This window comes from Ambystoma mexicanum, chromosome 3q (assembly GCF_040938575.1).
Source record: "Ambystoma mexicanum isolate Mex_15411 chromosome 3q, UKY_AmexF1_1, whole genome shotgun sequence".
Taxonomy (NCBI): domain Eukaryota; kingdom Metazoa; phylum Chordata; class Amphibia; order Caudata; family Ambystomatidae; genus Ambystoma; species Ambystoma mexicanum.
The window spans coordinates 1,226,738,697-1,226,799,644 of record NC_090926.1 but is presented as its reverse complement, the minus strand read 5'-3'; the positions used below and the strand labels follow the sequence as shown (position 1 = coordinate 1,226,799,644).

General features: G+C 47.9%; 1 long non-coding RNA gene across 2 annotated transcripts; it reads left to right on the top strand.

Moving 5' to 3' along the window:
- Positions 1–3,813: 3,813 nt before the first annotated feature.
- On the top strand, positions 3,814–28,728 carry LOC138581980 (uncharacterized). Of its 2 annotated transcripts, none has more exons than XR_011304916.1 (3): positions 3,814–3,901; positions 18,463–18,544; positions 28,023–28,728. It is a non-coding gene; the product is annotated as an uncharacterized lncRNA (long non-coding RNA). The 2 variants fall into 2 exon arrangements; XR_011304917.1 differs by lacking the exon at positions 3,814–3,901 and adding an exon at positions 4,299–4,463.
- Positions 28,729–60,948: the final 32,220 nt, after the last annotated feature.

Sequence of the window (60,948 nt, the reverse complement as noted above, 5' to 3'; positions counted from 1 at the left end):
GTGAGTGTGCGCCCAGGCAAGGTGGAGGAAGTCTGCACGGTCGGTAGAGGCCGCCGAGCGAGGCGCCCCATGAACACCCAGGGCCTGCGCCCGCCAGGAACAACCTCGTCGTGCCCGAAATGCAGGTACGACCTCCTGCACCCGGCTGAATGCCCTGCGACGGGGGTGAAGTGTGGCAGGTGCGGAGGCGCAGATCATTTCGCCAGGATGTGCAGAACTGCAGCTCCGAAGGTAGTGCCCAGGGGGCCTGTTCGAGCCGGTGCATTCCGCCCCCACAGGGCGTCAAACGTTGCCCAGGTTGACCAGGGTGACGAAGGGGCCCCTCAGGAAGGGGAGGAAGAGGAAGAGGATGATGAGAACATTTTCTTTGTGTCCAGTGTGAGCACCCTGAGAACTCGCTCCAAGAGACAGCCCAGATGCGACGTGCTGGTCAATGGGGACTCTATACCAATGCTAGTGGACACCGGTGCATCCGGGAATGTGATGGCCAGACAGCACTATGACACGATGCAGACCTCGCCCACGCTGACGACGCCAAGGGCACGTATTTTTGCATTTGGAGGCGACCAGCCCATTCCTTTGGACGGCGTGTTCGTGGCAGAGGTTCAGTACGGCGACTCATCCATACGGGCCAAATTGTATGTCATGCCGGTGAGTAACAACACACTGCTGTGCTGTGCTGTGGCTGAAGCTCTGGGCATTGTGACATTCGCTTAATCGGTATATCTGGACTACATTCAGGGGCTCTTGGCCAAACACAGCTCCCTGTTCGAAGGCATTGGACAGTTGGTGGTTGAGCCAGTTCGGCTACACATCGATGAGTCGATCCAACCAGTGGCGCTAAAGCACCGGCGAGTACCTTTTTATCTCAGGGATCTGGTGGATCAAGAGCTGGACAATCTCGTAGGGTTGGACATCATTGAAAATGTTGAAGGCCCCACCCCATGGGTGTCTCCTATTGTCATCGCACGCAAGCCCAAACAGCCCGACGCAGTGAGGATCTGCGTGGACATGCGACTCCCCAACAAGGCCATAAAGAGAGAACGGCACCTGACCCCTACCATCGATGACATTACAGCGGAACTGCAAGGGGCGAGGTTCTTTTCCAAACTGGATCTCAGAGCAGGCTATCATCAGGTGGTCCTGCACCCCGAGTCCCGCTACATCACAACGTTCACCACGCATCGAGATCTGTACCGATATAAGAGGTTGAGTTTTGGGGTGTCTTCCGCGGCGGAGGTGTTCCAGAACATCATAAGAGGAGCACTGGCTGATCTGGACGGAGTTCTTAACATCAGCGATGACATCCTGGTGTACGCCAAGTCAGAAACGGAGCATCTGGCACGACTGGTCAAGACCTTTGAGCGCCTTCGCTCGCTGGGACTTACCCTACACGAGGACAAGTGCGAGTCTCTGAAGACCACCATCGAATTCTTCGGATTTGTATTTAAGGCGGATGGAGTGTCGCCTGACCCCCGCAAAGTGAGAGACATAAAAGAGGTGCGTCCGCCAGAAAATGTGGCGGAGGTGAGGAGCTTTTTGGGCATGGTCACTTACTGTGGCCGCTTCATCCAGAATCTGGCGTCCCGCTCAGAGCCGCTGAGATCTCTGACAAAGAAAGACACCGTCTGGCAGTGGGGCCCCCTTGAGCAAGCGGCATTCGATGATATCAAGAGTGCCTTGGCGGCGGACGACACTATGGCGTTTTTCGATCCGAGCCTGCAGACTGAGATCGTTGTAGATGCAAGCCCCTATGGCGTGGGGGCAGTGCTGACTCAGGTAGGGAAGCGACCAAGAGATTCGGCCCATAGCATACGCCAGCAAGGCGCTCTCTGACACCGAGCAAAGATACTCTCAGATTGAGAGGGAAGCCTTGGCGGTGCTGTGGGGCTGCAGACACTTTCACCTTTACATCCTGGGGCACCCCGTGACCATCGTCATGGACCACAAACCGCTGCTGCCGATCATGGCTGGCTCATCATCCTGACCACCAGTGAGGATAGAGCGCTGGATGCTCGCACTGCTCGAGTATGGTGTATCGTTGATATATCGCCCTGGGGCTAACAATGCGGCAGACTACCTCTCTCGACATCCAAGAGGGGGCTCGCAGGAGTCCACGTCGGTGGATGAAGCCGACGAATATGTTCGCCTGGTCGTGGAAATGGCCACCCCAAACTCCATGCAGGTGGAAGAGCTGGAGCTGGCGTCCAAAAGCGACAAGTGTTTTGCCATCCTGAGGGAGGCTATGCAGCGGGGTGCCTGGAAGACGGTGCTGGAGGCGGTGGAACGCCGAACATGTGAAGCCAGAGTGGCCCTGGAGCAGTTATGGTGAGTGAGAGAAGAACTGACGTTCTCGGAGTCGGGGCTGTTACTAAGGGGTGAGAGGATCGTGGTGCCCCAGGCCAAAGTTACGCAGGTCATCGCCCTGGCGCACCAGGGCCATCAAGGGGCCCCCAAAACAAAGGCTCGCCTTCGCCAGAAGGTGTGGTTCTGGGAGCTAGAGCGGAAGGTGGAGGCGTTTGTGGCATCGTGCATATGGTGCCAGGCCGCGGCACCGGCCCAGCGAGAACCGTCCATCGAAACGATTCCAAGAGGGACGAGGCAATGGGAAGTCGTGCATGCAGACTCGGGGTCCACGTCGAGAGGCACTCACTTCCTGGTTGTGGTGGACGAGTGGTCTCGATATCCAGAGGTCGAGTTCATAGAGTCCGTCGCATTTGAGAATGTGGTGGTGGCGCTGGAGAAGATTTTAGCCACTCATGGCCTGCCCTCTGTGCTGTGCTCCGACAATGGGGCACCATTCCAGGGTGAGAGCTTCGCTGAGCTCATGAAGGACTATGGTATCCAGCACCGAAGAGTCACCCCACTCTGGCCCCGGGCCAACAGTGAAGCAGAGCGCATGATGCGCACACTTAACAAAGTATTCAGGATCGCCCAAGGAAAGGGCGAGTGCTTGCAGAGGGCACTGTATGTGTTCCTGCGGGGATATCATACCACACCCCACTCGTCAACGGGGGTGGCACTGGCTGAGGCTCTCTTCCAACGATGCCCGAGGGAAGTTATACCGGAGGTGGGGGAGAGGGAGCCCGCCGTCATTGACAATGAACAGGTCGAGGAGGACAGACGAACAAGGACGCAGATGGAAAACATCAGAAGAGTTCTGAGACCCCCACACATTGCTCTGGGGGATGAGGTGCTGGTGAAGAATCGCTACCCCCAAGGCAAGCTGTCCCTCACGTACGAACCTGCCCCTCTGGACGTCGTGGCGGTGAAGGGCTCTATGGTGACTGCATCCGATGGAACGTCATCTGTGACGAGAAATGCCTGCTTCTTCAAGAAAATCGGCGAGCCGAGAGTGGATAGCCCGGACAACCGAGGAGGTGAGGAGGCGCTGGATGAAGGCGGGGGTGAAAGACCCGCTGTGGACTCTCCTGTTTGGGGCGGGCCAGGGCAAAACACACCGGCCAGAGACGTTGGCAGGAGGTACCCTCTGAGAACAGGGCGTGGGAAACCTGCCCGTCTCACGGACTATGTGACAGACTGAGCTGGGAGGCTGACCTGGGGTAATGGTCAGGCCGTGGCAAGCACCCTCGGGGGTTCCAGGGTGGCTGTTAATAAACGGGGGTTCACTGTGTGTGTATTTGGTGTGATGTGTAAACGTTTGATAGTTAGATCCTCTTTTATCCAATTTGTTGTTATGGAAAAGGAGGAGTGTGGCGCTGGCCCTTTAAGGGCGCGCACGCAACGGGGTGACGTTCACTTCGTCGTGTGCCCTGTTAAATAAACGGGGCGTGCCCGGTGATGACACAATCACCGGGGAGCCCACACGAGAAACATCTCTGTCTCTGTGTCACAGGGGGTGGGGGACTCACGGACGGCAGCGTCTGAACACTGCTAACAGGTACCACCCACATTTTGTGTTACGCCACTGCTTCCAAACGCTGCTCAAATAAAGTGCCTTGGCGGCCACTTTCAAGAGTTAGTCCTACTTTATGTTAGTTGCCCTGTCCCGGTTTTTAACTTTTTAAATCTGGTCACCCTGGATCTGGAGTGTGTGTGTATTTGCTGTTCTTGCCTATGCATCGCGTGCAGTGGCGGGCGTGTTTTGTGGTTGTTGTTCCTCAGGAGTTGGCGGCCTGTGATGTGTGTGTGAGGAAGGGAGGGGCGTGGGGGGTGCTTCTGGCGCTGCTCCCAGCCAGGGTTTCCACAGTACGTGCTGGATGGATCGCAGTCGCACATTAGCCAGGCCCTGGCTGGGAGCCCGGAGCAGGGCGTCTGAGGACACACACTTGGAGAGTTCCCACTTTGCCTGTGACCTGAGCTGAACCCGGGACTATGTGCTGCTGTAACAGCGCCGCAACTGGAAGCAGCCGCAGTGGAGCCTCATTACGGGATGGTTCCGCCCAATTACCGCACAGCGTGTGGTAATAACTGTTACGGCGTGCAGTACCAATTTACCAGAGGTAAAGTATACATACGTTAATAGCGCACACGGTAAATACCGCACGAGCGATAATAGCGCATGACTGGTTATTTGTGGTGTTATCGCCAGCCGCAGAATGAGGGCATAGTGACCAGTTATGGAGCGCCGCCTTGGAGAACATCGCCTTCCCTTGGCCCCTGCACGCACATCGCACCCCCCTCCCCCACCGCCCTGCGCTTGACAGCCAACCGGAGAGGAGTTCTGGCCTCGATCTTTCCCAGAATGCTTTACCTCTGCCTTGACCTTTCACCAGACGAACAACACTGTCCCTAACATGGCAACTAACTACCCTGTGAATAGGCACTGGATGTTCACTAGGGACTAGCACTGTCGCTAACATAGTGCTGCACTACCCTATAGAATGGTCCTGGGTTGACCTTTCAATAGGGGACTACAATTGTCCATATTGTTGGCCTTCACTGCCCTATGGAACGGCCCTGGCCTAGACCTTTCACTAGACGACTAGCACTGTCCCTAATAAGGTGCTTCACTACCCTACAGAATGGCTGTGGATCTGACCTTTCACTAGAGGACTAGCACTGTCCCCAATAAGGTGCTTCACTACCCTACAGAATGGCTGTGGATCTGACCTTTCACTAGAGGACTAGCACTTTCCCTGATCTGGTGCTTCACTACCGTATAGAACGACCCTGCACCTGACCTTTCACTAGAGGACTAGCACTGTCCCTAACATAGTGCTTCACTACCCTAAAGAATGGCTGTGTATCTGACCTTTCACTAGAGGACTAGCACTGTCGCAAACAGTGCTTCACTACCCTATAGAAATGCTGTGGATCTGACCTTTCACTAGAGTAGTAGCACTGTCCCTGATATAGTGCTTCACTACCGTATAGAACACCCATGCACCTGACCTTTCACTAGAGGACTAGCACTGCCCCTAACATAGTGCATCACTACCCTACAGAATGGCTGTGTATCTGACCTTTCACTAGAGGACTAGCACTGTCGCAAACAGTGCTTCACTACCCTATAGAAATGCTGTACATCTGACCTTTCATTAGAGTACTAGCACTGTCCCTAATATGGCACTGCACTGACCCATAGAACGCCCATGCACCTGACCTTTCACTAGAGGACTAGCACTGTCCCTAACATAGTGCTTCACTACCCTACAGAATTGCTGTGGATCTGACCTTTCACTAGAGGAGTAGCACTGTCCCTGATATGGTGCTTCACTACCGTATAGAACACCCATGCACCTGACCTTTCACTAGAGGACTAGAACTGCCCCTAACATAGTGCATCACTACCCTACAGAATGGCTGTGTATCTGACCTTTCACTAGAGGACTAGCACTGTCGCAAACAGTGCTTCACTACCCTATAGAAATGCTGTACATCTGACCTTTCATTAGAGGACTAGCACTGTCCCTAATATGGCGCTGCACTGACCAATAGAACGCCCATGCACCTGACCTTTCACTAGAGGACTAGCACTGTCCCTAACATAGTGCTTCATTACCCTACAGAATGGCTGTGGATCTGACCTTTTACTAGAGGAATAACACTGTCCCTAATATGGCGCTGGACTGAGCCATAGAACGCCCATGCACCTGACCTTTCACTAGAGGACTAGCACTGCCCCTAACATAGTGCTTCACTACCCTACTGAATGGCTGTGTATCTGACCTTTCACTAGAGGACTAGCACTGTCACAAACAGTGCTTCACTACCCTATAGAAATGCTGTGGATCTGACCTTTCATTAGAGGACTAGCACTGTCCCTAACATAGTGCTTCACTACCATTTAGAAATGCTGTGGATCTGACCTTTCACTAGAGGACTAGTACTGTCCCTAACATAGTGCTTCACTACCCTACTGAATGGCTGTGTATCTGACCTTTCACTAGAGGAATAGCACTGTCACAAACAGTGCTTCACTACCCTATAGAAATGCTGTGGATCTGACCTTTCATTAGAGGACTAGCACTGTCCCTAACATAGTGCTTCACTACCATTTAGAAATGCTGTGGATCTGACCTTTCACTAGAGGACTAGTACTGTCCCTAACATAGTGCTTCACTACCCTACTGAATGGCTGTGTATCTGACCTTTCACTAGAGGAATAGCAATGTCGCAAACAGTGCTTCACTACCCTATAGAAATGCTGTGGATCTGATCTTTCATTAGAGGACTAGCACTGTCCCCAACATAGTGCTTCACTACCCTACAGAATGGCTTTGTATCTGACCTGTCACTAGAGGACTAGCACTGTCCCCAACATAGTGCTTCACTACCCTACAGAATGGCTTTGTATCTGACCTGTCACTAGAGGAATCGCACTGTCCCTAATATGGTGCTTCACTGCCCCATAGAACGCTCATCCACCTGATCTTTCACTAGAGAACTAGCACTGTCCGTAACATAGTGCTTCACTATCCGATAGAACCGTCCTTTCCCTGACCTTTCACTAGAGGACTAGCACTGTCCCCGATATAGCGCTTTACTATTCTATAGAACGACTCTCGGCCTGCCCTTTCACTGGGGGACTAGCACTGCCCCCAGTATAGTGTTTTACTATTCTGTAGCACGGTTCTAGTCCTGACCTTTCACTAGCGGACTAGCACTGTCCCTGATATGGCGCTTAACTATTCTATATCTTAGCTTAGGTCCTGACCTTTCACTCGAGGTCTAGCTCTGTCCCTAATATGGTGCTTTGCTAATCTATAGAACAGCTCTGACCCTGACCTTTCACTAGCGATCTAGCACTGAACCAAATATGGTGTTTTACTATTCCATAGCATGGCTCTGGTCCGGACCTTTCACTAGAGGATTAGCACTGTCTCACACATAGTTTGTCACTATCCCATAGAACAGCCCTTGTCCTGACTTATCACTAGAGGACAGGCACTGTCCCTAATATGGCGCTTTACTATTCTATAGCACCGTTCTCGCCCTGACCTTTCACTAGAGGACTAGCACTGTCTCAAACATAGTTCTTCACTATCCTATAGAACGGCTCTGGCCCTGGCCTTTCACTAAAGAACTAGCACTGCCCCTAATATTGGGCTTTGCTATTCTCTATTCTATAGTACGGCTCTGGTCCTGACCTTTCACTAAAGGTCAGAAACTGTCCCTAATATGGTGCTTTACTATCCTATAGTACGGCTCTGGCCCTGATCTTTCACCAGAGGACTTGCGCTTTATTGTTCTTTAATTGATGCTTATATAGCGCTTTTATCCAAAGCGCTTCAAAATAGTGTTAGAAAAAGACGGTACAAACATGCGAGTAAATGATAAAGGACCACAGCTAGACAGATGAAAATGACATGACAATCATAGAAGGCAGAGGAAGAGCGAATCTCCAACGTTGGTGAGTTCCAAAGTTTGGGCGCAAGGAGTTGGAAGGAACGGAAAAGTGAGGCAGCATACGGTGGGTGAGGAACATTCAGCAGGACATTCAGCAGGAAAAGTGAAGCAGAGCAAAGGTTATGGAGATATGAGAGAAGCGAGTCATGGAGGAGCTAAAGCATCAATACATTAATGATGCTAAATAGGGAGCCACTGTAGACGAGAGAGATCATGAGTAACGTGGGCAGAATAGGATTCACACCCGGGGAGGGCGCTCAGCCAATCAGGTGGTTGGAACAGCAGGCGAGAAAACACATTCCCGCCCGCTATCCCAGCCACCTGAGGACCTACCCCAGGTGGCACCATTTGTTTTTTGTGTTAATGTGGGGAGGCAACAGGTAACCTCCCCACCCCAGCCTCCCCCAAAGATCCCTTAATCCCCTTTCCCTTTCCCTCCCTCCATCCTGTGAGAAACCAGAAGGTGTCTCACCCACTAGTCGCCGGAGATCTGTCATCAAGATGGCCAGTACACAGCCTTAGATTTTGGATCCAACACCTGGGGGTGAACCAGTGCGGGAGGATCACCTGGGTGAGGGGTCTTCAGGGAGTGTGAGTGGGACCCTGGACGGTGAGACGCGGTATCCCCTTCCTTATAACACCTTTACTCCATTTTACCCGGTAGGATATTTAGGAACTCTACCCCCACCCCTTTTACAACACAAACACTTTCTCACTGACAGCCCGCTCTGGAAAACAGACTAACACCCGAGCAGTGTACCTGTCATGTACCAATACAATGGTCAGGCGAGGTCAGGCAATTACTGATCATCACACACACTTGACTTCCATTACACGTCCCCACATGGTTAAAAGGCAGAGCACAAGAGCACACTCTGAGCGGGGCAAAGCACACAAGGAAACAGCAGTTCCAAGATGGCAGTTTAATGAGAGGAGAAAGACGGCGAAACAGAAGGGGGTCGCAAGGAGGAAGGTTCCATTGACCTTTTCGACAAGGAACCGTTACTTTCACGAGACCTCGAGAGAAAACATAAGACTAGGAAACTAGGCTGAAGAATCCTGCATTGTGTGTCCGAGGTAACTGGGGCCCTCCTGTGTCAGTAATCATGGTGGGGAGAAGCTCCAGCCATTGTGGTACTGTCCTTAGTGCCAAGAACAAAGTTGCTTCAGTGCAAGCGACACAGCCGGTGAGTTGGGGAGACGGATACAAGACCGGTCTGTGTTGAAGCCAAGGTTGCAAGTAGCAACATTGTATGGCGAGCGCTGGAACGAACATTGAAATGCGTGTGATAAGAGACGCGAATGAAGTTAAATTGCTTTTGAGTGATTGAACTTTAAAGCAAACTACAATACTTTTGACAGAGTGTTCCAGCACCGTGTGAGTGCTTAATCGAAGATCTCTTTAAGGTAGCCAGCTAAGAAGTGAGGAAAGTAGATAAGTTGATCTGAGCCCAGCAGAGGAAGATCAATTGAGAGAGAATAAATTGAGAGAAGTAATTGAGAGAGAATAAATAAATAAATAAATGTGAATCCAAGTGGTCCTGCGACGGGTCAAGTCAAATCCTGTGTACAGTCGATTTCGATGAAGTAGATACAAGTTTGGAAAAGTACATGGATTTGTTCTGAGCATGAAAGAGGGAGATCAAGTGAAACATGTTAATGCGGGTTTGAACCCGGCGCAGGGGGGGCCAGAGTGAGTCAAGAATCACCCAAGAATTGGTCCGAGCCCGACAGAGGGATATCAAGTGAAATCTTTGTGTTAAAGTGGGTCTGAGCCCGGCAGAGGGGGGCTCAGTGTGAGTTGAGAATTACCCAAGAAGTTGTACACGAGAATCCTGAGGAGAAGGGAACTTTTGAATGTTTGTCGCATCTTGCCTTCTGAAGTAAGAGACTTTGAATGGACAAGAAACTTTGACATAGAAGGCCCTGAAATGCATCCTCGTGCTAGAGAAGCCAGAGACTGTGCTAAGCTCCAGTGTGCTGCCTTATCCCGTGCTGAAAACGTGGGGAAGGGAACCCAACGGCTTGAATATCCTGACAAATCATTTCTTGGACACTTTTCTTTTTGCATAAATTGTTTCCCACACTATTTATATTTAGAACTAAGGATTGGCAGTTGGTTCATTAGCATATGCCCTTTTATTTTAACAGACGCGAATAGGACTGCGTTATTATCATTTGATGGTCATAGCTTGCTGCCATCTTTAGATTTTGGATTAGAGAGGTGTTTTTCAAACCCCACTGAAGTTCAATAAACACCCTTGAACGGTGGTCACGTGTCTGTCTTACTGTTTGATACCACGCCTCCCTTACAATCCCCACTTACCTGCGGGACCGGTGCTCTGGGTTCCGCTCCAGGCGCTCCTCCTGTCTCCCAGTCGACACCATAGGCATGGAAAAGGGACCTTGTCCTGTTTCCATATGGTGGCGGCCATCTTTTTTCAATATTTCATTTTCAAGCGGCACAAATCTTCTGAGGAAAAATAATGAAAGCCATTCCCTCCCTGGATGAACCCCTGGTGCGAATGGCTTTCATGCACGCTCAGGAGGGCGGACATGGCCAGTAACGGCCCACAGCCTAAGCTGGGACCTGAGTGAACTCGGGCCTCCGTTAACTTGGGCAGGCGGGCCGTTACCAGACATGTCCACCCTCCTGAGTGGGCATGAATGCCATAAGACGAGGAAGAGTCCTAACAGCAGAATGTAGAATAGATTGTGGAGGGAGAAGTGCTTATTTAGGAAGCCCTATATAGAGAGTGCAGCAGCAGTTGAAGCGAGATAGTACATACAGAGAGCAGCAGTAGTGAAAGTGAGATAGCACATACAGAGAGCAGCAGTAGTGGAAGTGAGATATTACATAGAGAACAGCAGTAGTTGAAGCGAGATAGTACATAGAGCAGTGGTAGTGGGAGCGAGATAGTACATAGAGAGAGCAGCAGTAGTGGAAGCGAGATAATACATAGAGAGAGCAGCAGTAGTGGGAGCAAGATAGTACATAGAGCAGCAGTAGTGAAAGAGAGATAATACATAGAGAGAGCAGCAGCAGTGGGACTGAGATAGTACATACAGAGCAGTAGTCGTGGAAGTGAGATAGTACATAGAACAGCAGTAGTGGAAGCGAGATACTACATACAGAGAGCAGCAGCAGTGGGACTGAGATAGTACATACATGGCAGTAGTCGTGGAAGTGATATAGAACATACAGAGAGCAGCAGTAGTGGATGCGAGATACTACATACAGAGCAGCAGTGGGAGTGAGATAGCACATAGAGCAGCAGTACTGAAAGAGAGATAGTACCTACAGAGCAATAATAGTGGAAGTGAGATAGTACATAGAGCAGCAGTAGTGGGAGAGAGATAGTACGTAGAGCAGCAGTAGTGGATGCGAGATAGTACACACAGAGAGCCGCAGTAGCGAAGCGAGATAGTACATAGAGAACAGCAGCAGCAGTGGAAGCGAGATACTACATACAGAGAGCAGCAGCAGTGGGAGTGAGATAGTACATAGAGAGCAGCAGTAGTGGGAGTGAGATAATACATAGAGAGAGCAGCAGTAGTGGGAGCGAGATAGTACATGGAGAGCAGCAGTAGTGGAAGCGAGATGGTACATAGAGAGAGCAGCAGTAGTGGGAGCGAGATAGTACATAGAGAGCAGCAGTAGTGGGAACGAGATAGTACATAGAGAGAGCAGCAGTAGTGGAAGCGATATAGTACATAGAGAGCAGCAGCAATAGTGGAAGCGAGATGGTACATAGAGAGCAGCAGTAGTGGGAACGAGATAGTACATAGAGAGAGCAGCAGTAGTGGAAGCGATATAGTACATAGAGCAGCAGTAGTGGGAGCAAGATATATGAGGGGTCAGAAATGAGAGGCGTGCACAAAGTTGTAATGCTTTCAATATCAGACATTTTTATTAAAACAAAAGGGTTGGATGAAGGCCTATTCTAAAGAGAGTTTCCCCACCTAGAAAAGAAAAACCAAAGTTCAGTCTGTGTCTCGTCGTCAAACATATAAACTGTCCTTGTGTCAGAAACATACTAATTTGACCATCACACTAAAATGAACACTAAAAGTGCAAGGAAATGTATCTGACTTATATTTGGCAAAACGTGTTTACAACTAAGGCAAGTAGAAATAGTATTTTCCAAGTAGGAGTCCTTGGATCCAGAGGGTCATTTCCCTTGCCTGGGATTATTTAAGTAGGATGGCAAAGTGTCTCTTTCAAACAACAGCTTCTTAAGAATAGCAAAAGTATCTATTTCAAACAATAGTTTAAGGATGGTGAACATTTCTCTTTCTTTCAAATAACAGCTTCTTAAAGATGGCAAAAGTGTCTCTTTCAAACAATAGTTCTTTTAGGATGGCAAAAGTGTCTCTGGTATACTTTTTTGTACCATATACTTTGCGAAACAAATAAGTTTCTTTATCCAACTTTAATGAACCTCCTGGTATACTCTCCTGCCAGTGGGAGGGCCTGGGGGGCACGGGGCGCTCACACCGCGTGGCTTCATCCTGGCGTGCCCCCTTGTTCCTGCTGGGTATGGGCCAGTCTGTCAGCAGCACTGGTAGCGAACTGCGAGCGGCCACCTGGCACTCACTGCACCAGGAGCTAGTGCTTTTCTTGCTTGCATGCTTTTGCTTTCCTTCCTATTTGATAAATGGCATGTCAGACCGGATCCAGGCAGGTCTGACTCCAGGCAGAAATGTTCAGGCAGCAGCCCATGGTGACCGTGGTGTGAAATATTATTTTCAAATATTTACGGTCGAGAAGGGAGGTGCAGGGTGGGGCGGGCCCGGGGCAGTCAGGGCACCAGTGAAAGAAAATGCTTGCAAGTTGCAATTCAAATCTAAACTTTATTCACTTCAGTATTGTGATTTAATTTTGACACACCTCACAGTCCGTCCGACTCTAGTCTGTCGAGCGAGCGAGCACACACAGTAACTAACTTACTTAGCAGCCAGACAGCAGCGCCAGGTGGCGGCACGCGCACACTGAAGTTCTTGTTGTTGTTCCAATTATCCACACATCCTATCTGACGACATGGCCCCGCCCCCTCCCTTCTCCTCCCTTTCCGGACTGTGCCAGTGCCCTGGGGGATGATGATGAATGATCCCGTCCGGTCCGTGTAAAATGGACGGTACAGTCTATCATGGAGGGCGAGACGGAGAGAGGGACACAGCGTTTGCCCTCAGATGGAGGTGGACCGTGGAGGCTGGGTGCAGAGGTGCTGATGCATTGGCTGCAGCAGGCTGTCATGTGCCAACCTGATTCTCACAAATGTGAATTAATAAAACTGCACTATGGTGCTATATCCCGCACTGCTGGCTGCAGCAGGTGCTGATGCATTGCACTGTGGTGCTATATCCCGCACTGCTGGCTGCAGCAGGTGCTGATGCATTGCACTGTGGTGCTATATCCCGCACTGCTGGCTGCAGCAGGTGCTGATGCATTGCACTATGGTGCTATATCCCGCACTGCTGGCTGCAGCAGGTGCTGATGAATTGCACCATGGTGCTATATCCCGCACTGCTGGCTGCAGAAGGTGCTGATGAATTGCACCATGGTGCTATATCCCGCACTGCTGGCTGCAGCAGGTGCTGATGCATTGCACTATGGTGCTATATCCCGCACTGCTGGCTGCAGCAGGTGCTGATGCATTGCACTATGGTGCTATATCACGCACTGCTGGCTGCAGCAGGTGCCGATGCATTGCACTATGGTGCTATATCCCACACTGCTGGCTGCAGCAGGTGCTGATGCATTGCATTGCCTGCAGCCTGCTACTAGCCTGAATGCAGATGCAATGCCATTTGCCAATAAATAGCACTATGGTACTATATGATTTGATGTAACAAAAGAGACCGCACTGAACGGCGGAACCTGGGGCTGAAACAAGAGGTATAACACAAGAGAGGTAACCGCCAGTATCAATTGCGTCACACTATTATTTGTGTATGATTACCTAGTCATAAATGGTTGTATTGGTGTTCAAAACACCACCAGGTACCCATCCTGTAGTCTGAGGTAAAAGTACAGAAGCAATGTTACAGTAAGGAAATGTAGCAGTCTGTAACACTAGCAAAATTGAAGCTAGCCTTATGTTATTGGCTAAAACATGGAATTTATTTCATGTTTGTCAAAGTACTGGTTGTAAGACATTAGAGGTGATACATACCAGTTTGTCGTAAAAAAAAACAAGTATATCAGAGCATGAGTCTCCTACTTGTAATTAGTCAAACATTTTGAACAAACAACAGTCAAAAGCTCCACATTTGATTTGCACATAGTTCTGGTGGAGGCAGGTGCATCACATAATTCAATGCCATCATAAACATAAACACATACAACATAAACATATTGGTAAAAGTGCACAGTTAATTCCAAGAATCCTGGCGAGAAAACAAGGGGGCGGGGGGAGGGGGGTAAAGGAAATGTGTCCTCAAAAGGGCCCCACAAAATGTGGGTTCTGCTGCAGTTGAATGGTGACCAATCCTACGTCTATATGATTTGACACACTGCTGCAAGGCAGTTTCAATTTCCTGGCCTCCCGCCTGAGGCCGAGCCCGACCCCAGCAGGCCTTGTCTGCCTGCAGAGCCGCCAGACTATCTGGAGCCAACGTGCAAGTGTGCAAGTGTGCAACCCACATTAGCTATTAATGTAGCAAAGTCCCTTCCAACAAACAACTGAACTCTGGAGACCGTGTCATATGCCTTACCTTTACTGCCATCTGGGACCAGTCACGTCCAGCACGCATGTCGTCGCCACCACACACTCAGTGCCCCAGCCAGCCTACCGTCGTTCCCGCCAGACCCGTGCCAGTGCCCCTGCACTGACTGACTGCTGCTACTGGGGGTGCTGCCGGCGTGCACTGGCCTGCCTGCCGCGTGTTGCTGCCTCTCTGGCTCTGCACTCTCAGGCCGCTGCTGCGCTGCCAGGCAGCTTTGTGGTGAGGTGGTCGAGCCGTTGAGGTCTTCGGACTGGGACCGGTTCTGCGGACTGGGACCGGTTCTGCGGACCGACGCGTCCCACTGCCTGCCTTCTGCACTGCGGCTGTGTACGACTGCCCTGGCCTGCGCCCAGACCCATGGGGCCATGACAATCTAGAGGGACTGGGAGACAGACTCAAAATAGTCGCCGGATTGACCAACAGGAGGAGAAGAGGACTCGGGAGCGAGGAGAGAGACTCACTCAGGCTCAAGAAATAAGTAGTCAGTCAAGAGTGTGTGTCAGTGTGTGCTTGTATTTTGCAGAGTGCAGGACGCGGAGATTCTAGCGTAAGATTAATCCATCTATTAAGCCTTCAAATCATAAATGACTCTCTTAAGGTTTTGCTTGCTTGATATTAATGTTTCTGCTTTCTGGTGTTCACTCTTTCTGGCTCACGAAAGACCTTGGTCGGTCTCTCCGTCCGTCTAGTGTTCATGTACGAAGCCAAATCACTAGTAGCTGACCGTAGACTGTTCGGATATTCCAGCTGGCTCCTGGCTGAGAGTTACGAGTGATTGGGCGGCCTTGGTGGGCCTGGCCGGCTGTACCGTCACTGTGGGCAGTGTTATACTATAACTGGGTCAGCCGCAGCATTGAACAGAACTTGGTGTTGCAACAGTTGATGAGGGGCGACTGGGGCCTGTGATTACATTGGTAACAGACAGTAGTATGCTATTTGAATTTGAGCTCCTGCAAACTGCAAAGGGTACAGAATGGTAACGTAGGTAGTAGGCAGCCGTTAGCCATTGTTTTATTCTGCGGTAGGTCGGGGTGGATGTTCTTGTTCAAAGCAATGTTTAATATCTTGCTGGGCTGCAGCATTGGGTCCGCTCAGGGGTGGACTGGCCTATAGGGAACTCTGGAGATTTCCCGGTGGGCCTCTGCACCCTGGCCCTCTTTGGTGTGGTATTTTGAAATGTTCTCATAGGAAAAGCATTGGGCTTGCTGAAAATGTGTCATATGGGGCCACTTTGAACTTTATTTCCAGGGCCTCTTTTGGTCCCCAGTAAATATTTCCAGGGCCTCTTTTAGTTCCCAGTCCACCCCTGGGTCCGCTGCTCGCATCGACAGATTGTCTTTGGCCGACAGGCCGCGGGGGGCAGTTTGTTGGCAGTCGTTCTAATGGAGGGCAGCTGGGCAAGAGAGATGGCGAAGACCAGGCTGGTTTGCTCATGATCGCACTCCCTCGCAGTTAAAGTGCTGGGTTAGGGCGGCCGCGGGCGCTCATTCCAGGCCAAGCGGCAGCCATGATGATTGGTCCATGGATATTGCGTTGCGCACACTCTCACAAGCTTGTGAATTACACTGCCCCGCCCTCCGTTTACATCCTCTTAGCAAGCAAGTTGATGAGGGTCCAAGAAACTGGGATTCATGATTGTACATTGTGTTGCAATGCAGCAAACCACTATCATTTCACATGGTGAGAAAATGGTATCGGGTAATAATGTCCCCCTACATAATATCGCCCGGAAAAGGCATTGGCCACATTGTATATGGTGACATTATGTATGGGGATGGGATGCAGAGATGCCCCCCCTTGTTAAAAAAAAAAAACTAAATTCAGAGGTTGCAGGGGTGTTCCCCGCATGTTCAATGTAACAATATCTCTACAAAAAAGGGGACTTTTTTGTCAGGAGACATTTTTGCAGGGACATTATTACATGGAACCGAGAAAATGTGTGCCGTTTACGGTTTAAGTTAACTCGGCTTGTCGAGCCTAGGCCGTTTGAAGCTGCATCACAGCAAAGGGTCAGGTTGTGTAGCCACAAGTGAGGCCGTGTGCCTGCAGGGAAGGGAGTCGTCACTTAAAAGGAACGTTCAAAAGTGAAAATACATTAGCATTAAGCATGTCGGCTGTCAAGTGACCCCTGTCATGTGGGGCAACTTGAGTTAGCCCTGACTTATACCCAACAACACTGTCTATGCATGTTCTTGCAATGAACTAAAAGTTCAAAAATGCTACATGTTCTCTATAAAACACAATAGCTAATACTGGAGATATAGCATAATAGCACATGCAATGAGGGCACCTAACGCTGAGGCAGCCTTGTAGCCTGTGTGTTCTGCAGGCCCTTGCATGTTCAGCCCGTAAGTATTCATGCGTAGCAACGGTGAGCTTTGCTATGCAGGCCCTTGAATGTTCAGCCCGTAAGTATTCATGCGTAGCAACGGTGAGCTTTGCTATGCAGGCCCTTGAATGTTCAGCCCGTAAGTATTCATGCGTAGCAACGGTGAGCTTTGCTATGCAGGCCCTTGAATGTTCAGCCCGTAAGTATTCATGCGTAGCAACGGTGAGCTTTGCTATCCACACTGAACTTTGGTGCTGGGTATAATTGACTGACCTGAAGGTCTTGGTTGAAGGTGAGCTGTCAGGAAAAGTGGCCATAGAGCAGGTACCCCAGCAAGGCTTCCAAGCGATCACCACTTCTCTATGCTTGCACGAGGAGACTATCTCCGGCCATTCCTTAGGTTCATCTATTCCTCCTTTCTACTTTCTAGGGGACATCTCAAAGTAGTACAGCATGGGGACAATTAGTTATTAGCTCCGATCCGGCAGCTGCAGTTAATGGGTTGACGGATCTTTAATTCACATTTGTTTGGTTTTCTGAGAGTAAAGTTAATCATGGGAAAATTGAAAGTAACTATATCATTACAAGCAGCGGGGGAGCTGTTTAGGGAAATCGGCAGCCTCTATTGTTAGTACCATGATAACGCGTAATGTGAGACAGAGACCTGCACTGTGACTGGCTGGCCTCTCCCTCCCTCTCACTGTGCCTGGTGTCACTCGGCTCCAGTCACCTCCCAGCCACACCAGGCTGGAGCTGCTGGGCCGTGCCTGTAGACAGAACCGCTCTGCTGCTCTGCTCAGCCTCCGCTCAGCCTGCCTGCCTGTCAGCGACAGTGCTGTGATGTTTGCTGTAGTGTCACAGTCACAATCTCCCCCAGACTCCCATCAGAGCACCAGTGTGGACCAGGCAGGAGCACTGTCCTGTCTCGCGGCTCTCGCCACTGGTTTATTCATTAGCTAGCAGCTCTGTGGCTGAGGCAGGGACTGGGAGAGAGCAACTTGTTATTGGGATGGATGTCTAACACCGATGCAATCTGTGGCTGTCCCATGGGAGGGGAAGGGCAATTCATTTATTTTGTGAAAGACTGTTCGGGTAGTACCCATTACCCAAGGAGCAGCTTTTTCATGAAATGTGATTGTTAATTTTAAAGAATATTCAGTAATGCTGGTCAAAACAACTACCTGCAACTGCAGCATGGGGAAGTAACTTATCAAACTGGGCCACAATAAGTGCCCCACCTTGAATTTGACCCAGAAAACTGTCCTACACTGGCTTTGGCATTTTTGGGTCGGGCATTGCCCCAATGTCCTATGGCCCGCCCGGCCCTCACCTTAACAACCCAACACCCTAATCTATCATGTGAATTGAATTGAAATCAGTAAAATGCATTATCATGAAACATTAAATGTTATCTGCCTGCCCCCACATGGGCAATGACTCAATAATTAATTTAACATTCTGTTTAGCTCATCACTTTATTGGAGAGAGACAATCTTGTTGCAGTTCAGCTTGAATCATTGGTAAGTTAGTCAGCTGTCTGAACTGAATGAAAACATGCACTCATCTCTGTTGCTTTCCTTCTCATTCTGCAGAAGTGGCGAATAGAGCAACATCGTGAATCCAGAGTCATCCGCTGCTAAACCAAAAATGTCTGGTGCCACAAGACAAAAACAGGTCAGCAAACAGAAAACTTGCCCAAGCGCCAAAATCCTCTCAAGATACTTTGTCTGCTTTCAAGATCCAGCCCAAAGGTCCCACTGACAAGCAGGAGCAAAGTTAAGTTATTGCCCATTCCAGTAATGCCAACGTTTCTAACCACTGAATGATGTTATTGTAGTTACAACATTCTTTCAATCCTTGCTTTCAGAACTCAGCAGGAAACGCCCCGTTCATTCTGTCCCTCATGCTTCTGCTGATGAACATCTGTCTACAGCTTCTCCTTCTATCATGATACATTCCACAGATCACCCATCATGTACTGACAGTCCTGAGCGGCCACAGATATCTATCTACAGAGGGTCTGACTCCTGATCACTCATCAAACACTGCTACCCAGCCTGATCACTCAGCAGACACTGCTATCCAGCCTGATCACTCACCAGACACTGCTATCCAGCCTGATCACTCAGCAGACACTGCTACCCAGCCTGATCACTCAGCAGACACTGCTACCCAGCCTGATCACTCAGCAGACACTGCTATCCAGCCTGATCACTCACCAGACACTGCTACCCAGCCTGATCACTCAACAGACACTGCTATCCAGCCTGATCACTCACCAGACACTGCTACCCAGCCTGATCACTCAGCAGACACTGCTACCCAGCCTGATCACTCGGCAGACACTGCTACCCAGCCTGATCACTCAGCAGACACTGCTACCCAGCCTGATCACTCAGCAGACACTGCTACCCAGCCTGATCACTCACCAGACACTGCTACCCAGCCTGATCACTCAGCAGACACTGCTACCCAGCCTGATCCCTCACCAGACACTGCTATCCAGCCTGATCACTCAGCAGACACTGCTACCCAGCCTGATCACTCAGCAGACACTGCTACCCAGCCTGATCACTCAACAGACACTGCTACCCAGCCTGATCACTCAACAGACACTGCTACCCAGCCTGATCACTCAACAGACACTGCTACCCAGCCTGATGACTCAACAGACACTGTCACCCAGCCTGATCACTCACACACTGTTACCCAGCCCGAAGTTAAGCTTGGTTGCACAACTGCTGATTGCACCGAAACTCTTGAAGATACCAATGTTGGCAGACAAGTAGTACACGAAGATATGGATACTGAGGACATTGAGGAATGCAGAGAGAATGTAAAAATGCAGGCCACACTTGACATGCAGCAAGATTACCCAATAGATCCATACCTCGTACAGAGCCGGGCAATGTCTACACCTTTAGTTCCAGCACTTCTTGCAGCGGATCCATGTCAGCCTGGATTAAAAGATGGCTATAAAAATATTCCATATGACTCCAATCTTTGAAGGTTTGGCCAAGAGTGGAATAAAAAAAAAAGGTTGCAGGTGGATTCTCTGTAGTAAGGCAGTGGCTAGTGTATTCTAGAAGTAACTGTCTTTTGCTTTGCATGCTGGCCATTTGCCAATAAAAAATATCACTTTTCAAAGGAACAGAGATGATTGTAATGGATGAGCATTCCAAGATACGCAGTGAAGCTGAAGAACAGCTACAAATAGCCACATTTAGAATTATCCAAGTAAGAACGATTGTTTCTGAGCTAATAAAAGCTGAAAGGGGACAGATAGAAACAGTGGTATTCTAAGGCGACTGCTTGATGCAAGATAGTACACAGAGAGAGCAGCAGTCGTGAGAGCGAGATAGTACATAGAGAACAGCATCAGTGGAAGCAAGATAATACATAGAGAGAGCAGCAGTAGTGGAACCAAGATAGTACCTAGAGAACAGCATCAGTGGAAGCAAGATAGTACATAGAGAGCAGCAGTAGTGGAAGCGAGATAGTACATACAGAGAGCAGCAGTAGTGGAAGCAAGATAATACATAGAGAGCAGCAGTAGTGGAAGCAAGATAATACATAGAGAGAGCAGCAGTAGTGGGAGCGAGATAGTACATAGAGAGAGCAGCAGTAGTGGAAGCAAGATAGTACCTAGAGAACAGCATCAGTGGAAGCAAGATAATACATAGAGAGCAGCAGTAGTGGGAGCGAGATAGTACCTAGAGAGCAGCAGTAGTGGGAACGAGACAGTACATAGAGAGCAGCAGTAGTGGAAGCAAGATAATACATAGAGAGAGCAGCAGTAGGGGGAGCGAGATAGTAAATAGACAGCAGCAGTAGTGGAAGCAAGATAGTACATAGATAGCAGCAGTAGTGGAAGCAAGATAATACATAGAGAGCAGCAGTAGTGGGAGCGAGATAGTACCTAGAGAGCAGCAGTAGTGGGAACGAGACAGTACATAGAGAGCAGCAGTAGTGGAAGCAAGATAATACATAGAGAGAGCAGCAGTAGGGGGAGCGAGATAGTAAATAGACAGCAGCAGTAGTGGAAGCAAGATAGTACATAGATAGCAGCAGTAGTGGAAGCAAGATAGTACATAGAGAGCAGCAGTAGTGGAAGCGAGATAGTACATAGAGAGTAGCAGTACTGGAAGCAAGATAATACATATAGAGAGCAGCAGTAGTGGGAGCGAGATAGTACATACAGAGAGAAGCAGTAGTGGGAGCGAGATAGTACATACAGAGAGCAGCAGTAGTGGAAGCAAGATAATACATAGAGAGAGCAGCAGTAGTGGGAGCAAAATAGTACATAGAGAGAGCAGCAGTAGTGTAAGCGAGATAGTACATACAGAGAGCAGCAGTAGTGGGAGCGAGATAGTACATACAGAGAGCAGCAGTAGTGGAAGCAAGATAATACATAGAGGGAGCAGCAGTAGTGGGAGCAAAATAGTACATAGAGAGAGCAGCAGTAGTGGGAGCGAGATAGTACATGGAGAGCAACAGTAGTGGAATCGAGATAATACATAGAGAGAGCAGCAGTAGTGGGAGCAAAATAGTACATAGAGAGAGCAGCAGTAGTGGGAGCGAGATAGTACATGGAGAGCAGCAGTAGTGGAATCGAGATAATACATAGAGAGAGCAGCAGTAGTGGGAGCAAAATAGTACATAGCGAGAGCAGCAGTAGTGGGAGTGAGATAGTACATACAGAGAGCAGCAGTAGTGGGAGCGAGATAGTAAATACAGAGAGCAGCAGTAGTGAGAGCGAGATAGTACATAGAGAGAGCAGCAGTAGTGGAAGTGAGATAATTCATAGAGAGAGCAGCAGTAGTGGAATCGAGATAATACATAGCGAGAGCAGCAGTAGTGGGAGCGAGATAGTACATACAGAGAGCAGCAGTAGTGGGAGCGAGATAGTAAATACAGAGAGCAGCAGTAGTGGGAGCGAGATAATACATAGAGAGAGCAGCAGTAGTGGGAGCGAGATAGTAAATACAGAGGGCAGCAGTAGTGGAATCGAGATAATACATAGCGAGAGCAGTAGTAGTGTAAGCGAGATAGTATATAGAGAGAGCAGCAGTAGTGGAAGTGAGATAATTCATAGAGAGAGCAGCAGTAGTGGAATCGAGATAATACATAGCGAGAGCAGTAGTAGTGGGAGCGAGATAGTACATACAGAGAGCAGCAGTAGTGGGAGCGAGATAGTAAATACAGAGAGCAGCAGTAGTGGGAGCGAGATAGTACATAGAGAGCAGCAGTAGTGTAAGTGAGATAGTACATAGAGAGAGCAGCAGTAGTGGAAGTGAGATAATACATAGAGGGAGCAGTAGTGGAAGCGAGATAGTACATAGAGCGGTATCAGGTAATAATATCCCCATACATAATGTCACTGGGAAAAGCCATTGCCGACATTATATATGGTGACATTATGTATGGGGACGGGTTGCAAGGAAGTCGCCTGCTCCCATTTTTAAAAAAACACAGAGGTTGCAGATGTGTCCCCCGCATGTTCAATGTAATGATGTCTCAGCAAACAATAGCGACTTTTTTGTCAGGGGACATTTTTGCGGGGACATTATTACATGGAACCCATAGAGCAGCAGTAGTGGACGAGCTATAGCACGATAGAGAGAGCAGCAGCAGTGCAAGCGAGATAGTACATAGAGAGCAGCAGTAGTGGGAGCGAGATAGTACATACAGAGAGCAGCAGTAGTGGGAGCGAGATAGTACATAGAGAGAGCAACAGTAGTGGAAGCGAGATAGTACATAGAGAGCAGCAACAGTAGTGGAAGCGAGATAGTACATAGAGAGCAGCAACAGTAGTGGAAGCGAGATAGTACATAGAGAGCAGCAGCAGTAGTGGGAGCGAGATAGTACATACAGAGAGCAGCAGTAGTGGGAGCGAGATAGTACATAGAGAGAGCAACAGTAGTGGAAGCGAGATAGTACATAGAGAGCAGCAACAGTAGTGGAAGCGAGATAGTACATAGAGAGCAGCAACAGTAGTGGAAGCGAGATAGTACATAGAGAGCAGCAGTAGTAGTGGGAGCGAGATAGTACATAGAGCAGCAGTAGTGGAAGCGATATAGTTCATAGAGAGAGCAGCAGTAGTGGGAGCGAGATAGTACATAGAGAGAGCAGCAGTAGTGGGAGTGAGATAGTACATAAAGAGAGCAGCAGTAGTTGATGCGGGACAGTACAGAGAGAGAGCAGTAGTCGTGGAAGCGAGCTAGTACATAGAGAGCAGCAGTAGTGGAAGCGAGATAATACATAGAGCAGCAGTAGTTGTGGGAGCAAGATAATACATAGAGAGAGCAGCAGTAGTGGAAGTTATATAGTACATAGAGAGAGCAGCAGTAGTGGGAGCGAGATAATACATAGATAGAAGCAGCAGTAGTGAAAAAAAGATAATCGAGAGAGCAGCAGTAGTAGTGGGAGTGAGATAGTACATAGAGAGAGCAGCAGTAGTGGGAGCGAGATAATACATAGATAGAAGCAGCAGTAGTGAAAAAAAGATAATCGAGAGAGCAGCAGTAGTAGTGGGAGTGAGATAGTACATAGAGAGAGCAGCAGTAGTGGAAGCTATTTAGTACATAGAGAGAGCAGCAGTAGTGGAACCAAGATAGCACAGAGAGCAGCAGTAGTGAAAGCGAGATAGTAGAGAGAGCAGCAGTAGTGGGAGCGAAATAGTACATAGAGCAGCAGTAGTGGTAGCGATATAGTACATAGAGAGAGCAGCAGTAGTGGGAGCGATATAGTACATAGAGAGAGCAGCAGTAGTGGAAGCGAGATAGTACAGAGAGCAGCAAAAAGCCAACACGGGGCACATACTTACACCTAGGGTAAGGGGGTGTTACTGTGGTAGGAGGAAACCCTTTCACAGGGACGGGGATGAGCATATACCCCCAATAGGACAGCTCACAGGATGAATAGATGTGTTCACTGCTATCTCTGACACTAGATCCTCAAGAGGAACCAAGGGTTGATGTGACGAGGAAGAACATTTCCAATGTCAGGTGTTGCCATGAATGCTCAAAGGTTCTCTGGAGCTACGAAATGTAGTTCCTTGTACTGATAAATTACCGGTTTCTACAGGGGAATGTGACATGTTCATTCCCTTGTTATGTGCACGACAGACACCAGTTAACATTTTGGGAAGAGATTTGATGACAAATCTTAACATTATGATTTCATTCACTGATCAGAGTATAGTGTGCTCAACTCCAGGAATACACTTTTCAAACATGGGGGAGTTTATACTGGCGTTCACAGGGCAAGTGGCTCTACGAGGAGTCCCGGTAGATCTGGAAGTCATGCTGTATGGAGTGAGCCTTTTGCCGACATGGCTCCCTGGGTTAGTAGGACAGATTGTGAGGATACCGGATGAATTTCTATTTAGACCACGAATACTTATGGATGAGGAAGAAGGGCATACTATTCCTATAGAATTGGAAGCAGCTATAGTACTAGGGGAAATAGCAATGCTTGAAGGGGTTGATCATGGAGAACGGTGATAGCGCTTGAAAAGGGGTGCCGATTGACTGATATAACAGATGAAGATATATTCAGAGAAGAACGTATCGATGACAAAATGGTGTTCTTTATGAGCATTACATTTTGGATAAGGATCGAGAAAAGAGAAATCCCACAGCGAATGACTGATAATGCAGCAACAACTAGCATTTTTCTAGTAGGATCTAGAAAAGGTACAAGTGTCCTGTGGACCACAGACCCTATGGCGTAGGTCTATTGAAGGGAATAGGGGAGGTTAAAATAAAGCTTAAACCAGGAGCAATTCTACCCACAGCAAAACAGTACCCTATGTCCCGAGAATCTGATGAGGGCATATTCCAGACTATTTCAGCAATTATGAATCGGGGTATCTGTTACGAAAGGTTAAAAGGATGCACTTGCACTGTAGGGTACTTCAAAGGTAGTTTATCCATTCACTTCAGGTTAACAGGCTTCATCAGGTTACATCAAAGTCAAAGGAGCTAGAAAGATCTTGTGGAGAACCCAGGCTACATCTTCATCAACTGCCTGGGTCAGAACTCCAACCGCATAACATTCTTCTCAGGCATACAAGGTTCCACACTGACATTCCACACTGACATCACCACTCACCAGACCACGCATACAGGGACCAGGACCAGACCTAACAGTATCCCAGTGCCATCAGAGTCATCATGCAATACCACAATGTATCCGATTAAAACATCTAAAGGGTGGTCTTGGAGATGTATCCAGTATCTTAGGCTTCTTAATCAGATTGTAGAGGCAGAGTTTCCTATAGTTCCTAATCCTGCTACAATACTGTGTAGTTTCCCAGTTGAAGCCCGGTATTTTACAGTGATAGATTGGAAAATTGCATTTTTCTCGATCACGTTGCATAAGGACTCACAAAACCTGACTTCCTTTATGTTTAGACAAAAAAACTAAAGCATAGTCGTATTCCTCAAGGGTATTGTAAGTCCCCATCGATCTTTAACAGGGTCCTACAGATGGATCTAGACAATATCGATCTGAAAACTGCAGTGAATACAGTACATAGATGACATATTGATTTGCAGTAAAACAGAGGATGTAAGGTAGATCAGGAGAAATTGCAGTATTGTCAGGAAAAAGTGTTGTACATAGGTCAGCTAATTTCACATGAAGGAAGGGAAGTGACACCTGAAAGGGATGAGGCAGTTATGAAGACACCAAAACTGAACAAGTTTGCTGGTCCGGAAACAACGGTGCCAGTAAGCTTACTGGCTCTGTTGTTTCCAGACCGGCAAACTACGAGTCTGCCTGCCGGAGCTGCTGTGTTCAACAGGGCAGAGCCTGCTGGACACAGCAGCCATGGTAGGCATACCGATACAGTGCTTCCGTGGTCCCCATTCCCATGGAGTCCTGTCGGACTCCATAGGAATAAGGACTTACAATTTACTAGCACCTGACTTTCTGGAACAACACGGTTGTAATACCCCAGTGTTTCTGGCAAGTCCGGTGCTAGTAATTAATTACAGGTCCGGCAGCAACCTGCCGGTAGTACCAGCGTGGTTATCGCTGGACTCGTAATGACCCCCCAGTGAGACAAATGCAGCAGTTTCTGGGCTTGCAGAATTACTGCAGAGCCTGGGTATTTGATTACAGCACATATACCAAGCCACTTTTGCAAGTGTTAAAGAAAGCCTAAGTTGGTAAGGAAAAGGAGTTGAAAAGAGCAATTTGAACAGCTCCAGTTTTAGGGACTCCCAACTACAGTGAGGAATTATATTTATTTTCGCCCACCAATGGGGCAGTAATGACAGCAGTGCTCACACAAAGGATGACACTGGGGTACAAACCTTTCGCACAATATAGTGGGATTTTAGATCCAGTTATGAGAGGACATTTCCCATGCAAACAATCTTTGGCTGCGGCCGCATTTGCAGTTGAGAAGTCCACAAGTATTGCCATTGGCTGTTCTATGACTCTTTAATTGGAGCATGCCTTATTTGCCATTTTAGAGAAACTCAAGGGCACGCTAACATCCCAAAGAGCTTCAGCTTACGAAGTAATGATTTCCAATCCAGCCATTAAGGTAGTGAGGTGTAAAATAGTAAACCAAGCCATGTTTGTAGTGGAACCTGTAAAAGAAGTTGATCATGTGCATGACTGTGCAAATTACGTTGAATTATGTGATGATATACCTCGTGTGAAAGAGAATGCTTTGGCGGGGGGTTCCTTTTATTGACGGTTCTTCGAGAATTTACCAGACTAGTGGGGGAGGCATTCAGGTTCTGCAGTGGTAAGAAACCGATTAAATGGTGAATTTGAAGTATTGGTGAGTGCAAGACTACCGTCTCACTTTTCAGCGGAAGCAGCAGAATTAGAAGCGCTTATTTTCGCGCTCGAGAAACACAAAGGACAGGAAGTGACAGTGTACAGTGATTCTGCCTATATGATGTCAACCGTACACGCAGGGCTGTCACGTTGGAAAAGGAGGGGCTATCTCCATGCAGATGGCTCCCCAGTACACTACATGTCCTTATTGGACAGGCTCATTAAGGCACTACAACTCCCAGTAGCCATAGCAGTCGTAAAATGCGCAGCTCATACTAAATGAACATACTTTATCTCTTGTGGAAACAAAGGTGGAGACATAGAAGCTAAAAGGATTGCATATTCTCCAGCTATTTCGAGTTTTGACACTGAAGATGTTAGAGAAAGTTCAACTGGAAGCATGTTAGTACAAGAGGGGTTTAACATGCTGTCAATTACGCAACTAACAGAGATTCAGGGAAGAACCCCACAGGAAGAGCAAGAGCTATAGAAACAAAGGGGGTCTTCTTTATCCCCCACGGAAGCATTATGGCGAGAGGAAAGCACTAGAAAGCCAGAGATGCCAGCAGCATTACTGATAGTCAGACTTGACCAACTGCATTACCCCGTGCAAATACTCAGAGAAAGTCTTGCTGCCACTATTGCAGAAGACTTGTTTGTTCCGAAGCTGCTGGAACACGTTGCACAGTTCTTGGTGAATTGCATTGTGTGTCAAAGGTTTACTGCTGGGCATATATTGAGAACAATCAGAGGAGTAATACCTCGACCGAATGGTCCGTTTCAGCATTTACATTGCGACTATGTTGATATGGTGCAGACATGTAATGGCTACAGGTATCTATTAGTGGTGGTGTGCCCCTTCTCTAGGTGGATCTAAGCCTGTCTGCGTGCACACCCTAATGCTACTTGCGCAGCAAGGTTTTTAGTGCGCAAAGTCTTCCCGAGGTGGGGTGTGTGCGAAGTACTAAGAAGTACTAAGGGCCACATGTTGTCGAACGCTTTAGGCTTCTATTGACTATAAAGCACAGGCTTTCTTCTGCGTATCACCCGCAAGCAAACGGGATATGTAAGTGTCTCAACAGCCTTCTCAAGGAGAGGATTGCCAATATTAAATTGACTTTAAAGAAGGTATGGCTGTATTGCCTACCCCTAGCCTTATATGCCCTTTGGAATCAGCCAGGTTCTGATTACCAGCTCATCCCTCATGAATTAGTGACAGAGTGCCACATGAGAACGCTTCTTATGCCTTGATCTAGAGTAAGGAGTGATGCCCAGAGTGTAGCGAAGACTCTAGGTGATGAGATGCATGATTATTTGACAAGTATGACTGCCAGTGTTTCTTTCATTTCAGATCAAATCAAGCATCGGAGGGAGGGGTCAAGGAACACGGAAGAGGACAATCTTGTGACCAATCCAAGTGAACTATTGCCACCACCAAACTTATATGTTGGGAACTTGATACTTGTTAAGAATTTTATCAGAAGTGGCACGAACCTAGGTTTAATGGCCACTTTGTTGTTGAGGAAGTCTCCCCTTCTGCAGTTAAGATATCGGGAAGACAAGCTTGGCTGCAACTGACCTAGGAGCAAGACAAGAAGAAGAATTTCAGCGTGTGCAGACTCGATGGATGACAAAGAATTAGGACAATAAAGCAGCGAGTGGTTAGCACATATTTCGTTTGGACACTCCTTATATATTGCAGAGAAATTCAAGAGGCTGAAATTAACTTTTAGAAATTCTTTGAAGAATTAAATATTGCATTAGCGTTAGGCCTAAACACCAGTTCCTGAGTAGAAATTGGATGACAGATCAATATCCAGATTCATTTCATGGAGAACAACAGTTTTAATTAATAAAATGCATGGTACCTCTTGACAGTAATACAAACAGTCTTGTGGTGGCTATTTGTGTGTTCATACTCCAATCCTACCCTGCCCTTGTTAGGAGAGATGTTAACATTCACACCTTTTTGCATGATGCCAAGAATGGTCAAGTGATGAGACTCTTAGCAGCGATCATTGAGCAGATTGTGCAATTACAGATGCAAAATTGAAGGCTTGAAGTAAAAATGATTTCAGAAGAGGATAATGCGATTATAGAAAGAGCACCTGTCCAACAAGTATTAGGATGGCACACTAAATGTTTCTCCAGGCTCCTATTCCTGATATATATATATATATATGATATATATATATACATCTAAGGGCCTCATTATAAGACTGGCGGTAGCCGAGCCGGTAAAATCGGCACGGCTGCCGCCGGTATCATTTTCTTTCCGGCGGCGGCGAATGGCCAATTACCAGGTCATTATGGCCCCGCCTGTCCTGGTAATGGCCCATTTGTGGGCGCCGGAAAAAAATGCTCCCCATTCCCATTGAGCCCTATAGGGCTTAATGGGAATGGGGAGGCCAGATGCACCAGCACCATTTGTGAATGGTGCGGGTGCATCTGACATGCTCTGCTCGCGGGTGTAAGTACTCCCGCCAGGTCCGATCTGGCGTGCGGTAAGGCAACCCTGAGCAGAACATGTAGTTTTCTGGTCTGGTAACAACAGTACCGGAAAGCTTACCGGTACCGTTGTTACCGGTACCATTGTTACTGGACCAGCAAACTTATAATGATGCCCTATGTATCCTTTTTTATTTTTCTTTCTGTACCTTACATTTCTGAAAATCTATTTTCCTTCTGATCGAATTGAAAAAAGATTGTCTATGATTCTTCCAAGTGCGGGTACAAATGATGATAATTGCATTAACCTCTATGAGCAGGTTAAGCGTATACGAGAGCTGCAGAAGAAGATAATCATGGGATAAACAGCTACTTTGATGAGGCAGCTCACCTGAGGAATAACATGTGGTATCAGCACATGAAAAAAGTGGTGGAGAGCGCATCTGATGAGAATTGCTATGGCTGCTCCCTCATCCCCTATGCCATGAATACAGTCAAAACCTTCATTTCAAAAATGCGGCCGGCGCAAGGTGCAAAGTGCCTCAGTCATCTAACAGCATGTACTACCAGAGGACAGTTCCAGGGGAGCTAGGCAACGTTGGGATGGAGATCAAGACAGTCGTATCCATACCAGGATGATTATATTAAAACAACACAAATGGAGAAGGAACCTGGATGGACAGACAGAATGCTTGTGTATCCTGCTGCAGGCCAGGATGAGGTGATCATTGAGGAAATTAAGAGAATTAACTGTTCTGACATGACAGAAAAGACTGAAATGCCTGGATGCTGGGAACCGTCACAGCTGCTGATCTGTCATACCAGTAAAGGGTGGGAAGATGGAATGTTGTCATGTGCAGCTCATCTACTAAGAAAGGAAGCAGTACAAGGAGTACAGAAAGTGAAATATGAGTGCTTGAAGTCATGGTCTAAGTACTCTAAACTTCTGACATGGGTGGAGAATGAAGCTGGGCCAGTATCCGTAGTCCCAATAATGAGTGCAATCATGTACTTCCAAAGTAAAGGAAAACCTTATGTAGGACACAATAAGGGGTGTAAAAACATCATAGATGTTCCATGAATGAGAAGAGGGACGGCTATCCTAATGGGATGGTATTGGGCCTGTGGATCTAGAGCCTATATGAAATTACCCAGGAATTGGGGTGGAGTGCACTCTCTATTATACACCCATGTTCCAGCATTGGTGATGCCACAAAGTGACCTGAAAATTAAAGAATTTCCAAAACTAAAAGACCACATGAGAAGAAGGTCAATAGAACTAAAGTGAAAGAGGAGATAGAACTATTTCTCAGCAAAATCAAAAGCAGCTTTTGATGATATTCCTGATGAGCACAAATTGTTCAGTAAAACTGCCGTTTTGTTCACATCTATGTTCTTGCCTGGGATCCAGACAGCTGTTAACGCCAGATGGTTGAAAATGACCAGATGGGAGCTGCTGCAAACAATCAATGCCAGTATAAAGGGATTTAACACGATAAAAGAAGAATTGAGGGCCATAAGGTTGATGACCCTCCAGAATAAGTATGTCCTTGACATGATCACAACCATGGAAGGAGGTGTTTGCACCAAGATGGGGCTATCATGTTGCACATTTAGACCATCCCATGACGGAGAGAGCTGGACACTGACGGAGGCCATATCAATGTTGACTGATTTACACATAAAAATGGAGGATGAGACATCAGCCATTGATGGTGACCGTTGGTTCGCCTTCCTGTTCTCATGGATTCCTTACTGGATGGCAAACCTATTCAAGTTCCTTAGAGCAATATTGGTGATAATCATATTTGGTTTCTTTATGATGAGGATAATAGTTGGACAATGTAAGAAAACTGCCAAGAAAACAGTAGGAATGAAGATCATGATTGATGTGAAGGATGAACCAGAAGTCAAAGAGCTGCCTAATGATGCCATCAGAGATTACATAAAGGCCAGCATTGTAGCACTTGAGGGAAGAAAGTTCTGGTATCCAAAGGATCATAAAAAATATGTGGGATGATGGGTCTACTGTACCCCAAATGGACAATGTAATTACATGACCTGGAGTGTGGATGAACACATCAAAACAGTGGGCTCCCTGGGAGTAACGAAGATACAGACACAGAAGAGAATTTCTTTCAAGAGAAAACACAAAGGAGCAGACAAACTTGAGGAGGTGGTCGAGGACTCGACCAGAGGGAGGAATGTAGAGGAGCAGTTGTGTACATCTTCAGGTGATCCCACCCCCCCCCACCTTGCCTGTTGGAGACACGATATTGTGCCATGCATGACACCAGCCATAATACCAATACTGCAGCAAGTGTTTGAAAGAAGATAGCCATTGAGACCACTCTACTGAATGTACCCTCGATGTGATGATAACTTAAATAAGGAAAGCGCTGAAGGAGTATAAAGAGAAGCTGAACGGGTGAATTGATGATGTCATAAAGAAGTGTGCAAGATGTCTCAAAATAAAGAAGTATGACAAAGTATGAGTCCTAACTGACAAACAATGACGCAAGAGTTCAAATGAACTATTGAAGTAGAGAAAGAAAAAGACTATGAAGTAAACAAGATTTTACAGAAAACAGAAGTTCAACACATGTACAGATGTTGAAACGCAAGGTAGATGAAGTCATCATAGAAGCTAGCTATGAGTAGTGAATAGAATGCAGGTAAAGCTGCCATTGTACAGAAATTGGGCATTGATATCATGAATTAAGTAAGTCAGAACCCATGAAATGGGAATGGAAAACTGGGTCACAGCAAGAATAATAGGCTCATGGAGCTGCATGGCGAGGCTGCCTGGCCTGGAGTCAGGATTCAAGTAGAAAGGTCAGCTATCTATTCTGAAGAACAACGAGTATACAGAGGTTGAACCTTTTCACGTTAAGGTGCAAGAAAGAACACAAAGGATGGCAAGCTTTAATTCATTTAGAGCATTTAAAAACTGCAAAATTGACCAAATCATGGTCTCCTGTCACCTGAGCCAAGGATGGAAATAGAGCTTGAACTTGGAGTTCCAGATACGATAGCAGTGCCTTCACTCCCGTGCATTCTCAAGGACAGGGATACACTGCAAGGCCAAGTACAAAGACAATTTAATGGCAGAAGGCATGGGTGATGAGAGATGCTGGCTAATTGGGTGGTGAGGTAGTTGCATGTCCTATTTCCCTGCACCTGGGTCTGGGCTTTTGTGCTGCTAAATGAACCGAATGTTCCAGACATGGCACCAATTATATTAGTCCATATAATGAAGGACCTTATAATTTGAAGACCAATGAGAAACTGTATAGTTAAATGTTTCTGAAATGACATGTTTTTAGAGATGGGCATCAGTTTTCCACCTGATAACGGGCAGCCAATAATGATCGTAGCTACTATAGAAATGTACACTTGGATGTCTCCCTTAACCAATCCTGACCTTTGATAGGGTTTTCACTATTGCCACGTAGCATGACGTCACTCTCATGCATTTTATTTATAAAAACCATATTTTGTGTGGAGATCATTGAGAGACTGAGAGTGCGTCTGTTGATGTTCGTTGTAACCTCCCTGTTTTAGATAATTCTTAATAAAACAGTACTTTGCCATCTTCCTGAGTTGCATCTGTTATTTGGACTCATAATTACTCTGGTGTAATCCCATCCATTCCATATGCATGTTTTTAATGCCATCTGCTCACAGTGTTGCCTCATGGATTACTGCATGGGCTCGGGTTCTACGTAGAGTTCAGGACAGTATAAAAGAGCTGCGTAGCCTCACATATGTGTGTTTAAATCAATTACATGGGGCTTTACGTTTTGGCAGTGATTAAAACATTTAGATTCGCCATCCTCTGGACCAAAAAAGAGTTGATTTTAAGTGTCCCATGAGGATTAGAAAACAAAAATCCAAATTTAAAAGCAGGTCTGGAGCTATAAATGCTTCTGTGTTCGCCCAGTTCACTAGTAACAGTCCCACAACCGAGACACGAAAATTACACGAGAGAAAAGAGTGGAAAGTGCGCTCCCTAGAGATGCCTCCACCGATACAATAGGGAAGAGATTTAAATTATAACTTTATATGATGATGAATTAGGTTGGGTTTGGTAAGTTTCACTACGCTTCCTTCACAAGTTGAGACTGAATATTTATCAGTTGACTCATCTGGTGTGCCATTGTTTTAGTAGGAGTAGATTTGAGCTATGCTGTACAGGCACAGGTATCCCAAAGCAGTACTTCTGTTTGGGTCAATTGAATGTTTTTTTTTTAAGTGCTGGCTGTTGGGATCATTTGTACCTATAGCTTCGCTTTCTTGGTAGGATTTTAGTACTCTTTTTCGGGATGAAGCTGGACCACGTTTCACCCAGACAGTGTGTTCAAGTTTGCCATGCAAGGTTGTACCTGTTAAATGGTCTGCAACTTTGTAGCACCCACATTCTCGATGGAAGAGCCTTTTTATACCAAAGCTGTACAATTTTTGTGACAGTGTTTTGTCAGATGATATGTTATCCCAGAGGTCTTTGAGGTCTGTTTTCTCATATTTGGTGGGATAGCCTGGGACATATCTTGCAACTGCAGTGGAATTGTCTGCAATGCATTATTGTATGTCTATATTTGCATTCCACTAGAAGGCAATGATGGCATTCTAATCATTGATGTACTTGGATGCTTCGTCCCTTTCAATGTTGTATGTCTTTGTAAAGGATTTGCCTTTTACACTGTTTCTAACAGAAGTCGTCAAGCTATTTATTTGTCCTTTTTGCAAACTGATCTAGAGAAGCTACAGCGACATTTGATATAGTAGTTACCTTTGTTTTTATATCTACATCAGCAGTATTTGCCACATGTATGCTTTTGGAAGCATACGATTTGTGTATGTAGGTCACTATTTGTGGTTTGTGAAGGGATGTTGCAGGTAATGTATTTTTCAATAAATTCTAAAACGGTGCCATCATGGTCTAAGGCCACATTTGGGAGCATCTTTTATCCACAAAAGTATGTGGATGAGTGGTGCTTCTCTGGATTGGTATTCTTTTCTCCGAAAGAGGTCTTCCACTTTTCCGAGTGGAGGGGTACTTTTATTGCAGATGAAGTGCAGCATGGTAATGAAGCGATGGTGAAAGTACCTTTATACATTGACATGATCAAAAGAACACAGGTCTCCTGGCGTTTTTGTATCTGTTCTCTCTTTGTTTTGGTTTGCAGTGCGTAGGAAGTCGTGCAAGTCATCTCTTGTGTATTCTGTACAACTTAATGTAACAAACCATGTGGTGGGGGGGCCTAGGTTCCTTAGCATACAACCTACATCAGCGTGACGTCGGAACCAGTATTCTTTTGTACAAGGCATGTTTCCAAGAGATTTGTGATACTTGACTGCAAAACTTTATCTTTGTCTTTTATCTTTTTAAGCAGTTGGATAGCAGACATGTTTAGCAAATTATAGCCTGTTAATGTGCATGCAACTCCATAACAGAGTTGATAGTTCACTTTCGAACAGGAGGTGGAAAATGTATTCTACATGTTGTCTGAATCTGGAGTCTTCAGAATACATTTGTAAAGAGCGATATTCTGATGCAGTAATTTGTATGGATATTTAATCATATCTTCCTCCTTTTCCTGTAGGAAAGAGTAGATGAAAATAATCTGCTTCTACACTTTTCTCCCATATGCTTGTTGCGGATCCTTTGGCTTGATGCATTTGCTATGTTTCTAATGCTTTTTATGTGGTGTCTTTGGAGTGTAGTGGGTGAATTGTATGCTGGTCTAAAATGTTGGCTGTATCTACACGTTCAAAATGGCCAGTTGGTAGTGAATCTTGAATTATTTGGGGGGTTTCTCTTAAGATTTCCTCTATGTTCATATCTTTGTAGTATTGTTTTCTTTGAGATATTGTAAAGCTTGTCTAACTTTGTTTAAGTTGAGTGCTTGTTGCCAAATGGTTTTGTATTTTGTTGGTACACCGTTATCTAGTACTGACATTTTCTTTACACTCTAATGGCAAATAAACTACTTTGCCATGAATGCCTGTCAAACTTTGTATTGCAGTATGTGCAAACTATTGAGGGGTAAGCTATTTTGTGTTCATTTTCTGTTGTTAGATATAAAGCTAATTGGAACCATTGGGATTCCTCACTGTCCTCTATTTTGTAGGCCATATCTACTATTTTTGTGCTCTTTCTATAGATATTTCTGCAACAACAGATGCATACTTGGTCTGGTATTTCTTAGTTGCTTTTTAGTAGGCATTCTGTTTGGTCTGTTGGGAAAAAAGAAAGTTTGTGTTTGAAAGTTGTGGAATGTATACGCATGCATTGTGCATTGGTGTGTGGGTGTGATTGTAGAGATGAATAGCGCGCCCTATGATTGTGTAGTGGGATGATAGGTGTGGTTGGGAAGGTTGTTAGAGTAAGAGTCTGTGCAGGTCTGATGGGCTTGGCTTAGTGACTAAGGGAGTGGTGGTGTGATTGAATAAGTAGGGACATTATGATGTTTTGAGGAAAACAGTGGATGTTATAATGGTGGTGTTTAGATGGGAATAGAAAGAGTGTGAATGTTGCAATATAATGAGTAAGAGTGAAATAAATATTGATACGAAAAGAATAATCTATGCTAATATATAGTGAAAGTACTCTGTTACAATTAGAAAGATATACATGTTATATTAATGTACTTACTTTTCAGGATGTGAAGAGTGTTCTTTTTTCAGTAGCTATCTTCAGCAATCTTCTTCCTTCCTGTAATTGTATAAAATAGTTAGTGGGTACATGTGGTAATGGTGAAGTACCTTTAGTAAGCGAGGTTGTTATTTATGAAGGTAGGAGGAGTTGTTGGGAAAAAGAGTTAATACAGTTGTGTTATGGGTGGTGTACTAAAGTGTGTTAACTATTTTGTTAGAACAATTGCAGTATGAGTAGTGCTGTTTGGAACCTTAGAAGGAACAGGGCAAAAATGGGTGTGAGAAAAAGGTGCATATCTAGGTTATATTTGTGCTTCTGATTTTAATAAAAGAAGTGATGTTTTTGTGGTGTAATGTATTTGTGATGTGTTTCAGTGTTTTTAAGAAAAGGGGAAACTGTCGCCTAGTGGAAATGCAATAGTGGATTGTTGTTGCAGCAGTGTTCAGTGTTTTCTAGTAATTGTTGGGAAAGAAGAGTACTTTATATGTAAGGTGAAGTGTTGTATATAGATACTTTGACGGCATACACATATGTTTGAGCAGGTGGTGAGTGTTGGCAGTGTCAGGTTGGAAAGTGTGACGTTTATATGGAATGGAAAATGCAGAGCATTTGAAAATGTTTCTTTTTAGGAGCATTTTCATGAAAGTTAAAAACTGCATACGTGCATTTATAGCATGTCACGTCTCGGCTAAATTGGAAACTGCCTTGGCGATTGTCTGAGCGCTATCCGGCACGTAAACATCTTGAAACTACAACTCCCACAACTCTTGCTGTTATAACCACGTGACGTACACGCATGACGTTGCTGTGTTTTCATTTGTTGGGAACTTCATTTAACTCCCATCTATCCGGAGATCGAGTGCTCCTAAACTGCTGTTAGTTACGAGCTCTGTTCCCGGATTCCCGTTTGAATTCTTGACTACCCGGCGCTTGAATCAAGTTATTGTCTTTGCCTTGTCCTTGTCTGCCTCCCGACGCCTGCCTCCCTCGATTGTTCCCCTTGGATTATATGAACCCGGCTTACCCATTATTGACCTCCCACTTCTAATTCCTTAAGTTTTTGGTGACCCGATAACCCGAACATTTCCGTAAGGGATATAGCGTGAGATTAACGCTCGCTTCCCTGATCATTTCATTTCTTTCCTTGTCCACTCCTGTTGCTTTGAACCTTTTTGGGACGCTCTGCTGTTTACACTTTGGATTGCTTTGAACCTTTTTTGGGACGCTCTGCTGTTTACACTTTGGATTGCTTTGAACCTTCTTTGGGACGCTCTGCTGTTTACACTTTGGATTGCTTTGAACCAATTTGGGACGCTCTGCTGTTTACACTTTGGATTGCTTTGAACCTAATTGGGACGCTCTGCTGCTCTCACCGTGGTGTTCCTAGGATACTGGCACACCTTCCCTTCACCCTTCATCCTCCATGTTTTCTGCACTTCGATACTAGTAGGTTACTGGTATATCGTTCCTACGGAGCAGGTAAGAGTGGGTAATTGTGGGCGGTGTCGGCTGTTTATTCTCCGGCACTACTTGGCTGCATTTCCTGAACAACTGTCTGTTCTTTGTCCCTCTAGCTCTGACGATTCTGCTCCGGCCTTTTCACTCAAGCCCCCGGCCTGCCAGGTGTATTGATCCCTGTAGGCTGAGCTCTTGGGAGGGAAGTCTTTGGCACATCACCATAAAGACCCCAGATTCCGTGAATGAAAGGAATTACCCTAGAAGAGTGGGGAAGGATTATCTGCAACGACCAGAAAACAACCTCTGAGTTGTGACATAGCAGCACTCGCTAACCTTTTTGTAAAAGAAAAGAAAATCCGATGGAAAAGATATGTAGAGCATTTTTAAGTGGCACTTTGTGTATGGAAGTTTAATAATTTGGCAGATAATGCATACTGGCTAACATGATCCATTGCAATATGTAGGTGCTTATCATGTGTTGGTTTTTACTTTGCATTTTGGGAGTTGTAGTTGCACTTTTTCCATTCGAAAACCTGGAATAGAAGTCCTAGAATGCAGGGAAAAAACAGGGACTGGATAAGCACCTACAGATTGGAGGGGGTCATGTTAGCAAGCATTCACATACTGCCAAGATATTAAACTTCCACACACTAAGTGGCACTGTACAAATCTGCTTTCTTTTTGTTTGACAAACAGGTTACACAGAGTGCACCTAAAAATGCATATATGCACTTCTGAAATGTAATGAAAATGCTCCTAAAAAGAAATATTTTTAAACGCACACCATTTTACATTTTTCATTCCATATAAATGTCACACTTTCCAACACATTAAATTTCCACACACCAAGTGCCATTTAAAAATGTTGTACAAATCTCTTCATTCTGCTTTTGGAAAAAAAGTTACACACAGTGCTGCTATAAATGCACATATACATTTTTTTTTACTTTCATGAAAATGCTCCTAAAAAGAAACATTTTGAAATGCACAGCACTGTACGTAACTGCCACTTGATGTGACCAGGTGCTGAATGCTGCAATACATGGCATTTGAGTGGTGTCAGGAAGGCATGATATCAAAAGCAGACACTGACACAATGGATGCAAGTTTCAAAAACCACTCAAAGGGGTTTGGAAACTAAGGGGGTAATTCATAGAATTCGGCGCACAAGTGGCGCACGCGACTGGCGCACAGTGTGCGCGTGCGGCAGTCTGCGCCAGCCGCGTGCACCAAAACCCATTTCAGCGCACAGCGTATTAATGGATTTTAACATCCAAAACCAGCCGTGGCGCAGAGTGGCGCAGCGACCCTACAGCCGCGCCAGTTACACCCCCAACCCCGCCCCATGCGCCATGAACAGCACACAAATCTAGTAGATGGCACAAAGGCCAGTGGACCAGCATACAGCCCCCCAACCGCGAAATCGCGTGTAAAACTTCCCTGTGCACTCCTCAGAATACACGTACCCCGCTCGCCCAGCGAAATCGCGTGTGAAACTCCCCGCATGCCCCCAGAAATACACATACCCCGCTCGCCCGCGGGGATTTTCACACGCGATTTCGCTGGGTGAGCTGGGTATGTGTATTTCTGGGGGTGCGCTGGGAGTTTCACACGCGATTTCGCTGGGTGAGTGGGGTACGTGTATTCTGAGGGGTGCGCGGGGAGTTCCACACTAAATTACTCTAGCGCGAGAGGGGTACATGTATTCTGAGGGGTGCGCGGGGAGTTTCACACGCGAATTGGCAGTGTGGGTCCTCCCAGGTGTGCCCTCTCCCCCCTCCCCAGGCCCTGCAGGCAGCCCACACAACAGGGGACTACCCTGTACCCCTGGCCATGCCCCGCAGGTAGCCCATCCACCCTGGGCATGCCCCCCAGCCAGCCCACATGTCACCATGCACTAGTGAGCACCGACTCATGTCCCCCTGCACTCCCACCCACCCAGCAGTGATGGGCACCTGCCAGCAGGCCCCGACTCATGCCCCCCTGCACCCCCACCCACCCAGCAGTGGTGGGCACCTGCCAGCAGGCCCCGACTCATGCCCCCCTGCACCCCCACACACCCAGCAGTGACGGGTACCTGCCAGCAGGTCCCGACTCATGTCCCCCTGCACCCCCACTCACCCAGCAGTGACGGGCACCTGCCAGCAGGCCCCGACTCATGTCCCACCCCAACACGTCATCATGATCCACAATCATGGGCCTTATGGCCACCCAAATCCCACTGCACGCCACCCCTGCCCAAAGACCCAACCAAGTATTACATCCACCCCACATTGAAATGCCCATTACATGATACAACCCAAATGGCAAGTATGTACATCAACACATGTCTGTCACACACACACAATGGGTGCCAGTGAATGTGAAAATCCACATTGTGACATGCATGAAACCAATGAGAGAATAGCACACATTGAAGTATGAAACAAAAATGTATTGAACATAAAATGAAGGGAATTAAATGAAAACACACAATAATGGAAATAAGAAATAAAATGCAGCATGCCCCAAAATGAAAAAAATATATGAAATCAGAATCCAAATAAATCCAAATGAAAATGTGTACAAAGTCTCCGTCCAACAAAGCAAATCCAAATTGAAAGAAATAAGTAAAATGTATTGCTCCATGGTGAAAAAAAAAAATTATGACAAATCCACTGTTCAACTATATACAAATAACAAATTCAGGGTCCATAAGCCCAAATATTGAAATGAAACCTACAAAAAAGACTACCTAATAAAGAACTATCTACAAGAAGGTGGGGCATAGTCCAAGCGCCCCAAATGAAAGAAAAACATAAATGAAACCTAACACTAACTAACTATATACAATGGCGGCGTGCAAGTCCTACGGCTCACTAGTTGATTTCCCGGGGCAGGGCATCATCGAACTCCTGTTCAATGTCCACGAGGCAGGCCTGGCCCCAAGGTCTCGCAGGGATAACGCCATGTCCACCTCCAACTCCCTGCGAATTCCCTCGAGGCACTCAGCCCGCCTCAGCGCCCTGCGCATGGAGTTCTCTGCCCTGACCATTGTGAACTGTGCCTCCTCTGCCCGCTGCCGCTCCACATCTATCCGCTGGCCCAACCGCTGCCACACAGAAGACACTCCCATTCCAGGGTCCTCCTGCCCTCTGGCCAATGCCTGTCCTCTGATGTTGATGGCCCCGAGCCATGATACCTCCCACGTTGAGCCTGCCGCTGCCTCCGACGCAACTGCCTCTGCCAGCACGACGGCATCCAGGCTGATGGAATCCACTGGCGCCGTTGTGCACGTGCCCTGCCCGATGCTGCCGGCACATCCTCCAACTGCTGAGGTCCAGTTGCTGGGGTGTCCACCCCTGCTGGACCTCCGACTCCCGACTGTGGCAGCGATGGGATCTCCACCGAGCTGGTGCGTTGGTCAGGGCAGGTCCACAGGGGGCCCTGGTGGCATCTGGGCCAGAAGACGGCATGGAAAATGACTGGCGCATAGTCTCCACAGAGGAGGAGAGGGCCACCAGAGTGCCCGACACATGTACGAAACCCCCTACCAAGGCTCCTCCCAACTAGGCCACTTTGGCACGCAGCTCTTCGTGATGACGTGCGTGCTCCCCCCAGGAAGCACGCACATCATCACGAATGTCACGCGTGCACAACGCGACACCAATCAGGACGGTCTCCATACGGTCACAGGTCCCCTCGTCCCCAGGTAGAGGAGTGTCAGATGACGTGGATGTCCCCCCTACCTGCGGACGGGCCTGGGATGGGGCATCCCTGCTGGTGCATGGTGGTGCAGTCACAGTGTCGGGGACAGTGACATGCACAGGCCCCTCCACGGCGACCTGTGCTGCCTCCTGCCCCTGCCCCTGGACTGCACCACTTGCACCAGTGGTACCACCCCCACCAGGCCCCATGTGCGGCTCAGTAGCGGCCTCCTCCTCCTCTGTGGAAACCACCAACCTGGATGGCTCCACACCGTCTTCTACTGTTGCAAGCCCCTGTGGGGGCTCACCCACCCCTTCCGCTGCAGCCGTAGTGGCAGACGTGGCACCAGTCCCCTAGCTCCCGGATAATGGTAATTCCTGAGAGGGTGACTGGGCCTTGCGTCGCCGGCCGGTGGAGGAATCCCCGCCGCTTTGCTCCACAGTGCTGTTTCTGCCCTCTTCTACACTCGCTGCTGTGTAGAGGGAGACATAGACCACAAGCATCAGGGTACTGTATAATAGTCCGCTAGACAGGAAGTAAGCACATGAGTGGCACTGTCAAACGTCACTTCCATCATGTACCTCCACAACACATGGGTCAGTGCAGGCAACACACATGCAGTAACAGGCATGGCGCATGCAAAGAACATTTTCATTCATGTCCAAAGAACTGTTGAAACATAGGATGGTGGTTCGAAACTCACATGCATCACGGCTCATACTGATCACATGCACACACATCACCGTAGTTTCATCCATCTGGTCTCGTACACCCCAGACACAGTGGAGACAAGGATGACTAGGCTGCCTCAGTGAATCGCAACATAGTCACGGACATGTGTCATGCATCCAAGGCTTTTACAAGTCACACACAGGCTACTCAGGCACATAGACATGTACACCATACATGTCCTTGACAGCAGCACCCATCTCTCACACCCCATCCATGTCCAAAAACAGAGACAGACATGCATTCATGTGTGCATTCCGCATGTTGCCCCGCATGTAGCATTGTAATACATGCACCATCCATGTGGTTCACGCATGAATGGTCTCACATGCAGCACCATGATGTCCCTGCACACACACATCCATACATGGCCAATGTCACACATACAGGCTAGTAGCTGACTACCAGTACACTGCAACATGCCCTGTTTCGCACAGCAATGCATGGCCACTTACCGCTCGACTCCAGACGGGCCTGTATCCTGAGGATCTGGTGGCGAAGCACTGGGTGAATGCGCTCCAGGACCCTCATCTGCTGGTTGGTAAGCTGGCGCCGGGCCTTCTTGAGGGTGTTTCAGGTCGCGGGGTGCCACCCCCGCCGTGTTGTTGGCACCCACTATGTCCGTCCAGATCTTCCTCCGTCCTTCCTTGTCGGCGCGCGGTAGTGTGAAGAGGACATCATACTGCCCCAGGACTCGCTCCACCAGGATGCCAACTTCTTCGGAAGTGAAGCTGGCAGCCCTCTGCCTCTCTGGCTGGGGGTTGCCACTGGTGCCGGAAGGTGTTGTGTCAGACATGGCAACCCCCAGAGGCAGGTGTGGGTGGGCAACAGGGTCCTGGGGCTGGGCTGTGGAGTGATGGAACACCAGTCGGGTGTCTTCTGTTCCAGCAGGGGTGGTCACTGCAACTGGACCCCTGCAGATAGCAGATGTGCAGGCACCAAATGGCAGGGCACGGTGGCAGCAGGCAGGCAGCAGCAGATGGCTGCTCGGGGCTCTGGGGGGCAGGAAAATGGCCTTCTGGGCAGGAACATGGTCTTCCGTGTGTTGTGGCGTGGCCAGATTGATATGTGAAAAAACTGCACGTCAGCATGTAATTCGAGGATAGGGCCTTACTGCATAAGCGCGTCTGTGACGTTACGCATGCGGGCGTTCCCCTCGTGACGGGTGCGTAGTGAATCAGCACGTGAAAAAAACACGTCTGCGTGTGAATGCGTGTGATCCGAGGAAAGGGCCTAAGCGCGTAAGAGAAGTGATGCGCGCGTGTGTCCCTCAGCACGGGTTAAAGGTGAGCGTGTCCCTGCAGTTTGCTGTACGTGCCTTTCATGGAGACCAACGTGTGTGTTGCTACTTCGTGTTGTTTCGCACGCCTTCACAACTTCACAGCGGATCAAGGACGTATCTATTCTTTTGGCGGGGGTATTGGCTATGCATGTTTTTCATTATCACGCTAGTCTGATGGTGAGTTGAGCACGATATTTTTCAAACTGCGGGTGCCCCTGTGTATCGCGTACCTGTTTTTGAGGTCATAGTAGCCTGCGTGTCCAACGCGTACTGCGGGAGGTTAATTCCACACACGTGGGCTACCGCGGGGTGGGTGCAGGGTTTTACAGCAGTGTTGGGGTGCCTGAGCGATGCGTGACCTGTCACTTCATCACCGAGGTCACATACAGGCTTGTAGGTGCAGGGGTGCTGTTAATATCTTGTATCCCACCCCTTTCACCCCAACTGCCCTGGACAATTGTCGTGTATACCTCCCATTGGCGCTACTCCATCTGTGCCGGCACTACTCCATCTGTGCCATGGTTGGGAGGCCACTTAAGGTGAGGGGCACCTCAGCTGGGCATACTCCACGTGGTGGGCGTGGTCAGGGATGTGGCTGGGGTGACCAGGGAGTAGGGGGACTCCAGGGTATCCAGGGTGGCTGCAGAGGGGGAAGAGGCAGGGGTGCCCAAGCTCGGCACGATGTTGTGCCACATGTTGGTGCAGTAATACCACCACCGCTTGCAGCACCAGGAGATGCAGTTCTTGCATCTGACACTGGCGCCCATGTGACCCGGCAGTCCATTTCATCGACTGCCACTGGCCCAAGGGTAGTGGCAGCTGCAGGTGCAGCTGTGGACACCACCACCCAGGCTCAGGGTCTGCCAGTGCATGTTGCGTTGGCACTTGAAGAGTCCATGTAATAATTCCAGGTGGTCAGGAGGCACACCATAGGTGCACGCAGGGCTGCCCTGACCGAGGCACGTGTCCCTGGGACAGCAATGTCATCTGCTGCCCCGACCAGCCGGGTGTTGGCAAGTGCAGGGGCAGATGCAGCCGACACGACCCCAGTTGTGAGTCTACCAACCAGGACAGTCCCGGTCAATGACCCAGGCACAGCGGATGTTGCTGCGCATGGTCCATTCCAGGGCACCCATCAGCCACTGACGCAAGTCAGGGGTTCACTCCATGTTCCACCTGCCACTCCCTCGGCTCATTCCATCAGCGCCACTCCACATACTGATCAGGGCGGCATTTGCCAGCCAGGGTCCCGACCAGCGTCCAAGAGGAGGAAGGTTGCACCAGCAGTAGAGGCTGGAAACCCAGACACAACTACAGCCTCCAGCACGTCGAGGAAGAAGCCTTTCTGCAAGCAGGAACTTGACTTCCTCGTGGACTACGTGCGGGAACACAACCGTGACATGCTAGTGAAGCCGAATTGTCAAACTACGGCTGCCCATCGTAATACCCACTGGAAGCAAGTTGCGGATGATGTGAGTGCATTCGGCCGTGAGGTACGCACAGCGCAAGAGTGCAGAAAGCGTCGGAATGACCTCAAACGCAGCACTAAGGCAAAGCGTGCCTCAAATTAAACATGACTCTGGTGACTGGCGGTGGGCCAGCACCTGAGGAGGAAGATCTCACTCCGCACGACAGAATTGGTAGAAGGAGTGGGAGAGATGTGGACTTTGATGCCCCGTCCAGTGAGTATTGTTGCCTGTTGGTCGACGACATGTGTGTTTTGCTTGTGTGATGTGTTGTGCTTGACTGCCACAGCATGTCAGGTGTACATGGTTCTCATGCGCAAGTAATGCAATGCTTCTATGATACGTGCCTGTGAGCATACAGGGACTGTCTTCACCACCACACTTGCACCCTAATCACATGCTAGTCACCCAGCTGCCCCCACAGTCCATGTTCCAACTCAATGGCCCTTCTGCATGTAGCCTGAGGTGTGTTTCCTCTCAGCACTGGGACTATGTCATTGCATGACTGACGTGCATGTGTCCTCTGCATGCATGTGGGTACTCCAAGTAGGCATGCTCCCTTGCCCCTCCACCAACCCTGCGCCCCAATTTCAACATTGCACAGGTGTGCATCACGTTGGCGTACTGCAATGGCCTGTTCAAGACTCCTGTGCACATGCAAACTTCCACCAGCCAACCTGCCAGACACATGCAGTGGTGTACATCCTCTGCACTTCATGCAGGTTGTCTCACTTGGACTGTGCAGATGGCAGATGCTCCGCTGGCACATGATTTCCCATTCATGCTCCATGTGTATTCCATGCATGCCCCTATGTGTCCTTGACTGGATGATCATTATAGTACGTGTCCAGGATGACCTATATTTCTTTGCTTTTGATCATCCATTCCATGCCCACTCTGGCTCAGTCCTGCACCACACACATGTTTAGGGTGTCACAGTCTGTGCAGGGCACAGGCCTCCCCTAGTTTCAGGCCCACTGACTCTGTTCAACTGGTGTAGGGGCTTCTGCACACATGTCTGTACTACGGAGGAGTCATCATGTGTCCTGCTTTCTGTCCCATCATCATCTGCTGTGTTGTCAGTTGACTCAGATGATGCAATTGGTGCTAGACAGCACTATCTTCCAATGCACAGGTCTCTGGTCACCCTTTCGCTGCCATGCAATGCATCCCTAAATTTTCACTTGGGGGTGGGGGGGGGGTTTGCTTGTAGCCATGCAACACATTGCATGCACATTGCACATGCTGCCTGGACTTGCCCTTGCACTGCCTTCAAGTCAATTGATACACATCATGATGTACTTGTTCATGTAGATAGTGGATAACGTACAAATGTCCTGCACTGCATCAACCCACTTCTGAGCTGTGTTACACCATTCTACATGCCTAGTCCCTGATGCTAAGTCAAAGTGACCTTGCATGCATGCCAGGTTCACATTTGTATGTGACATGTGTGCTTCATGTGTTGTCAGTCTGTGTGATGTCTGTGTGTGTGTTATGTGCTTCTGACATGTGTACTAATGTAAATTTTCTCCACTTTCCAGATGATGACGCAATGGAGCCAGAGGATCGTGTTGTTATGTCAGACACAGGTTTGCTATCACACCAGCAACCCGGCACAATTGGGGGTCGTGGGGTGGTAGACCACGAAAACTCACATGTGTTACAGACCTTCTTGTCTGTGGCAGGCAATGAGTCAAGCCCGGACGATCACTCTGACGACAATGATGTTCGATGTGCATCGGGTCCATTCGTCTGGGGTGAGTAATTCTGATGTGGACGCTTCTCTGTCCGCGACACCTGCACTGAGGGGCCAGATGGTGGTGGGACCTCTGCCTGTGGTGGATCGGGACGCAGGGTCACCCTCCACACCAGTCGCTGATGTGCCTGGGACATCACGTCGACGGGGGCATGTAGTCCTGCAGCCGCGGGCGGTGCCAACCCGACAAGGACGGCCGGTCCTTGGGACCCGCAGGTGTCAAGCCCAGCAACGCAGTGGCTGTGCGCCACCGAGGTATACTGAGTGGGAGAAAGACATGACTGCCAATTCAGAACGCCAGGGGGCAGCTATAGAAAACATCGCTGTGAGCATGGAGCGTGTGGCCCAATCCGTGCTCTCCCCTGCTAGGCAGATGCTTCTCCAGCAGCGGGCGGCACAGTCCACGGTCCGCTCGCTCAGGCTGGGCATGGCGGCCTCAGACAGGGCACGCCAGGCTGAAATGTCTTTGTGTCAAGCCATTGCTGCTCACGCAGAGGCACACATGGAGGCCCTGAGGGCTGAGTATGAATCCCTCAGATCCACTCTGGGCATCCTCTTGATGTCCTAGAGGGAGCGGTCAGAGGAGAGGTTTGTGCAGCTTGAGCGTACCATCTCGGCTGAGCTTGCCGGGAGGAGCATCAGTTGTCCAGCCAGGCCATGCAGGAAGAACTCCGTGTTACACGTGCTACCTTGCAAGAGGAAGCACGCGTATCATGAGAGGTTCTGCATGCTGACCTACGCGTCATCACCGCACAGAGCCAGGCTCACCCGTCCGGCAGACTTGCTGCCGACGAGAGGCAAGCTGCACCTAGGTATGGTCAGGCTCCTGTACCACGTCCACCTTTTCAGGAAGAGGCTGGCTCGGACGACGAGATATCTCCCACACAGGCCGGGCTGTGCAGGCGTTGAGCCCATAGAGGTTTTTTTTTTTACTCATCATCGCATGTGGGTGTTGAGCTGCACCCTGTACCTTCCCCCTCCTGGGCCTCCCCCCGGGTCGTATGTGGCCATTTTTGATTTTTCATTTTAGTTTAGTTAGTTAACATTGTTTTTGATAGTTTAATTAGGTAATGTAGGTTTTTTATAGTTAGTTTAATTTATTAATATAGTTTAAAATTGCTTGTCTATCGTGCATTCATGTGACGGTGTGGTGCTTTGTGACTTTTGAAAGCATCCACTGTCTGTTCCAGCTGGGCCCTTCAAGCTTGTCTCGTGTATGTGTTTGCACTTTGGGGTCCTCACTCACATAGGCCACTCCTGCTTCCCTTATCGATGGGATCGCAGGGATGGTTCGGTGTTACAGTCATTTACACAAGGGCTTTGGACTGTCATATCTGTGGCCTGTCTGCTGCTGTACTACTTGTGCTAACACCCCTAGTGGGGATTGTCAGGGTTTTATCCACGGCATGTCTGCATTAGAATTGGGTGGGTTCATTATTGATGTGTCCATTAATTGATATACATTGTGCTGTATGTTTATTTTATTTCCTGTATATGTGCTTCATGCACGTCATGCTGTAGACAGTGGCCGGCACCCTTTGCCGGTCAAAGTCACACTGATGGTGGGAGGAATTCTGATGTAGGTGTCTGACATGGCCCAGTCACAACCAGCATGAAGAGACACCCACACAGGGAACTTTCCTGCGTTAATTATGTTTTGTGCCCTTTCTGCAGGAGAATGAGCCTCCAGACCACCTTTGCCAGCAGACATGGGCCATTGTATGACATACAGCTGGCCACGTTCGGTGGGGCAGATATGCACATGTGTGCGCAAGCAGTGCCACAGGGCTTGTGCTCAGACGGCCAACAGAAGCAGACGTGTTTCCAGGAGCTCCAGGCAAGATGAGCATCACAAGGGGGCCACACCGCAGCCAAGCTTCTACCAGGCCACTTCCGCTTGCATGCTAAGTAGCGCCACTGATGGGGAGCTAGGACAGATATTGTTGTTGAAGCGCACAGTGCAGCTACGTTGGGGGACAAATGGCAAGTTACTTACCAAGTTGTCAGGGGCACATGCAGGGGCTGTCGCACATATCCTCCGGTCCACCCTGCTCCATAGAAGCAGAGTCATTGGCGCAGTAGTGTTCCTAGCCAGTAAATGAAGCAGCGCACAGGGACATCCAGCGAGGCACAGACTCGTGTGCAGTGCATATCATTTACATGTGCAAATTGACACGTGCACTACCTGTTTTAATCTGCGGATGCCAGAACACAACTTGTACTGGAGTCGCACCTCGCTATACGCATCTAGCTGCTCAACCAGGGACCATTGTATGATGTGTGATTCTTGACGCATTGGTCTTCCATTTCTTCCATTTCTGCGCTCCCACGTGTGCCTGCTTTACTGCATTGACATTGTATGGACCTTCATGGGGGCAAGCTAATGTATGGGTACAAAGCAGCAGACAAGAGTGTTTGTTTGTGGAGGGGTCACTTACTTTGGGGCATTTATGGTGTTTGTGTGTGTGTTGTAGACACACACAGATTAGTAACTCACACTCTCTTTGCAGCATTGAACTGCTCCTGTTACCGGACGTGAGAGTGCGCAGGCAGGAGGCCAGATATAAGTCTCTCTTTGGCTTGCATTTGACTCATTTGGTACAATATGCATGATGAACATGTTTTGTCTGATTGAGTATGTGTTATTGTGAATAGTTGTATTTTGTATTTTCCCTACTTTCCCTTGACAATCCTATTCCCCTCTCCTGCCCCTCTTTCCGGTTATCCTGAATACCAATGCCTGTCCAAACAACATATCCCTGACCCTCCTTCCCCACCGGGGTCTCAGAGGCCTGTGTAAGTTTGACCTTGCAGGCGCCCAGACCACAGAGGGGGTGGTTGGTTCGTGCCACTCCTGCGCCTGGACACCGGAGCTGTGACACTACCCATCAGTTGGTGCATCATCATTGTATATTTTGTACCGAACATGGTACCCATCCTGTTGTGGCATTGTTGAACTGTGCTACCTTGGTTGTTTTATCATTGTGCTTGGACATGTGCTTAGACATTTTTTTCTACTTCAAGTCATCTACTGGAGACTCTTCCAGGGTTTTTGGTTGCCTACAGGCTTTTTCCATGGTTTGTGGGTTTGGCTCCTTGGAGTTCTCTGCGATTTGTTTTTTTTGCCAGTCAAGGTGGCCTCTGAGGGGGTACACACAAGGTGGAACATGGAGACCAAGGGGTAGGGTAGGGTGATGCTGTAGCCAGGTATACTTGAAGGAAGAAGGATACATAGTCCATACACAGTTGTTCAGTAGGTCATGGTGATGTGTGAAGGAGGGACGGCCTTTTGTTGTTGCGCAGTTGGCTCCGGCTACAGTGTTTTGGGCACTCTGACATTGTAATTGTGGGGTACTATGTACATGATGTGTTCTGCTGGTCAATGCCTGTTCCTGTGTTGTCTTTACTTTTCAGGTGTGAGGGGATTGGTGTGGTTTGACATGCTGGGGTGTACACATGGGCAATGTTCACATGTGATGTGTACAGGACACTGAGGATCACTTGATTTCACATGCATGTATTGAGTGCATGTCCCTACTGACACACACAGTTGCACAATGATCCACCACATGTACAACCACACTTCCATGGCCACTGGTGCACACAGATTGCCTTCTGGGGCCCACTGTGTCCCTGCAGCACATGATCTATGGCCATTTGGGGATCCTGTACATGCGTCAATTGGTTATTTTTTAAATGTGTCCTTTTCATGTGATGCTCAAGGTGCATCTCAGACACAATGGCTGCTCACTGTGCTGCGTGCTGAGCAGTGTGTTGCAGGAGGCACGCATCACACGGGTTCGGGAGTAGGGATTTTGCCTTGCCCAATGTGCATGTGAACAGGCATTCAGTGTTATGTTCATGCTACAACTGGTGAAATGCATTTGTGTATGACTTGGTATGTGTGGAAGGTTGTTGGTCAGTCATTTCATGTGATTCCGTGTCAGGCGTCATTGTCTGGAGCCACTTTCCATTTATCACATGTCACTTCGGATCTTATTATTCATGTGTTTGCCTTTTGGTATTGCTTGCCATGTCATGGTGTGGTGGACAAGGGTGATGGGGGTTGGGAGGGTTTGGGTGACATTACAAGGATTGTCATGGGCTGTTTTGCAGGGGTGTGTGATACACACCTTGCATGTGTTCCTGTTGGTCACACACGATTGTTTAGGTTTAAGTAGCTAGGGATGCACACAATGTAGCACTTCCATGGCAACATTCTCAGGGTGGTAAGGTTGTGACAGTTGACTGTCGCTTTGTCTTCATCGATTGTCACCTGGTATGTGCCAGGCCTGTGTGCACTCCGCAGGGGTGGGAGTTTAGGTGAAAAATGTGGCCACAAGCTGGGTCCGGACTGCCTCGCCACGTGCCCTATCCCCTCCCATGGGCAGCACCTGTGCCTGTGGTTGGGGATGTGGGGGCACCACCATGTCCACCGGTACACCCTGCCGTGTTGCAACATTGTGCAGGACACATGCCACAATGATCCTGCACACTACTGGGAGGGCATATAGTAGCTGCCCGCCAGAGCGGTCAAGGGAGCGGAAGCATGAGTTGAGCACTCCAAATGTGCGCTCCACTATGCCACTGGTTGCAATATGGGCAGCGTTGTATCTTACCTGGGGTGGTGTGGTGGGGTTCCGGATTGGCATCATCATGTGGTTGCTCAGAGGGTAGGCACTGTCCCCTGGGGTGGTGATAATGGTTGTGATTATTAGGGTTTGTGTATTTGTCTGTGTGTGACATGCATGCATGTGCACAGGCATTTTTACTCACCTAGGAGCCATGTGTCGCCATGCTGCCCAGCTTCCAGGGCCCGGCTCAGGGCGGACATTCTGTATATGAAACTGTCATGGGTGGAGCCAGGGTAGTTTGCATAGACAGAGGTGATGATTCCCTTTGCATCGCATACGACCTGCACATTGATGGAATGCCAGTGCTTGCGGTTTCGATAGATGTGCTCAGTGGCCCTAGGTGGACGTAGGGCCACGTGGGTGCAATCTATGGCACCGAGCACTTTGGGGAAGTGTGCCACCCTGTAAAAGTCCTGGACCACGGCCTGCCTTTCTGCGGGTGTTCTGGGCATGTATATGTGCCTGCAGACTGAGGAGCGCACAGTCATGATTGCCAACACCTGGTGTAGGCAGCGTGACTGTGTGGCCTGTGAGACCCCCCCCCACTATGGCAGTAGTCCGCTGAAATTACCCAGTGGCCAGAAAATGCAAGACATTGAGCACCTTCTCCAAGGGACTCAATGCTTCGGAGCACAGGGTGGGGGATGTAAGGTCATCTTCCCACTCCCTGACCAGCTCTAGGATGATACGAGGTGGAAACCTATACCTGCCATAGACCTGGTCATCAGGCATCCCAAAAAGGCTGGTCTGGGGGGAAAAAATGCGGGCCCTGGCTATACTCCTCCTCCTGCGGTGTCCCACGATCAGTGCTGCGACAAATGGTGCATTCATCGTGGCTGTATATACGTGTTTGTTGTTTGCGCGCACTTTTATACTGTGCGTGGGGACGCTTATGCCTGCCTTCCTGTGGTGGACGTGTTGACGCCTGTGCGCGTTTTTTAGCGTGCGCGTGTTTCCTGTATTCGATTCCATGAATACGTGTTGTTCGCATGCGTGTGGGCATTCTGTCTATTTCCCTGCAGTACTTCCCCAGTTATGCCTTCCTTTTCACGCGTTGTACCCCATTCCACATGTTACGCCCCATGTCCCGCCCCCTTTTTGGTGTGTGCGCCAACGTTGTGCGCTTTCCCTGTGTGCGTCGCGCACGGCGTTCGGGATGTTGCAATGACGTGTGCGCCCGTGTGTGCCACGCACGGATTTGGTGCACATCCAGGGGAAAACACGCACAGGCGCTTCCTTGAATCGCACGCGTGCGCGTGCGTTTGCTTTTTCACACTTGCGCAAGCTTGCACCAGCTTGCGCTGAGATTTTCGGCGCACATTTGTTCCATGAATCGGCCCCTAAATATCTTGCCCTATCTCTAAAATGGGAGTAATCTCGACCATTAAAACAAACAAAATAGTCCACGCCAGTCTGGTCAAAACAAAAAGGCCTACACTAAAAAAAAACATAACCTTGCCCTCCTTCTCAAAATGACAAATGTGTTAAGGGAATACAAAAGAAAAATAGTGCCATCAAAAATCAAAAAGAAATGTCAGAATGGCTTCTGCATTAACTCCCTTCCCCAGGTTCAACCCCCCGGGAACTAGAGGGTCTCTTACAAAACAAAGGATAAGTGGATGGCACAATTCTATCAGTCTTGCACACTTGGCTTACTGGTTCAAATCAACAGTACAATCTTAGGCTTAAGGCTTCACCCGCCTTGCCATCAATATTCAGTTTGCATTCACTTTCTCATTTTCTTACAGTTCCGCAAAGGCCTCCCTCTGCCGGGCTCGAGCCTGTCTCATTTCCACTTTGTCACTCAGTTCTGTACAGGTTTCCCTCTACCTGTTTAGTTTTCCTTCCCCACGTTTTATCTAATCTTGTTCACCTTCGAAGACTTTTGACACAGTGAGGAATTCACATAAAACTCTGCATGACCCCTTCGAGCTCTCTTACAACAATCCTTAAATTCACAATCTTCTCTTGCAGCAGCAATGTCTTCGTACTTGTAGCTCTTAATCTCTTTAACTTGCCTTCTTAGCCTTTTCCAAAGTCCTTATACGTTGCCCTCTTGGCGTATTCACAGTTCATATATTTCACTGAATATATATATATATATATATATATATATATATATATATATATATATATATATATATATATATATAAAAACATGGATGCGGTAGCGTCCATGTAGTTATGGTTAAGTTGGTGTTTCCATAGGAAGAGCATTTTTTGGGTGGCTTATAACTTCGCTCCCTCTGGACGGATCCTCACCAAACTTTGCAAAAAAAGTATATGGCCCACTCTGAACTTTTTTGCAAAGTTTGGAGAGGTTTGGTCCAGGGGGGGCAAAGTTATAGGGGGGGTCCCAAAACTTTTGTTTCTTCCCATGGACATAATGGGAAAAAACTTTGCGCACGCCTACAGCCCAAACCGCTGGACGGATTTACACCAAATTTGCGGCAGGAGCGGGGGCTTGGTCCCGAAAGCGTGCTTTTGCAAATTTGGTGTAAATCCGTCCAGTGTTTTATTTTTTATATGACCAAAATGTAAGGCAAAAAATTAGTGATATCTCTGTTCGCTCCGCGGACGGACTTCCCGGTTCACTCCGCGGACAGTGCCCTGATTGGCCGAGCGGCTTGCGTGATGTCCGCGGACATGCAACGTGTTCACTGATTGAACGGCGTGGTGCGTGAAGGGCGTCAGAGTATCTGTGGCACCCGTCATCTTGCATTCGCCGACGACCGCGGACAGCGCGGTGAAACTTGGATTAAAAATTGTATTTAGTGGAGTGTAAGAGTGTTTGGGGAGGGTGGGGGAGTATGAGATAGGTTCAATGTTCTGTTTTTTTAGACACTTTTGTTGTGTTCGGTTTGTCTGCGGACAACACGGCTGTTCTGAAATGTTCTATATAAACTAAATTGTGGGGTGTTCTGAGGACAGAGTATGTGTCCGTTTTGTTCGCAAGCAAGCTAAAATTGAGCTAAGAACACTTGCAGTGTCCTTAAATGTTCCTACATAAACAAAATGGGGGTGTCCTGAGGACGCTGTCCGTATTGTACTCTGGCAATTTGAATGTGTTCTAAGAACACTTGCGGTGTCCTCAAATGCTCTGATTACTTACTGGTAATCTTCATTACTCCTAGTCCTACTCTTCCTCGTCACAGTACTGACGACCCTCCTCACCCTCCCTGCGGGGAAGGTCCCATGCTCCGGCTTGGTAATATGAAACTGAGTGATGTGGATGTGGGGGAGGAGTTATAGGAATTTAAAGAAATAGAAGAAGGTCCTGTGTCGGAGGCAGGGGCCTCATGAAGTAAGTACTGGGACGAGGAAGAGTGGACGTGGAGGTAATGTTTGCAATTAAACAAAATGGGGGTGTTCTGAGAATGCTGTTCGTATTGTTCGTTGTCAGGTTGAAAGTGTTCTAAGAACCATCCTTATGTCCGTTGACATTACAATTTCCTATGGGCCTTACCCGACTTTTTGTCCACTAAACAAACGATAAATCAGGCTGCTGTGCGCCGACATTATGTGATAATCCTATCACTTGCCCCATCGACCTGGCTGACCTGCTTTTGCAACACTAAATCATATCTCCCGCCCCTAAGCCTGACATTATCAAAGCATTCATATTCCCCGTCTCTCTCCGTGACGTTACAGGGTGCTTAGCCAAAAGCGCCCAGTCGTCTGCAGTCCTACGCGACTTTACACAGAACCCGGAAAACAACACAGATCATCTCACAACACAGCGCGCCACAATTCGGAATATGAAACTGTGATTTAAAAGCAAACAGCAAGATTGTTTATTTCGTAAAGTAACTTTATTTGACATCAAATGTTTAGAGAATATTCAGAGATTTGCATTTGTCTTTGCTGTCGATCCGCAAAAGTTCATCTTGAGTCACGCGCTGTTCCTTTGCGGTACACAGGGTGTTGGTTTATGATAAAAAAAGCACTATGGTCGCACTGATAATCGGAAGGCTGTTCCAACAACGAGGCATTAGACCACCATAATGGTTGGTATGTTGCTTCTAGCCGCAAGTACCGCACAAGGGCATATTGGTCCTTGGCGATTGTCCCATAAAATGGTGAGGGTCATGAAGTTGTTTAGAAGTAGCTGCACATGGCAGTTAAAAAATCCGTCGGCCGGGGTCTGAAAATCGTGGCATTGACAGTAGGGAAGGATGTACCTGTTTTAAAAACATAAATTAGTCTCACGAGCCGATCTTCATTAAAAATATTCATTTTATTTATTAGTGCGTGAAACTATTTGCTAGCGAGGATAGTGCAACTGAGTATTTTAACTTATTCCCACTAACCCACCCTCTCTCCATCTGCCTTTTTCAGAGCCGTCTGAGCGCCAGGGGACCACTTCGGCGGTGATAGTGCGCGGTACAAAACAATATGCCACATTGAACAAACAAGTACAACTTAACCGGGCTTTAACGCCACGCTATTATTACATTCTGGTATAAAATAATCTAAAGGGTTACTTACATTATATTGGCATTTTCCATTGTCTACATATAATGCAGTCCCTAAATACGACTCTGTCTGTGCCAACGATCTTTCTCATAGTGATATAATATATAAAAGCGGTTTAGTTTCAGAAATGTCATCCTTATCGTCTCTTACGTTTTTGCACCCCTCCTTCAAAAGAAGTCTTTTGGCACGATCCCTGTCTGTCAAGGTCAAAAAACAATAGAACCTTATAGTGCGAGTCGTGGGCCACTCCGGCCCGCGAGCAAAAAATGGAAGCAGCTGACCTTCACTGTGAACGGGCATAAATTCTTACTTTGCAACATTGTGTGTAGAGCCATCCATGAGAAATTGCTTTTTACACTCCATCTTTGTATATTGTCTGCGTGCTAATGAAAAAAGTTTGTTAAAGGGAGTTTATGGTTAACTTGCGCTACTAAAAACCTATGAAATTCAGTAAAAAACATTGTTAACGGGACGTTATGGTTAACTTGCGCTACTAAAAACCTATGAAAGTCAGTAAAAAAACTTTGTTAACGGGACGTTATGGTTAAGTTGCGCTATTAAAAACCTATGAAATTCAGTGAAAAACCTTTGTTGAAGGGACGTTATGGTTCCAAGTAAAACCGAAAACCCCCTGAAATTTGCCAGTTCGCCACCGCCGTGCACTGCTAAGCCTCACACCCAGGATGTAAGCGATATTCAATCAACACTACAGCTAAGTCAATGCCTGGTCTGGGATGCTGAGGAAAACCCTTATTGATGTATTTTTATATCCAGTTCAGTACTCTGGATGACAACCCTTGTATAACACCCCCCTCTTAGAATCCCCCTGACCCCACTGAGCCAAGAAGTAGGTTTGTTTTGCAAATTTAAAAGGTTTATTTTGATAATTCAACAATATATATCTATCACACTTTATAAATAAATTGATCACTGATATCACACTTCAGAATATGACCGTGATCAACAATGGATAATGTTACAGGGGTACACTGATTTGGTTACTTAGGGGTAGTGTAGAGCATGGGTGCACAACATACGGCCCGCGTGCCAGTTGTGGCCCGCCATGCTCTTTTGTCCGGCCCGCGAGGCACAAAGACTTTCCTAATGGAAGGCGGCCCGCGGCCGCCCTCCATTAGGAAAGTCTTTGTTGTCTTCCGGGCCGGACAAAACACTGGCCCTCATTGGCTCAGCACACACACGCATCACGTCGCTCCTACGAGCCACGTAATGCGTGTGTGCGCACCAATGGAGGGCCAGCACTACGGCTGGCGTGGTCCATAAGGCTTGATGCCGGAAGGCATTTCATCCTTGGACCACGCCAGCCGTAGTACGATTCCAGCGTTCCAGTTTACCTGCCTTCCAGCCTTCCAGCACGTCTCCGGTAAGTGCTCTGTTTGTGTTTGTGTGTCGGGTTTGTTTTGCTTTATGTTTGTGTGTGTATGTTGAGATGCGGGGGTGGGGGTGTGTGTCGGATGTGTATGAATGTTTGTATTTGAATGTATTTTGTGTGTATGTTGAGATGCGGGGGTGGGGGGTGTGTCGGATGTGTATGAATGTTTGGATTTGAATGTTTTTTGTGTGCTGAGTTGGGGGGTGGGGGTTCGGGTCTGTATGGGTGCACGTTTGTGTGTGTGCTGAGGTGGGGGGTTCGGGTCTGTATGGGTGCATGCTTGAGAGTGTGCTGAGTTGGGGGTGGGGGGTTTGGGGGTTGGGGGGTTCGGGTCTGTATGGGTGCATGTTTGTGTGTGTGCTGAGTTGGGGGTTGGGGGGTTGGGGTCTGTATGGGTGCATGCTTGAGAGTGTGTGCTGAGTTGGGGGGTTTGGAGTTGGGGGGGTTCGGGTCTGTATGGGTGCATGTTTGTGTGTGTGCTGAGTTGGGGGTGGGGGTTCGGGTCTGTATGGGTGCATGCTTGAGAGTGTGTGTGCTGAGGTGGGGGGTTTGGGGGGGTGGGGGGTTCGGGTCTGTATGGGTGCATGTTTGTGTGTGTGCTGAGTTGGGGGGTGGGGGGTTCGGGTCTGTATGGGTGCATGCTTGAGAGTGTGTGCTGAGTTGAGGGTTTGGAGTTGGGGGGTGGGGGGTTTGGGTCTGTATGGGTGCATGTTTGTGTGTGTGCTGAGTTGGGGGGTGGGGGGTTCGGGTCTGTATGGGTACATGCTTGAGAGTGTGTGTGCTGAGTTGGGGGGTGGGGGGTTTGGAGTTGGTGGGTGGGGGGTTTGGGTCTGTATGGGTGCATGTTTGTGTGTGTGCTGAGTTGGGGGGGTGGGGGTTCGGGTCTTTATGGGTGCATGTTTGTGTGTGTGCTGATTTGGGGGGTGGGGGTTTGGTTGGGGGTGAGGGGGCCATGGGGTAGGGGGTTTGGTTGGGGGTGAGGAGGCCATGGGGCATAGTGTTTGGTTGGGGGTGAGGGGGCCATGGGGCATAGTGTTTGGTTAGGGGTGAGGGACATGGGGCATTGTGCTTGGTTGGGTGTAAGGGGGCCATGGGGCATAGTATTTGGTTGGGGGTGAGGGACGTGGGGCATAGTGTTTGGTTGGGGGTGAGGGGGAGTTGGGGCATAGTGTTTGGTTGGGGGTGAGGGGGAGTTGGGGCATAGTGTTTGGTTGGGGGTGAGGGGGACATGGGGCATAGTGTTTGGTTGAGGGTGAGGGGGACATGGGGCATAGTGTTTGGTTGGGGGTGAGTGACATGGGGCATAGTGTTTGGTTGGGGTGAGGGGGCCATGGGGCATAGTGTTTGGTTGGGGTAAGGGGGCCCTGGGGTATGTTGTTTGGTTGGGGGTGAGGGGGCAATGGGGCATAGTGTTGCACTCCAAGAGTGAACCCAATAATAAAGCTAAAACAGGTAGTTAGGAGATGTTCATCTTTGGCTTTTTGAGGAAACCTGACTCAACAAAGGCCATACTCCTCTTGGGCAACCAAAATAGCAAACTGTAGCAGTCCAAAATAACGGCATGTCCAATCTAGGGTCAATAAAATATATATAAGTTAATTAAACAGGCGAGATACAATAACTAAATAGAAATAAATTATAACAATGGAAAATGTGTAGTACAAAATGTAAGTTTGAAATGCAAATAAAAATCGTTACCCCTCAAAAACATTCTTTTTCCATGTGTTTAGTACAACTTGGGGATTTAAAAAGCCTCCTGCCACGCCCCGCCTACCACCCCACCCACATTTACTTTTCGGCCCACTATAGCCCTCATGTAAGGTACTTTCGGCCCTCTGTCAAAATCAGTTGTGCACCCCTGGACTGTAGAGGATGAGGTAGCTGAAAATGCTTGATGGTTTCAAGGAAATGCAAGGTGGAATAAAATGCAGTACAGAAAAACTTGTTATGATTTTAGCAAAAGGTAATATGATCACTTTTTCTTTTGACAATTCACTCCCCCCCTATGCAATACAAGAAATGGAAGGAGAGCACACAGTCTTCAAGAATCCCACAAATCACACTTTATAATTCAATACACAGTTCCAGTTCCCCCAGCAAGCTTAGAGAAAACAGGGATGAGTTTTAAACACAGGCGAATTACTTTAATGTGGTTTGCAAGGAAGTGAAAAGGTGCTAAAATTGCTTTTAATTCCCTCTAGAGGTTCAGGGTGAGTGAGAGATGCTTGTTGGTATTAGTTAAGGCTCACTTTAGCAATGCCCTATGAGTTATTACCAGGTTGCAAACGGATTTTAACAAAGGAAAGAATGGAACTGCTCTTTTGACAAGTGGAGAAATTGAGCCAAAATCGCAAATCGCGGTAAATTTCGCGAGTGCGTAAATCGTGATTGCGGAAAAAGTAAAATGGAGTAGGAAGTCGGTTCTAGGTTTGTCGGAAAGCCTACAATCACAGCTTTAAAATGGAAGTTAAACCACGTTCCTAGCCCAAACGGTTCCAGAGATACGGACGATTTAATAAAGGTAGATTTTCGGATTTAAAGTAAACTCAAAATGACAGGTGACAGCTTGCAGCTGCAGAATTGACGGGTGACAGTTGTGCAGCTTTAAAAATGAAAGATGACACGATTTCTAGGAGGCTGTTCTACTTAGGTTAAAATAGTTTGGATTAGATTATTTTAACTAAGAGATTGGTTCTGCACAGTTCTGCTAGGTACTCACAATATCAATTTGAAATAGGCCTCGTCACGGTCTGGTCAGATTGGACGGGACTTCCGGCGGGTGGTTCTGAAGTCCCGGCTATCTGGGTCAGCTCTGCTCTCTGGGTCTGTCAATCACCGGATCTGCTCACAACGGTCTGGTTTGTGGTTCTCTCGGGTTCCGGATACAGCCCTGCTTTCTGGATACTGCTACAGGTTCTTGCAAAAAATTCTTGGCAAAAACTCAAACAACTCGCCCGGCTGTTGAATAGTTTGGTTGGTTTTGAGGCCTGCTGAAGAGGATTCAGCTGGTGGATTCAGGCCTCTCTGCTACAAATTCTGGAGTTAATTTCTGCTACAGGTTCTGGAGATTGATGGATTTGAAGTCTGGATCTCTGGATGTGAAGTCGTCGGTCAGCATGCTCCGCAGCAAATGTAATTGAATGTCTCTACCTGTCCCGCAAGTCTCTTTTTATGTGTTTTGAAAGTGGGTGTGTGCCTGGGCCTAGCTAAGCCTGCCCCTCTCTACTTGTCATTGGCCCAATTCTCCCTTCTCCCATGATTGGGGGAAGGAAATGGATTGTCATCATGATGAGGTCTGTTTATGGGTCAGAGGATCCTCCCCTTGTCAATTTGCACACAAATCTATTTCTGACCCAAATACATATTTATCTATGTACCATTTTTCTAATATTATAGGTCCAGTTAACATATTTTCTGTAGCACCAAACCATCCGATCCCTGTCTTTGTACGATGTCGTGTCCACTGATGACAGAATTCTCCCCTTTTCATCCAGATAACGACCTCTAACCCTTTCCAGATTTTACACAAATGTGCACCAGGGATATGGGTTACAGATGATAAAGTGTCAGATTTTTAACATGCATACATTTGGAGTAACAACCCTTTTCCCGCTACTATCCCCAGGAACATACCACAGGGTCCTAACACCTCTTAAAATGTGCACAGAAAAATCACAAGAATAATGGTATTATTTATATAATTTTGACCAGTCCGCGCTATGAGTTATCTATCTTTTTAAAATTATGCCCTGGTCAAAAAGGGGTGTGGCTTCCCACATCACAGGGTGGAATAACTGGTTTATCCACTTCCCCCAAGCTCAGCTGCTAGCAGAGGCACTGCCCCTCCCAGTTTTCCCAAGAGGAAGCCACTTTACGGCCCCCCCAATATAACATTTGCCTGAGTCCAGGACAAGGCTTTGTTCAACCTCCTGCAGTCAGCAGGTCCCCTCCCTTAATTCAATCAGGGAGGTGTGAGCTCCTTTTGGCAGGGGCAGCAGGATGCAGCCAGGCTTGGGAAGAGTGGCTGAGCAGGTTTCTCCTGTCGGGGGTAGTTTTCAGGCAGAATCCAGTTTCATTAAGCCAGGTTTCAGCTAAATGTCACTTTTTGTTCCCAGTTTCAATCAAACTTACAATTTTTACATATACATTAAATAATGACTTCCTTCAAGTCATTTCAGAATATAGTTTTACATTGTATCCACCTCTTAGCAAGACTTTCCTTGGCCTGGTTTTGTTTCATTTGTTCAGTTTTACACAAAAGTCTGGTGGTTTTAAAACGCAGGCTTT